This window comes from Sabethes cyaneus, chromosome 1 (genome assembly GCF_943734655.1).
Source record: "Sabethes cyaneus chromosome 1, idSabCyanKW18_F2, whole genome shotgun sequence".
NCBI classification, from domain to species: Eukaryota; Metazoa; Arthropoda; class Insecta; order Diptera; family Culicidae; genus Sabethes; species Sabethes cyaneus.
The window spans coordinates 149,820,472-149,891,778 of NC_071353.1; the positions used below are offsets into that span (position 1 = coordinate 149,820,472).

A 71,307-nucleotide genomic window follows, 5' to 3' on the forward strand; every position below is an offset into this window, starting at 1 on the left:
GGATGGAAACGCCACCTTGAAGGAGTCCATAGAAGTGAATTGATGACCTTTTGCATTAGCCATTGATGGGCATAGACGATAATCCAAAAGCATCGATAATGTCTATTACTAGTAGCTGAAGCGAGTTTTCCACCACGCAGAACTGCATTTGACATTGCTTGCCGTTCATGTAAATAGTGCAGGCAAACTTAAAAAACCGCTTTTGTGGATCTTTGAACGCCATGGGTGACTCCAGATCCGCTTAGATACAATGTTGATGTCGGAAAAAATAAGAGATTGGTGAATTCAGCCTTATCCTCTACACCCGTGGTGCCCAGGCATAGGCATGATCCGGGCCAAATCAGATTGCCTCATGAACGCTGCGGGCCGCATTGACCTCTGGTCATTCCTGCGCAGCAGAAACCATTTTCTAGGAATCATCACAAGGTTTAAACCGGAAAACATCCAGATCCACAGCATGCACTAAGTCTGTATCACAAAAAAAAATTATTCAAAAGTCCACCTGCAGTCCGCGGCGCGCACGAATCATCTAGAAGGGCCACATGCGGCCCACAGTTTGGCGATCACTGCTCTACACCATTGTCCAACGTCCACGCCGTTGACTTGAGCTTGAAGCGAAACGACGATTTTTGTAAACGGTATTTACCAGGAGATATTAATTGTATATGTCTGACCTCATTGCAAGGTTAAGACAAAAACACGTGGTTGGTCTATTTACCAGGACACTTACGGGGTTTGTTGAGACTCCCGGTCGACCTTTCCGCATTGATTTGGGGCTCCACCATGAGCTCGAGCAATAGCCTTCACAATGTCCGACGACACTGCAACTGTTGCTTCGTTCACTGCAACTGCTGGTTTCGTTATGGATAATGCAATGCTTCGCTTCGGTGGGTGCTTATTGAATTGTTTCTGCTTGACGGACTGCACTGCTGCAGTTGCAGCTACTCCTCTGTCTTAGACAGCAATCTCGTTCGGATCTCAACTCCTCCCTCAGACTTCAAACTGGAAACAAACATTAAGGTTTTGAATTGATAGAAACCTTGTTCCAACTTTCGTTGCCATACAGGAAACAAAGTTATTACTTTGAAGATAGTAAACCGAACCTCACCTGTTTTATTTCTCTCGGATACAAATCACAACACGAAGTCAACAAATCGAAGACAATTATCACTCTATTCACATCACGACGAATAGGTGGGGGGTCTAGGTCAATGAGTCTACAGCGTTTTTCATAGCTTGGCAGTTGGAAGGGGTTATTCCACGGAAGTCTCCGAAGAGCAAAACGAATAAATCTCCGCTGCACTGACAAGATTCGGCTAACTTCATTTTGATAGTAGGGACTCCAAACTGGAGCGCAATTTTCTAGATTGGAGCGGACAATAAATATACACAATAAAGAGCCTTTGGGCAGTCATTGAAGTTCTTGCCGATGCGCGTAATGAACTCAAGGTTTCTATAAGCCTACACGTTTAACTTTTCACAAATTTATTCTCTCCTCCTTGGCTTTTTACCACCCACTCTCTTAAAACTATCTAACCTGTACTTTTCTTCGACGGGGTCCCTTTTCTTCAAGCACATACACCGCCTGCACCAGCTCCACGTTCTCCAACAATCGCTGCCAAACGTGATCGCCGCTTCCAGCCACGTTAAACGTCGCACGTCGATATTCCCAATCAGCGGCCTTTGCCGCTCCTTCCGCGCTAGATGACAGGTCTGGGTGCTTGGCCCTTGCCGATCCTTCCGCATAGATTTAGAGGTCACTTCGATGATATTCGGCCTTTGCCAATCCGCCAAAGAATTTGGAACTAATGACTTTCACATTTCCCGGATCTATCACAATCTTCCACGTCTTATTCCGCTGTAGTGCTGCCATCTCAGAATTAACAGCATTAAGCCACTGAGTTTCATCATCTCTTCCATAAATATTCTGATACGATTCTGGTGCATCCGACATAAAACATTCTAGATCCATCGCGACATTCGCAGAAAGTTCATATTCTCCGGTTCTCATCCAAGCGGGTTGTCTATGACTTTGTTCCGGATTTTGTCTGACTTCTAACGGGTCTTCTTCTGGTTGCTCAGTGTCTTCTGGGAAATCACCGCTTATATTATCCGATACACCTCCAACCGACAGGAATTCCTCCGCTTCATCATAATCATCACTTGCCTCAATATCATTTAACTCTACTATAATATTCGATGGTGCCTCACAAGTATTTGCTTTTTTCAGAATTCCGGTTTTCAATTCATTGAATTTGACGCTACGTGAACAAATAATCCTCTGTTTTAATTTATCCCACACTCTTCAACAATTCACCCCATAACCAAGGAATACACATTCTACTACACGATCGTCCAACTTCTTTCTACGGATTCTTGGTATTGTCGCAAACGCCTGACATCCAAAAATCCTGAGATTCGATAAATCAGGCTTCCGGCCGAACCAAGCTTCGTATGGTGTCTTTTCAAGTATGGCACTAGTCGGGCTCCGATTAGTAAGATAAACAGCAGTATTTAGTGCCTCACCCCACAGTCTTTTGTCCAGTTCAGCATCGATTAACATTGCACGAGTCTTTTCACACAGCGTACGGTTTATCCTCTCGGCAACACCGTTAAGTTCAGGGGTATAAGGCGGTATAAACTCCAAAGAAATTCCCATGGTTGAACAAAATTCTTTCATCTCTCTACTGCAATATTCACCTCCGTTGTCACACCGAAGTCGCCTCATCCTGGTTCCAAAGTTTGTTGTAACCATTGCATGGAATTCTTTTAGCTTCAAGAAAGTTTCACTTTTCGTCTTCATTAAGTACACGACAACCATGTGTGTCCAGTCATCCGTGAAAGTGATAAAATACTTATACCCGTCATAACTAGTGGGTGTAATCGGACCACATACGTCACTGTGCACCAACTCAAGTGGCTTTGTAGCCCTGGTTCGTGTACCGCCAATGTGCACTCTTGGTTGTTTCGAACGTGCACAACTTACACAAAAAGGCAAGTTTATTGATAGTGCATCAGTAATTCCAGACACCATATCTTTTCTAACCAACGAATAAACATCCCTCATGTTAAGATGACCAAGGCGTCGGTGCCATACCGCATTGATGTCCACATTCACTACAGCAGCTTTGGCAGACGATTGCTCCTGCGTTTCAACCTTGAGCCAGTAGATCCCATTCTTTGCAGCTGCCCGTGCAAAAACTTCTCCATTTCTTGAAATACTTGCACCTTGCTTGTCGAAAATAACGGTATTACCACGTTCAACCAGCTTTCGTACTGACAGTAAATTGTCTTTACATTCTGGCACGTAAATCACGTCGTGTAAAGTCACTTTAACCTCCTCTCCATCCGCTATGGTATATCCTGATATGTATCCACCCATAGTGTCGCACATCCTCACACCGTCCATACCGATGGCAATTTGAAACGGTGACTTTAACTTTGTAACGCCCGAAAGCAAAGCAACGTCATTAAAAAGATGTTCGGAACAGCCTGAATCGAGAATAAACCAAACTTCACTCATTTCAGTGGAGAAATAGTTTTGCGCTGTCATAGCAAAAGCTTTTTCATCACTCCTTACTACAGTCGCTTGTCCATCGGAATCATTGTAGTTTTTTTGGACAAGCCGCTTGTAAATGTTGCTCGGATCCACAAATATAACATCTTCGCTTCTGTTTAGGTTTTACTGGTACTTGCCGTCGCACTTGAGTATTCATCGCCGATGTTACTGACTCAAGCGGTACCTCCTCTGACGACCTACCATTTAGCCGCAGCTCTTCTTCCAACAAAAGTGATTTTGCCTTTGTCAAGGTCAAGGCATCTTCGTCCATGGTTTGCATAGCAGTTATCACTGGTCGATATTCCTCCGGCATCAGCATCAACAGTCTTACTACCTTATCTATTTCGTCAGACTGTTTCCCAATATCGCGTAGCTCCCGGACGTTTTTATCGTAGCGCGTGGAAAACGATTGCAGACTTTCGGTTTCAAGAAGTTTGAGGTTAATTAGTTCCCTTTCCAGCAGCAAACGTTTTGCAATGCTCGATCGATTAAAGGCGCTCTTCAAAATATTCCACACATCCAAGGCTGTGACACAGTCGCGGGTCATATCCAGAAGATCGTCATGAATGCAGCGTATGATTAGGCCTTTCGCTTTCTTATCATCCCGCTTCCAAACATCGTCCGGTTCCGCCGGCTGTTCCTCCTTCACGTGCTCAAATAAACCTTTCTCGTCGAGAACAATTTCCACCCGGTAGCTCCACTCAGCGTAACCGGTACCACCAAACTGTCTGATTCAGAATCTTTCGGTGTTTTCCTCTGCCATTATCGTGCGGGTCCCGTAACCTGTTGATGTCCAAAAACAACTCCGGGATCAATCAAGGCGTTTTTCGCGATATCCGTAAATAAACTTTTGAAAGATTCTCATTTGTTTCTGAAAAAACGGAAAAAACACGTTTTATTACTTTTTGCATTTGACAGATAATAATGTACTGCTTAAGATTTACGTTACAGAATAATGCAAGTTGGGTGACTTGCGAAAATTACGTCATGTGACATTTAAAAGTTTCAACAGGCCCGACTATGACAACATTTTTTGTCTTCACGTAAATGCCTATAACTTTTTTATTTCTCAAGCAATCAGTTCAAAACTTTCTGGAAATATACCTTATTCTTAGACCTTTGCAACGACGTATTTAGATTTCCAAAATTCCATTTTGAAACGAAAGTTATGGGCGAATTCCAAAACGTGGCCCAACCACGACGACACTTCCCTACTGTTTGAAAAATGCAACTGGTTCGTTTTGAAGTTTTGAAATCGTGTTTATGCACAGGAAACATATATCACAATTTAAATGTTGAAGGAAAAGCACATGAGTTGACGGATAAGTTGAAAAAATGGTTCACTGGAGCGGCTAGAGTGTGGATGGATTTTTTCAGGAAAACAGGTGGTATACCGTCCGGTCCAACTGATCGAGACAGTTTCCACTTCGCGGCGGTCAAACTTTCACGAGTACATACACCGAAGAATCTTATCGAAAACAGTTCACATTTTTGCTTAAAGTTGCTCGTCGTTTTATTCGATTCAATCTTCGCTCGACATTTCGCAGGTACCTCCGAAGTTCCGAAGTGCGACGTTGTTGTCATAATACATCATGAGACCTATTTAACACTAGACTACTGTGTTACCTGACTCACTGCGAATATGCGTTGTGTTCGCGGGATCGTGTTGGTTCGAAAGGTTTCGAAAAATATCGCCTGTGTTTCGAAAATATCGTTAATTTTGATCACTAAAAATAACGTACTTAAACGTTATATCACAGAACAGAAGTGGAAGTCCGAACGATTCGCCGATCAAAACTGGTAACAGAATCTTTTTTGCTTTTATTTTTCTTTTGGGAAGGTTTTCGCACAGAAGCGAATAACAGCAATATAAGCAGAACGCTCGCTACCAATCGCATTGCAGCTTTCATATGCTTTCGTGTGCATTCGTAAGCGTTCGGGTGTTTTCGTGGAAAAAAGTGACTCGCCACCGCCAGGTTCGCTAGTATCTGCAGAAAGTAGCAAGTACGTGTTTGGATTTTAACTTCCACTTCTGTTCTGTGGTTATATATCAAGTGCCAGTAGTACGCAATAATTGGATTGTGAAACTGAATTTTATTCATGCAACTTTTTACAAATTAAATGCAATAACAAAAGCCAAACTATTAAAAAATCGTTTGTTATCGATATTAATTGCACATGCGTTATAAACGAATAAAACGTATGGTTAAGTTTTATTTCAATAATACGCATATTCGCAGTGAGTCAGGTAAAACAGTAGGTAACGACTGGTAATTGGCTGAGTACTTTACGTCCCCCACCAAGCAGATAAGCGACGACTTCGAGTATATCTCCCACTCCCAAGTCCCCAAAAAAGCTCTTTCGGGACTGACGATCAGCGAGAAGCGAATGTCCAAGCCACTGTTGCTTCCTTCAGGGGTTACAGAGAATAAGAAGATATGTATATACAGAACGAACTGACGACCGGAAGATGCCGCCTTCATCAAGAAGTATCACGCGAAGTAGGATGTTGTCTTTTTGATATCGGACCTGGCCACAGATAAACGTTGTTGCGAAGACCGCCAACCCTTTCAATACAGCAAAGTTTCGTTAATTGGTGGTTCGTTAATTGGGCGGTTCGTTAATTGGGTGTTCGCTAATTGGGCTATGTGACAACTTGAATGTCAAAATTGTATGGAATTTTCGAGTTTAGAAATTTCTAACAACTGTCAGTCGGCCCAATTAGCGAATCAGCTGGAAAGCAGTCGTGGCCCAATTAACGAATTCAGGCTGTATTCACCGACTCATAAAAGTTTTTTCGATTAGAAATTTTTTGCAGAGTAATGATTACTATTTTGAGCATTTTAGTTGATTGTAAATAATGAAAATTTTGCTTTCTTATATTAATGTTTAACAAATTGAATGAAAAATTTCATTGCTTACGCCCAAGCTTACGCCTACGGCCTGTTCAGACCAGGGGGGATCTATTGCTGTCACATTCCATACATGTGTGCGTTACCGCAGATGGTGTTTGGTCCATGACGTTTGTACTATCATGGACCAAACGGCGTGTGATTGATTTCGAGCCAAGGGACTCGCAGCTCTATTTTTGTCTGCTGCAGTTGACAGAAACTCAAACCCAAACACGCAGCGCAATTGTCGTTTGTATTATTTTGATCCCGATAATGCATTTATTTGCTTTTTAGCGTAAATAAAACAAACTAAGAAACTTTTCGAAAACTACATATACAGGCAAGAGCAGCAAATTGGTAAGAAAAAAAGTAGCAAGAGCGGCATTAAAAATTATGGTCACCTGCCTGCCCCTTTACATGTGAGTTTCACAATTCCTTACCGATAGATCCCCCCTGGTTCAGACGCTGAAACATTGAAGCAGATTTTTTTAAATTTGTCATCCAGTGTAAATGAACCGAAAACGATATGAATGAAGAAGAATGAACACTTAAACTGTCAAAACAACGACGTAAACAAAACAGCATGCACGTGTGCAGTGTTTAGAAAAAGGTAGAAAACTATACGGTATCAGCGGTATCGGTAGTAAAAAGGTGATTGTAAAGAACCGGAACGATTTAGGTAAAAATCGGTAAGTACGTAACAAAAATACGTCGCTAGAAATCACATTAACATTCAGAAATTACCAGGTTCATCAACCGGCAACAATGACTTGCACCGGCAAAGAAGGAAGTTTCCTCATCTATCGGGGCAGTAATTTTTTCAAACAACGCCTAATACTGTCCACGCTCAGCGGAAAGCCAATCACGATTCGTGACATTCGCGTGCTGGACGAGGAAGGTCCTGGCCTGCGTGAGTACGAAAGTAATCTGCTAAAGCTGCTGGACCGGATAACGAATGGAACACGAATTCGAATCGAACAGGATGGAACTTCGGTTAGTTATCAACCGGGATTGTTGCACGGTGGTGAAATTCAGCACGAGTGCTGTGTCGAGCGAGGGATTGGATACTATCTGGATGTGCTGGTGGCGTTGGGACCGTTTTGTAAGTTACCACTGGATGTGACACTAACCGGGGTGACCAACAGCGTCGAGAGCCCATCGGTGGATCATATTAAGGCGTCCGCGTTTGCCACGCTGAAGCGTTTTTTGATTGATGATGAGGGGTTGAGTTTGGTGGTGAGGAAGCGCGGGCTGATGCCCGCCGGTGGCGGTGAGGTTGGCTTCACCTGTCCGGTGAAGAAAACCCTGAAGGCAATCCAGTGTACGAAGCAAACGATGGTGAAGAGGATTCGTGGCATGGCCTACTGCTGTAAGGTTTCGCCGGCGATGGCAAATCGAGCGGTTGAATCGGCGAAGGGAGTGATGTTGAATTTTTTGCCAGATGTTTATATTAATACGGATCAACATAAGGGCAAGCGGTCCGGTAATAGTCCCGGGTTTGGAGTTAATTTGGTAGCGGAGACGACCGATGGGACTAAATTTTCGGCCGAGGTTGTTTCGAAAACGATGCAAGCGGGTGGAAACCCAACGGTGCCGGAGGATCTTGGCAGGGATGCAGCCATGCGGCTGCTGGATGAGGTGTATCGAGGTGGTTGCGTGGACTCCACCTTCCAGTGGATGGCGGCACTGTTTATGGCGCTCGGGCAGAAGGATGTTTCGAAGTTTCTGGTTGGACCACTGTCACAGTACACGATATACTTCCTGCAGCATTTGCGGGAATTTTTCGGAATTACATTCAAGTTGGAGAATGCTTCCGGGGAAAACGAGAACGACGATGACGATGATGATGAAATGGCCGGTTCGAATAAGGTTATGCTGACTTGCGTCGGGATCGGATACAGTAATTACAGTAAGAAAGTGACGTGAGAGGTTTTTAATAAATTTTCCAAAATTTAGCGAATGTTTTTGCCAATCTATTGTGAGAGACTTACTTATTTTTAAGATTAACCATGTTGAACAGCTTATCCTTGGCAATCTGAGCCATCAGTCCGTGCAACAGTTCGATCGATGCTCGGCTGCAGTCACGAGTAGCCTTCGATAGTTTGTCTTCGGTGCGTTTCTCGTTTACGTCATTCCCTGTGACCACAAACGGACCGCGTCCGAGACTGGCCTCACTTAGCTCCAACTTCTCCGAAAGATCCAATATTTGTCCGGTCGTATAATCGGCATTGCTCAGCAATCCCGAGCTTCCAAGAGTATTAACCCAATACTTGTTCCATAAGGAGTCTAACAGCTTCCGATCGAGTGCCGACTTAAAGTAGGACACGTCCAGCTGATAGTACTGCTTGCAGTGGACACCAAAATCTTCGATTTTGTTCAACGGAATCGTTTGATACTCGGACGGTTCCTCGTTCGGTGGTTTGTAACCTAAAATTCATGCAATATTGGATCTAAATTTTCTTTAAAACTGTCAATATGCAATTTACCCTTCGGATAGGTGCGGAACGCACCCAAACACACCTTCCCAGCGGACACGGTTCTAACCGGATCGACAACAATAGCCACAAACGGTTCCTGATAGTTTTGATTAAGCATCTGCGTGTTAACGTCAATTCCGGACAACCAGCAACCGTACCCCGGATGGCTGTGATACCAACCGATGGCATTCTCGCACCGGCCAACCTCCTTGGCCGACTCCATGTAGGCCGTCATGTACTCGTAGGCCTGCGATTGAGCATTCACGCGCGTTTCGGTTCCTTCGACCGGCAGGGCAAACGCATCCATCACGACCATTGTGTCCTCTTCGACCTTACCCAGCAGCAGGCCCATCACTTCCAGGGCACCACCCGAACGGGCATGCATCACCATCTTCAGCAGGGCCAGTGCCGAAATCTTGATATCCTTGAAAAAGTGCGGATCCTTTTCCCATGGCCGAGCCGCCAGGATGCGCTGCTGCTGCTCGGAATCGTAGCGGAAAATTTCATCGCTCGGCGGCAGGGTTTCGATGCTGTTCTCCAGCTCCCAGTTTTTGCGGGCCAAATCCGAATCGGCCATTTCTGCGGCAAGCGTTATCCGATAAATTACGAACGAACTAAGGGGAGAAAATCTCTTTGTTCGATATAAATACCTGCTAGAAGCTGATAAACTTTTCCGCTTAGATAAAGTCAAAGTCCTTAAACAAAAATTTGACAACTGGATTGGTTCATTAGGTTCATTACTACAGTGGTGCCAAATGTTCATGCAGAATAATGAATCAAATTAAATCAGATGAATTCGATGAATTTTGGTTTGGCAGACTCTTTGACTCGGAATATTTTTTTTTTTTTGATGTTTTGTCTTTGACGGACAGGGCTGAGACCATAGTTGATCCATCTCGCCAAGACTCGGAATATCTTCAAAAAAAATGAAACAGCAATTCCAGATTTCACTACCAAAAGCCATTTATTGTTCTCAACTAAACCCCCTGTCTACAGCGAACCGATAACCTTCCGCTTTCGCATTCCCTCCAACCAGTGGTCCAGCATCTGCTCGCCACTCTGCGGCTCCCGTCCAACATAGTAATGCTCCGGTGGGCTACCCTCCTCCAACCGTACAAAATAGTGACAATGCTTGTACTCCACCTCGCCGAACCGACCGCGGCCATGCCGCCGGAAGCCCTTGAAAACGCGACCCTTGCCGCAGAACGATTCGGCAACCCATAGGTTCGACCGGAACTCGACGTTGTGCCGCCGGACGGCTAGGTCTATCGCTTCCAGGATGGTTTCCTTTACGGCCGAGGCGCCTTTCTTGTCGATGAAGGAAAGTTGCTTCAGCGCTTCGTCGACCGACATTCCACGGACGAAGCTGGCCACGTACCACATTTTCTTTGGGCTGTACTTGATGTTCGTCTTCTGGTGGCACACGAACGCTGGTCGGGGTGGTTCCTCCGGGGTTTGCGGTGGGTAGATTACCTTGTTAAACTCCAACCATCGGCGAGGACCGGTGTTGTGACTGTTCCATTTCTTTGCTAGTGGACTGCTGGTGTGTAGTTGATTGCTGGCAATCGCAGCACCGGCGACAGCCGGCAGCTGGGCGCTGCTGCGGATCGTTAAACTACGAAAGCTTCGTAACAGTATTGACATTGTATCTTTAGATTTTGATTATATTTCCAATTTTTATTAAAAGTATGAAAAATGCACTGTTACATACTTGCATTAAAAGTTTACTTTTGACGTTTCATTTCGATTTCGATTCGTTTTCTGGTTTTCTGATGAATTAGAATGAATATATTTGGTTTCTGGATGAACAACACGATGTTGAAGCAAACCGATGACAGAAAATCATCGCAGTTCAGATATCAAAATTTAAAGATTATCCGAAACCACAAACCAGTTCCGAAAGGCCACATAAAAAGAAAGAAACAGAAGTGGAAGTTTAAAATTTCGAATTGAATTTGTTTCCATCCAGTATTTTCCAAACAGACGGTGGACATCACAGAACAGAAGTAGAAGTCCGAACGGCGTCTTACGGCAAGTTTTGAGATAGGGTGTCATTCCCAAAAATCGAAAAATGTGAGCGTCACGAAAAATGATAGGTTTTGAGCGAATAGCTCAGCGGTTTTCCGATCGATTTTCAATATTCTTACACCAATCGATCGGAAAATATTCTAAGAATTGATCCAAATGAAGAAAAGTATGGATTCTTGATGTTGAACTAAAGAGAAATTGAAAATAATGAACCTATGTTTTACCAGAATTCTCGCTTCGTGATTGGTTGTTGGAAATGACATCATCGAAGTAGAAACGCGTTTTTACGCTTCGACTTATCCAGCTTTTTACGCGCTATAATGGCGGACGCTATAAATTGTGTTCGTAATATGTGAACAATCTTTTTGACAACTCTGCATACATCAAAACTGGGCACTCTTCTCCTGAAAGGCAGTGTTGCTCTTTCTTTAGTTTACGCAAAAAAAGGAAGGCAATAGTTTTGTTTACATTTCGCACAGTTTTGCTTTCCTTCTTTGACGTAAACGAAAGAAAGAGCACGGTAGTGTTGCAAGAGAAGAGTGTCAGATTTGATGTATGCAGAGTTGTCAAAAAGACTCCGCATATTACGAACACAATTTATAGCGGCCACCATTATAGCGCGTAAAAAGCTGGATAATTCAGTCAATTTTCAATCCAGCTTTTTACGAGCCATAATGGCGGACATGTTCGTAATATTTGAACAGCATTTTTGACATTTTCCCAATACATCGCACGTTTTCTTTCCACGCGTTCACGGTAAAACTAAAGGAATGTAGGGAAAGAAAACGTGCGATGTATTAAAGATATGTCAAAAATGCTGTTCAAATATTACGAACCCGTCCGCCATTATGGCTTGTAAAAAGCTGGATAGATTTCTAAGATACCGTGAACCCCCGTTCGTTTGACCGTTTTTAATCTGAACACTTTTTAATCTGAACCCCGCTGGTTTGCACGATGTGCAAATTAAAAATGGCTCAAATGTCATTCTCAACAGGGCATCATTTGCCTTCACAGACAATGCACATAAACACGATTTGTTTGTACTGATCTAGCGTGTTTAATCCTAGTTTAATCAGTTACACATTTCGTTTCCCAACGATTACGATAGAAATCCGATCGGAGACATAACATATTCGCTGCTTGAAACTACCAACGAAACGAGACTAAATCAAACCACCAAAACAATAACAAAGAGCAGGGCGGCCAGTTCATACAAGTTTTAGCATATTTAGGGTTGCTAGTTGTTCAAATTAAAAACGAACCCCGTTAGTTTGCATGAGGAATCGTTCAAACGAACGGGGGTACACTGTATTTACACCAATTGAACGGAAAATCGATTGAAAATACAGAAAACTATTGATTTTCAATGCACATCTTTGAAAAATTGAATTATTTTCATATTTTTGCCTTCCCTCGTCAGTGCTTCCCTAGCACGGATGACAGAAATATATACGATATAAGCTATGGGTTAAGCTTCCTTATGATTGTATTTAATTTACGCCCTATAGAATCCGATCGAAAATTGTTGAGCTTCAGCTGTTGCTGCTTCCCACGGATAAGGCAACGAAGGCATGCAAATTCACCAAGCGAGGTGTTGGAGCTGGAGCACTCGTTTCGCTGCCGTGAAGGAATATCTGGCTGCTGAAGTTCTGGAATTGGCAGGAAATATGCTGCTTGCGACAACGAAACGATCAGAATTATCGTCACTTGCAGCTGGCCATCCGCAACAAAGAAGAGTTGAACAAATTGCTGTCCGGTGTCACCACTGCTCAGAGAAGTGTCTTTCCGAACATCCCTGTTTTGTTGCTGCCCAAGAAGACAGAAAAGATTTAAATTTCCAACATATCACGTCGAAAAACCGTTCTTCTAAGAACGAGACATATGTTCATGAAGATTTAAGGAATTTTCAGTCACTGATTTTAATTCTATTTAATTTAGATTGTGTAGTGTTTGTCTCGGTTGCCTCCGACCGAGCCCTCCAGAACATGGAACAACAGATTGATCTAATAGTTTACTTCTTATCAAATAATTTTAACCGATCACCTCTCGCACTTCTGTTCGCTTGTTGCTGGTGGTTAAGAGGTTGGCCGTCTCGGAAGGTATCAAAGAAGCCAACAAATATTCCAGCTCCAAGTAAATGTTTTCGGTCAAGCGTAAAAATGCATAAAACCATCCAGCTTTTTAAGAGCCATAATGGCCGACGGGTTCGTAATATTTGAACAGTATTTTTGACATTTCCCTAATCCAGCTTTTTACGAGCCATAATGGCGGACGTGTTCGTAATATTTGCACAGCATTTTTGACATTTCCCTAATACATCGCACGTTTTCTTTCCGCGCGTTCACGGTAAAACTAAAGGAATGTACGGAAAGAAAGCGTGCGATGTATTAGCGAAATGTCAAAAATGGTGTTTAAATATTACGAACACCCAGTAAACCATTTGGTTTGTATATTTCGATTGCAACTGAGGTATACGAAATCATATCTGAATGAAAGTTATATTTCACGCCATATAAGAACATATATGTACCAAAGTGGAGGCGATATCCAGCTTTTTACAAGCCATAATGGCGGACGTGTTCGTTATATTTGAACAGCATTTTTGACATGTTCCTAATACATCGCACGTTTTCTTTCCGTACATTCCTTTAGTTTTACCGTGAACGCGCGGAAAGAAAACGTGCGATGTATTAGGGAAATGTCAAAAATGCTGTTCAAATATTACGAACACGTCCGCCATTATGGCTCGTAAAAAGCTGGATACGTGCGAAAATTTTGACAACTATTTGTAATTCTATTTTGTGCAGTTTTTATAACACGCAACCACTGACGAACTGACATCCAAGCTAGGGTGCTCAACCTGTGTAAATTTTTGTAACGGCCGTTCTTCATTCACGTTCAAATAACTACTCGATTTCGGTAGTTTTGGCGATTCGTTAGTCAGCGGCGCCACTTGCATTCACATTTGTGTTGATGGATATAAAAAAAGATTTCCAAGTCTTCTCGCACTTATAGGAAATTCCATTATGACTTATCAAAATACTGGTAAAACACAATCGAAAATATTGCTCTCTCTCTTTTCCTAGCACAAAGCCGGCGTAAGTGTCAGTAGCAACGTCAACGAGAATACGCGGTTGCCAGATTATCCATTTTAGTGTGGCGATTCATGGACTAGGCGGCGCTGAAAATTGCTCGAATTTTACACGCAAAACAAAAAAAAAATACACACAAAAAATAGAAAAATTTACACAGAAAATCGCGATAAATTTGTTCTAGCCTGGATGTCTGTTCTCTGTGACGCAACTAAATACTCCTGAATATATGATTAAGGTGTAATCAAATATTGCAATTGTCTATCCTGCTTTATAATTCACAGTCATGAATTGTATATGAAGATACGCACGACTGCAAAACAATTTATTGTTCACTTCGGTTTAACATACTCTAATCATTATACAATTCCAATGTGAAATTGACATGAAAACGATTTAATGTGAACTTTCTATTACGATTTTGTGTTATCTGGGCACGTCCGCCATTATGGCTCGTAAAAAGCTGGATAGAATCCGATCGAAAATTGTTGAGCTTCAGCTGTTGCTGCTTCCCACGGATAAGGCAACGAAGATATGCAAATTCACCAAGCGAGGTGTTGGAGCTGGAGCACTCGTTTCGCTGCCGTGAAGGAATATCTGGCTGCTGAATTTCTGGAATTGGCAGGAAATATGCTGCTCGCGACAACGAAACGATCAGAATTATCGTCCCTTGCAGCTGGCCATCCGCAACAAAGACGAGTTGAACAAATTGCTGTCCGGTGTCACCACTGCTCAGAGAAGTGTCTTTACGAACATCCCTGTTTTGTTGCTGCCCAAGAAGACAGAAAAGAAGGTTTAAATTTCCAACATGTCACGTCGAAAAACCGTTCTTCTAAGAACGAAACATATGTTCACGAAGATTTAAGGAATTTTCACTCACTGATTTTAATTCTATTTAATTTATGCCGAATTTGTTTATTCAATCCGGGATGAAACTGGATGAATTTTATCTGTCAGATAGGAGCAAATGAACACAAAAAGTTCATCCAGTTCCAATCCGGATTGAATAAACAAATTCGACATTAGATTGTGTAGTGTCTGTCTCGGTTGCCTCCGACCGAGCCCTCCAGAACACGGAACAACAGATTGATCTAATTGTTTGCTTCTTATAAAATAATTTTAACCGATCACCTCTCGCGCTTCTGTTCGCTTGTTGCTGGTGGTTAAGAAGTTGGCCGTCTCGGAAGGTACCAAAGCAGCCAACAAATATTCCAGCTCTAAGTAAATGTTTTCGGTCAAGCGTCAACATGCATAAAACCATCCAGCTTTTTACGAGCCATAATGGCGGACGCGTTCGTAATATTTGAACAGCATTTTTGACATTTCCTCAATACATCGCACGTTTTCTTTCCGTACATTCCTTTAGTTTTACCGTGAACGCGCGGAAAGAAAACGTGCGATGTATTAGGGAAATGTCAAAAATGCTATCAAATATTACGAACACGTCCGCCATTATGGCTCGTAAAAAGTTGGATACATCGCACGTTTGCTTTCCGTGCGTTCACGGTAAAATTCAAGGAATGTACGGAAATAAAACGTGCGATGTTTTGGGGAAATGTCAAAAATGCTGTTCAAATATTACGAACACGTCCGCCATTATGGCGTGTAAAAAGCTGGATTGCTTCAAAGTTGCTACCATTCCAGAAGAAGCTAATGTCGCTGATGCCTTATCTCGATTAGTGAAGGAATCCCAATCCCCTAGGCCGTTCGATGACTCTGAAGAAAAACATTTATTATATTTTCTGCATAGTGGTACCATGGAAATCACATGGGAGGATATCGAGATAGCAGCCGAGAAGGATACTGAGTTGATATTAGTAAGAGCATCAATAAAGAGTGGCACATGGGATAAATCTTTGAGGAGATTCGAATCAAATCAAACAATCTGAGAGTATTTGGAGCATTATTCTTCGCTAGAGACCGAGTTATCCTTCCCTACGCTCTTAGAGAAAGAGCACTTAGTTCAGCACATCAAGGACATATGGGCATAAGTTTCATGAAGAAAATCCTAAGAAACTATTTCTGGTGGCCCAGAATGGCCAAACAAGTTGCAAATTTTGTAGAAGGCTGTGAGATATTTTTTAGATTGTCGCGTAGAGACCCACCCATTCCACTAACAAACTGTGAATTACCGGAAGGTCCGTGGGAAATTTTACAGGCGGATTTTTCTTCATTCGAGGGTTTCGGATCAGGAGAATTCTTGGTTGTCGTAGATACCTACTCTATGTATCTACATGTGATTGAGATGAAGAACACGGATGTGGATTGTGTCAATGCAGCACTAGGAAGAATTTTCGAAGTCTGGGGTTATCCTCTTGTAATTCACAGTGACAATGGACCGCCTTTCCAAAGTGAACACTTTGTCAAAACCTGGGAAAACCGAGGTGTAAAAATTAGAAAATCGATCCCATTAAGTGCGCAATTCAACGATGCGGTAGAGCGGCAAAATAAAGGATTGAAAGAAGCCTTTGCTGCTGCGAAACTTGACAACATTAACTGGAAATTAGCATTGGAAAAATACTTGCATATGCACAACAGAGTTCGACCACTCTCGCGTCTCGGGATCACGCCGTTTGAGTTGCTCGTCGGATGGAGATACAGAGGGACCTTCTCATGTTTATGGGAAACCCCAGTAAACCATTTGGTTTGTATCCAGCTTTTTACGAGCCATAATGGAGGACGTGTTCGTAATATTTGAACGGCATTTTTGACATTTCCCTAATACATCGCACGTTTTCTTTCCGCGCGTTCACGGCAAAACTAAAGGAATGTACGGAAAGAAAATGTGCGATGTATTAGGAAAATGTAAAAAATGCTGTTCAAATATTACGAACGCGCCCACCATTATGGCTCGTAAAAAGCTTAATACCTCGATTGTAACTGAGATATCCAGCTTTTTACGAACAATAATGGAGGACGTGTTTGTAATATTTGAATGGCATTTTTGACATTTCCCTAATACATCGCACGTTTTCTTTCCGCGCGTTCACGGTAAAACTAAAGGAATGTACGGAAAGAAAACGTGCGATGTTAGGGAAATGTCAAAAATGCTGGTCAAATATTACGAACACGTCCGCCATTATGGCTCGTAAAAAGCTGGATACCGTTCTGGCAAGGGACGGTGCGAAAGTTGTTGTTCAGAGTAGCCGAGGTGTGCAGTTCAGTAGAAACGTACAGGATACAGGAAATGTACAAACAGTTGGCATGATATGCCGTACGGCACCGAAACTGTGTCCCGCAAAAAAAAACTTCCCGCTGTGATGCAAGAAGAAAATAATCCAGCATCAAATGAAAATCGTGAAGCAATGTCTGAATTACAGTTTCCTGATACAGCCTGAATTCGTTAATTGGGCCACGACTGCACTCCAGCTGATTCGATAATTGGGCCGACTGACAGTTGTTAGAAATTTCTAAACTCGAAAATTTCATACAATTTTGACATTCAAGTTGTCAAATAGCCCAATTAGCGAACACCCAATTAACGAACCGCCCAATTAACGAACCACCAATTAACGAAACTTTGCTGTATAACAGAAAACATGTACGAGGCAAATGATAGACCCAGGCGTTTACAGCCTGAATTCGTTAATTGGGCCACGACTGCACTCCAGCTGATTCGCTAATTGGGCCGACTGACAGTTGTTAGAAATTTCTAAACTCGAAAATTCCATACAATTTTGACATTCAAGTTGTCACATAGCCCAATTAGCGAACACCCAATTAACGAACCGCCCAATTACCGAACCACCAATTAACGAAACTTTGCTGTATTACGAACACATCCGCCATTACGGCTCGTAAAAAGCTGGATTACGATTTTGTGTTATCTGGGAAGCTCAGTAGCGAAAGTTGAATCAATATATATAGAATGCCAGTGTCGCTGCAGTGCTCGTGGTAAACTTCACACATTTGAAAATTACGTATTTACACTGTATGCGCATATGTGTGAGTGATCGATTCGAAACGGGAATCTGATTGTCAAACTAAAAAGGCAACCCAATAAAAATGCTTCTGCTTTTCCGTAAATCACGTAGGATAAATCACCCGATTTGATCGTTTTGGGGTATTTCGTCGGGAGGAAAATTTTCTATCCAGCTTTTTACGAGCCATAATGGCGGACGTGTTCGTAATATTTGAACAGCATTTTTGACATTTCCCTAATACATCGCACGTTTTCTTTCCGCGCGTTCACCGTAAAACTAAAGGAATGTACGGAAAGAAAACGTGCGATGTATTAGGGAAATGTCAAAAATGCTGCTCAAATATTACGAACCCGTCCGCCATTATGGCTCGTAAAAAGCTGGATTGGGCAATTTGACAATGTAGTTCCCGTATCCAAGACACGAACCAGTTAGAGTGACTGTATACAGAGTGGCGACAATGTCAAAATTGGAATGATAATTATCTGTCAGTGTCATTCCAATCGAGCAGACGATCTATCCAACGCGTATGCAGGAAAGAGAAAAAAAAACCTTGGAAAAATCGCATTGCATACATTTGGGATGACTTGTCGCCACTCTGTATATAGAGCTTGCTAAGCCCAGTGCAAAAGGCTACAAAAACTTATCGTTTATCACTCAAACGTATGTTTTTTTACCGGGGTATAACTGGGGGAAAACAAAAACAAACGTGTAAAATCAATGTAAAATCTAACAACAGCAACAACAAATCGCGCGTCGATGTGTGCGTACGATAAACGTCAGCAAGCTCAATAGTCACTCTAGAACCAGCAACATGTTTGCCACCAAAATATCCATGAAACACCAGCGACACTGGCATTCTACATATATTGCCCTTTGCATTGAAAGTTGGATTTTGAGCACACTTGTTCAGTAACACATTTTGTAGGTGAGAAAAGTTGCCAAAATTTCGTGGTAAAAACCCATAAATCTTGGTTGATTCCTATTTGAATTCTAATGCTTAAGTAGAGTTGTTATCAACGCTACGAATAATATAAAAATAGTTTCTAAATACATAATTCCGTGCATAATTCATAATTTTAACAAATATGCAGCATATATGAAATAAATGAAAAATTAAATACTATTTGCTTTTCCTACAACTGGTACTGGCGCCATTGCTAAATCAAATGTCAGCTCAGATGGGAGAGTTGTAATGATGGGAAATGCCGATCAAAATCTATAACGATTATTGATAAAGTTTTCTTATCATTAATAATTAATAACGATAATATGACAGTATAAGCAAAAATACGTAAGAAATAGAACAAAAATGTTAAAATAATAACAAGCCAAGAAGAAGATATCACTTTAAACCCTCCAATTTTCGATACTCTTCCGTGACGATAAAATTTGATGGTATTATCGATATAAAATTACTAGCGATATTATCAGTAGCACACTTTTCATCACAGTTTTGAAAGGTTGCACTTTATAACTGTGCAGTCCAATTGAGTGCGAAGAGCGCAATATTGATTATACTGTAGCGAATCACTGACGTTCCGTTACGATACGTTGCCGTGGATGTTCGCTGACGGTCAGTGTGTTCCAGCTTTACGGCTTGCGATATTGCGATGTTCTTTGCACGGCGCAGAGCTCGGCTATAGCAGGTGTGCCAGATCTGAAGGTTTACCCAAGGGTTTACCTTAAAATATTTTCAATCCTGAATTCTCACTGTAGGATACATGGAAAGATCAAGAAAGTTTACAAATTTTCGTTAATTTTTAATGCCGTTTAACTTGCATTTAAATATCACTGGAATGAACTTGTGTTGGTCAGCATTTAAGTTTCTCGCATTTTCCAGAAAGGTTGAATTTGTGTTGCAAATTTACTGGCATCAGCTGTTGTTTGCAAACCTCGCAAACCAACATCGAACAACAGCAACGAAACCATCGAAACACCCGTTTTGACAGATTTGTTTACAGTCGTTTCGCTCCCAATCTCGGCATCAGTTCGTGGTTCGTGTTTGTTCTTCCCATTTCTCTGTGCTGTGCTTTTGCTTGTGCAACCCGTCCGTGTCCGTACGTCCGTACGAGTTGCGAGTGCGGAAAAGAAGTGACCAGATCAGTAGCAAAGTAACGGAGTTGTGATCAAATTGGTTAGTGGAAAAAGGTTGTTATTTTTGGTGAGAAAAACTGAGTGTGTGCTTTGGAAGAAAATTGTGCCCGCGTGGAAAACTCAAGTACAAAGCAAAGACCACCACAAAAAGAAAATAGCTTTGACTTTGTTGTTTGATCAACCGAGAAGAACATCCACACTCTCAGGTCTCAGCTCTGTAGATGTTGCTCCAAAAATGGAAATGTTCACAACAAGAAGCTAGGTAACAACTAAGGAAGTTTTCGGAACGACATTGCGTCAGCTGCTGCTGCTGGCTGCTGCAGAATCGCAAATTATTCGGACAACTTCACCCATCACATCACACCAGCACCAGGCAGCAGCTGCAAAACGACAAGAAGTGGGAAGCTGGCAGACGTTTTGCAACCTACGCTCAAAACGGGTACAGTCGATGAAACAGTGAGAAAAGTTTTTGAGAAAAATGGAATCAGCGCTAGTGCGCTGATGAAAAGTGTGTGCTAAAAATCCGTCCTTCGATTGATATCAGAGCAGTGGCACTAAACAGTATAAATTAGGAGGCTCCAGTACCTACCCCGTAGTACATCGCAACCATGGTGAGTACGCGCTCTGTTTGTTACTGCGATTTGCATAACAAATTAATGTTGCTGTTTGATTGCCTGATGGTGACTGTGCCTTGTCTAGCAGGGCGCGAAGATTGTTAGAGGCGACAAGCGGGCTCGCCCTTGTGCCTAATTCGGGTTGGGTAGTGGCACTATGCAGACTACGATTTAATGTTATGGCTAATCGATGGCTCACTACCTCGATTATTAAATTTGCCCTGAAGGAATTCACTCAGTCGGGTCAGGGTTATAGCATAAATTCAATTAGTATCATAGCTTTTCGAGTGTGGAATTTAATGACTATTAGTTAATGAGTGAAATTGGAGGAAGGTCAAGGCCGTGGTTCGGAAAGTTATTATTGATTTTAAGTGCTGGCTAGTATCATAACATGTTCTTTTGATAAGAATTTCTCCAGCGCAGTAGGCTAGTGAACAGATATCGAATTGTTTACCTCCGTGCTATCACAAGCATTTACAACTCTAACACTGATGTATTTGTTAGTGAGCAAAATTCCTTATCAGTTTGACGGCTCTCCGCATATTCTCTCCCATTCCTTCAGCATTAATGTACCTGGAAGAAAACAAAACTGCAGCGCAGAAGCGCCCATTTTCAGTATTGTCGTGCAGCCACCTGACTGGTGAAGACCGAGTTTTTCCGCCATTCTCGATTCCTGTTCCAATTTATCCCCCCAACAAAGTTTTTATTACCCGTTTGACCTCGCCACTAATCGATTCACCCTTGATCTGTATCGTGTGTGCCGCAGAGTTCCACCGTCGTGACGCGCCAAGGTGCCCAAAAGTCCAAAATCACAACCCGAGCCAAGCAGGCAGCCATCGCCGCGGAGCAAGCGGAACGTAAAAACAAGTTCTACGGCCGAAAACCACCGACGCCCGCCACCGTCACGTTAGCGGAAGCGAAAAAACGAGGCAAGTTGAAAATGTCCACTCAAAGCGGACAGCCGGGACCGGACGGACAACCGGTGGCCGACCAGAACGGCGTGCAGCTGAAGGATATCTACGGCAATGCACTCGGCGCTGCCGAGTTGGTCCGTGGTGCTACTGGGTTGGTGTATGACGAAAGGATGGCTGAACACCAGTGCTTGTGGGACCGTGGCTATCCGGAGTGTCCGGAACGTTTTACCAGGGTTTTAGAACGTTGTCGTGAACTGAAGCTGGTTGAACGCTGTCAGTTGATTGAACCACGGATGGCAACCGAAGCGGAACTACTGACGAAACATACACCGGAACAGGTGGAGATCCTAAAAGCAACGAAGGAATCTGGTGATCCGGATGCACTGGAGGAGCTTAGCTCGCATTATGATGCGATTTTCATTCACCCGGTAAGTATCTATTTTGGGAACCAAAAATTAAGATAATTCTGCTTATCAGCAGAAGCTGAAATGAGAGTTGTTTTGTGCTTTAATTAAGCAAACAATAAACAACAGTAATGTAATTGGTTTTTATTATCATCCCCGTACTACTTATCAGTCTTCGTACGATTGCTCGCTGTTGTCGGCTGGCAGTACCATCGAGCTGGTGAATGCTATCGTCGCTGGGCGGGTGCAGAATGGAATGGCAATCATCCGTCCGCCGGGTCATCATGCAATGAAAGCCGAATACAATGGGTATTGTTTCTTCAACAATGTTGCCATTGCTGCCCAGCATGCGCTGGATAATCTCGGGTTGAAACGGATCCTGGTGGTCGATTGGGACGTCCATCACGGGCAGGGAACGCAACGGATGTTTTACGACGATCCGCGGTGAGTTTGTGATCGATATTACATATTGTTGAAGCTATTTAACAGTTTATTTCTTTCCAACAGGGTGCTGTACTTTTCCATCCATCGGTACGAGTGTGGAACTTTCTGGCCGAATCTTCGCGAATCCGATTTTGATTACGTTGGCGAAGGAGCTGGCCTTGGCTATAACTTCAATGTACCTCTCAATCGGATAGGAATGACCAATGCTGATTATTTAGCCATTTGGCAGCAAATTTTGCTGCCCGTGGCTATGGAGGTAAGATAGTATGTAAATAAGAACTCTTTAGACAAAAATCTGACAAGTGCAGTCCATGTACTTGTCTTCAACAAAAGCTAATTTAAATCAAAGCAGACTGACTTTTTAAATTTTAAAACCTGTATTTTCTAGTATAGATTTTTGCTAACGAACTTTAGCATGAAAACGTAGACTGAAATTAAAAACCAAACTTGAAATTATTTGTTGGGCATTCGTTATCCGGAGCTGCAGGGTAAAGCTACATCTCGAAGAAACAAAAGTTTCAGGTACCTACTGGAGCTGTTCTGGAGGCAGCGCCTGAAAGGGTTAACTCCGAAGAAAAAAGTCGAAGGAGGCAAAATGTCTACTAGTAAGTTGTCTTGCCGATGAATGCCTGGAAATGAGAAGGAAATCACGAATGAAATGTGGCAAAGTCTCGAAGTCAAATTAGTGTTACCTTGTAACCACCCAAGTTTTTACCAAGGTGTTGTTTAATTTGCGAAACTTCGTTACACAAGATTGCAGTAGACGGGGTACCCAAATGAAGAATAGGTTTTCATCATTCATATAATAGCCTTTGTTCAAGTTACTTGATAATAAATAGTTCTACAAGATTGAAGTATAACATATTGGCGACGAGGATTTAAACTCGAATTCATCGCTTTGAAGGAAGAGCCACTCATTCAAAATGGCAAGATCTGGGGCGATTTTCAAGACCTGTATCAGCAAATTTTGCGACAGAATAAGGAGATGGCGAGCAAAACGCTCGGATGATGCAGAACGTTTCGGCTCTCAAGAAAACGCTTCAGCGTGGTCATCGAGCAGTCCGGAATTCATCATCAAATCTCTGGCATCCAACATCCGGGAATTCGCCTATGATCCAGAAAACGGTCTCTTTTTCGACCGGTGGTACCGGAAGTACGAAGATCCCTTCCTCAAGGACGGGGCGAAGTTGGATGATGCAGCAAAAGTCCGGTTGCTACTGAGAAGACTTAGTGTGACTGTGCATGACAAGTATGTCAACTTCGTGCTTCCAAACCACCCCCGTGAATTTTCATTCGAAGAAACTGAAGAAATTGAAAGAGCTGTTCAGCGTTCGCGTCTCACTGTTTACCAAACGGTACCTGTGTTTTCAACTGAGCAAAAACGACGCTGACGATTTTTTTATGTACGCAGGTATAACCAATAAATACTGTAAAGATTTCGAGCTGAACAAGATTACGGCCGATCAGTTCAAAAGCCTGATTTTTATTTGCGGGTTACGCTCTCCAAAGGATGTCCACGAGACTTCCATCCAAGCTGGAAAACAATGCAGAAGGGGAGTGTAATCTTGAATCGCTCATCGCAGAATGCCAACGTAATCAAAACCAGAAACATGATATAGCTATCGTGGAACAGAAGAAACCGATAAGTTCAATTTGTTCAGTCAAACAAAACAAACCACCATCGATTAAATCACGTTCAAAGGAAAGCAAGAAGTCAAAGATTGAAGGTCCTAGAACACCCTGTTGGCAGTGTGGCGGAATGCATTACGTCCGAGACTGCACATACACGAAGCATGTTTGTCGGAACTGTAAGCAAACTGGACACAAAGAGGGTTATTGTGGCTGTTATACGACGAAAGCGGCGTCAAAGGGGAAGAAAGTAAATGGTATTTACTCTATAAACCAAGTTAGCTATCCTTCGAGACGAAAGTACCTGACAATCGACATCGATGGATCTTCAATCACGCTACAGTTGGACACTGCTTCCGATATTTCAATCATCTCACAGAAGCAGTGGAAACTTTACTGACTCCTACTACTCAAACTGCTAGGACAGCGTCAGGTAAGCCGTTTCGTCTACTTGGTGAACTCCGATGCACAGTTACTCTTGGAGATATCACCAAAACTGCAGTTTTATATGTGACGACCAGTTGCATAAATTTGTTCGGGCTGGATTGGATCGAGTTGTTCGGACTATGGGACACCGCACTATCTGCAATTTGTAACCAAGTTTATGCTGGTGCTGATCAAGCTAATTACATAGAACAGTACAAAGCCAAGTTTCCAGATGTGTTTAAGCCTAGTCTTGGACACTGTAAGAAGATGAAGGTTCACCTATATCTCAAGCCAGATGCCAGACCTGTCTTCAAACCAAAGCGTCCAGTTCCATTTACATCCATAGAGAAGATTGATGCTGAATTGGATCGTTTGCAAGAATTGGGTATCATTACGCCAGTGGATTTTTCGCAATGGGCTGCACCAATCGTAGCAGTTAAAAAGCCAGGAGGAAAAGTGCGCATTTGTGCGGATTACTCAACTGGACTTAATGCTGTTTTGGAACCCAATCATTATCCGTTACCAGTACCAGATGATATATTCAGCAAGCTTAACGGATGCCGGTATTTTAGCATTATCGACCTGAGCGATGCTTATCTTCAGGTTGAAGTTGACGACGACTCGAAGCAGCTACTAACGATTAACACGCATCGAGGACTCTTCCGGTTCAATCGACTTGCGCCGGGTGTAAAATCTGCCCCTGGAGCTTTCCAGCAATTGATGAACAGCATGGTTGCTGGACTTAAAGGAGTGGACTCTTTCTTGGACGACATTTTGGTGTATAGCAGAACTGAAAAGGAGCATCACAAATCTCTTCACGCTCTGTTTCAACGTCTCCAGTCATACGGTTTCATTTTGAGGGAAGAAAAGTGCAAACTTCTTCAGCCGCAGATCAAATACCTTGGACATATTGTAGATGTCAAAGGACTCCGTCCTGATCCGGTCAAGATTGAATCTATCATCAAAATGCCGCCTCCGCATGACATTACAAGTCTACGTTCATTTCTTGGTGCGGTAAATTTTTATGCAAAATTTGTCCAGGAAATGCATCAGTTGCGACGGCCACTTGACGCGCTGCTCAAGAAAAACTCCAAATTTAATTGGAATAGTGAGTGCCAACAATCATTCCAGCGGTTCAAAGAGGTTCTTCAGTCGGATTTATTGCTTACGCATTATGATCCTGCTCTACCCATCATCGTTGCTGCCGATGCATCGCAGTCTGGAATTGGCGCATGTCTGATGCATCAGTTTCCCGATGGTACTCTGAAAGCTGTTGCACACGCGTCTCGCTCTCTAACTTCCGCAAATTATGGTCAGATCGAAAAGGAAGGTCTTGCATTGGTGTTTTCCGTAACGAAATTCCATCGCATGCTGCTAGGTCGCAAGTTCACGCTCCAGACAGATCACCAGCCACTATTGCGAATTTTTGGACTGAAGAAAGGAATTCCTGTTCACACGGCAAACCGACTTCAACGTTGGGCACTGACACTCATGTGCTATAATTTCGATATTGAATACGTATCCACAACTCAATTCGGATATGTCGACGTACTATCTCGATTGATCGACAGCAACGTCAAACCAGATGAGGATTTTATCATTGCTTCTATACAAACGGAGGACGACGTTGAGGTGCCCCTTCAAGAAGCAATCAGAACACTACCGGTAACATTCAAATCGGTGCGTAGTGCTACTCTCCAGTGCCCAGTACTCCAGCAAGTAGTGCAGCATATCCATCTTGGATGGCCTTCTAAGCTCGACAGCATTGTCAACGCTGCAGTACGACCGTTTTTCGTTCATCGAGATGCATTGTCGGTTGTAAAGGATTGTGTTATGATGTCTAACCGTTTAGTATTCCAGAAAATTCACGTAAGCGAATTATGAAGCAACTTCATCGAGGACATCCGGGGATGGAGAGGATGAAAGCTGTTGCACGTAGCCATGTGTACTGGCCAGGAATCGATGATAATATTGCTGACTTCGTAAAAAGGTGTGATAATTGCATTGCTCATTCGAAGACGCCAACAAAAGTGCCACTGCAAGCATGGCCACTTGCGCAATCTCCATGGGAACGTATCCACATTGACTTCGCTGGCCCAATAAACGGATTACACCTTCTAGTGGTTGTGGACGCCTTTTCAAAATGGCCAGAAATACGCATCGTACGATCCCCAACAACGGCTGCAGTAACTGAGTTTCTGAGTGAATTATTTGCACGGTTTGGCATTCCAAATGTTATATTTTCCGACAATGGTACACAGTTCACATCGGAACAGTTTGCGATACTATGCAAGAAGAATGGTATTCAGCATTTTCGAATTTCGCCTTATCACCCGCAGTCAAACGGACAGGCCGAAAAATTCGTAGACACCTTGAAGAGGTCATTGCGTAAAATCAACGAAGGGGAAGCTATCTCTGAAACGCTCCAGACATTCCTCCAAGTATATAGGACTACACCTAGTCGTGTTCTTAATGGCAAGACACCGTCACAGCAGATGCTTGGTCGTAACATGAAGACAATCCTTGATCTTCTACATTACAATCAACCGAAACCGGTAGTTTTGAACTACAGTCAGAACGAGCAATTCAATCTGAAGCACGGCGCACTTCCACGTGATTTCAAAAGTGGAGACAAGGTCTACGCTAAAGTCTACAGCAGCAATAATAAATGGCAATGGGTTTCCGGCGTTATCATTGAAAACATCGGACGTGTCAACCACAATGTGCTGCTCGACGAGTATCACGGACGTAAGAAGCTTATTAGGTCGCATACCAACCAACTTAAGCATCGTTGTAATGAGACAACAGCTGACGCTGAAAGTTCGATGTCCCTAGGTATTCTGGTAGATATGTTCGGCCTAAACAATTCAACCAGCGGTAGCGTACCGCATTCCACGAGACGTTCATTCCAGATCGAGCAGGAAATAGTTCCCGTTGCGTCAACTTCCGAATGTCAAGCCGAGGTTCAACAACAGCCTGAGGTAGCGGTAGAAGGACCGAGTGACCTGTATACAACCTCAAGTCCACAGACCATCGCAGTATCGAATTTAGACGTCGGTTCCAGTCAAAACAGACAACCTGATTCAGTGCTCGAAAGCGAACAGCTTACAGATGATTCCATTACTGAGTCTCCACCTGTTCGACCCCAGAGAACAATCAGGATGCCGTCTAGACTTGAGCCTTACCTGTTCTGGAAATAAGAAGGGAGGAAATGTTACCTTGTAACCACCTAAGTGGTTACCAAGGTGTTGTTTAATTTGCAAAACTTCGTTACACAAGATTGCAGTAGACCGAGTACCCAAATGAAGAATAGATTTTCATCATTCATATTATAGCCTTTGTTCAAGATAGTTGATAATATCTAAAAATAAAAAATAAGAAAACTTATCCAATTTAATTCTACTATGTGTATTTTATTCAATGACAGATACGTATTTCGCCTACGACTTGCAGGCTTCCTCAGTGTCTGTTTTCGAAGTTCGAAAACAGACACTGAGGAATCCTGCAAGTCGTAGGCGAAATACGTATCTGTCATTGAATAAAATACACATAGTAGAATTAAATTGGATAAGTTTTCTTATTTTTTATTTTTAGGTTTCGTATTCTACTAAGACGCTCCAAAAACTTCAGTAGTTGATAATAAATATTTCTACAAGATTGAAGTATAACAGTACTTATAGAGATAACCTACAAGATTGCTTTCATTAGTGGATGGTTCATCGAATCCTTCACCAACTCATTCAAACCGTGGCAGCTTAAAAATCAATTAGGACAATTGGGCAGACGAAAACATTGCCCAGGAGAGGAGAAGTTGAATTCCTAATGAATTTCCGCGACATCGAGCTGCATGGTTTTTCGGTTGCCTCCACAGTTGCATACGAAGCATGCAACTACCCACCCAAGCAATGATGTGAGTTTTATTGTACTCTTATGGTAGTCTTGAAGACTAATTTTAGTCTTAAATACCATAATAAGAGTAGAATAAAACCCAAATTGTTACTTGGGTACGCACCCTTTTTACTGCTGGCTCGGCAAAGCTTCGTCTCCTCACAGTAAATCCAAATTGGTGCCTTTGCGTGAGCTTACCATCCCACGGAAAAAATTGTGCGCCGTGGCTTGCCGTCCTAAGACAAAGCCTGTTGAACAAAGTTTTTCCATGTAACTCAGTTGCGGGCTACCGCTCTCCAATTCCTCGGACCCCGAGTACTCTCCGCTAGATCTCGCTCCACCTGGTCTAACCATCGTGCTCGCAGCGCTCCTGGTCGTCTTGTTCCTACCGCATTTGGGCGAACACCATCTTTGCAGGGTAGTTGTCCGGCACTCTTGCAACATGTCCTGCCCTTCGTATCCGTCCAAACTTTAGCCACCTTCTGGATACTGGGTTCGCCATAAAGCTGTGCAAGTTCATGGTTCATCCTCCGCCTTCATACTCCGTTCTCCTGTACGCCGCCGAAGATCGTTCTTAGCACTCGTCGTTCGAAAACTCCGAGCACTCGCAGGTCCTCCTCGAGCATTGTCCATGTTTCATGCCCGTAGAGAACAACCGGTCTAATAAGCGTCTTGTACAGGGTGCACTTTGTACGGGGACTTAGTCTGCTCGACCGCAATTGCTTGTGGAGCCCATAGTAAGCACGACTTCCGCTGATAATACGCCTCCGAATCTCCCGGCTGGCATCATTGTCCGCCGTTACCAGGGAGCCAAGGTAGACAAATTCATCGACTACCTCAAACTCATCGCCGTCGATCAATATACTACTGCCCAAGCGGTGTCGTTCGGCCTCGGTTCCGCTGGCCAGAATGTACTTTGTTTTAGACGTATTTATCTTTAACCTTTTCCAATCTTTTCTGCTTCGCGCTTTAGTCTGGTGTACTGTTTAGCCACCACCACAAATGTTCTGCCGATAATATCCCTGTCATCGGCTAATCAGACGAATTGACTAGATTTGTTGAATATCGTGCCCCGCGTTTTAATATCCGCTCGGTTCATAACACCTTGTAGCGCTATGTTGAACAGCAGGCATGAAAGACCATCACCTTGACGAAGCCCTCTGTGTGATTCGAATGAACTTGATAATCCACCCGAAATCCGAACACAGCACTGTGTACCATCCATCGTAGATTTAATCAGTTGGATGAGCTTCCTGGGGCAGCTGTTCTCGTCCATGATTTTTCATCGGTTTTTCCGGTCGATGGTATCATATGCGGCTTTGAAGTCAGCAAACAAATGGCGCGTGGGAATTCTGTATTCACGTCCCTTTTGGAGGATCTGCCGCAGTGTAAATATTTGATCCGTTGTAGACCGACCTTCGACGAAACAGGCTTGATAAGTTCCCACAAATCTGTTCTTCGCAATTGGTGATAGTCGGCGGAAAATGATTTGGGACAGCACTTTATAGGCGGCATTGAGAACGGTGATCGCTCGATAGTTCTCACAGTCCAACTTGTCGCCCTTTTTATAGATCGGGCAGATAACCCCATCTTTCCACTCCTCCGGTAGCTGTTCCGTATCCCAAATTCTAACAATTAGCCGGTGCATACAAACGGCCAGCTTTTCTGGTCCCATTTTAATAAGCTCTGCTCCGATGCCATCTTTCCCAGCAGATTTATTGTTCTTTAACTGCATGATGGTCTCCTTAACTTCGCCTATCGTTGCAGCTGGTACCTCTTCCCCGTTTGTTGCACCGTCGAAATCGCTTTCCCCGCCGCCAAACAGGTCTTCTACCTATCGGTCCCCTCAAGATCGTCCGTCAGAATACTAGCATTGTTAGCTCGCGGCACAAAGTCTTTGCGGGATCCGTTCAGTTTCTGGTAGAACTTTGCGGACGATGCAGCCGCTCAAACTGTGCACATTCCTGCTCTTCCAGGTAGCGCTTTTTCTCCCGGAAGATTTGGTTTCGTTGCATCTTCTTCTGTTTGTGTCGTTCCACGTTCTGATGTCTGGCATTGCGCATCCATCACCCTTCTACATTCATCGTCAAACCAATCGTTCCGCTGATTCCGTGCCACGTGCCCGATGGAGCTCTCCGCTACACTGCTGATGGCTGTTTTGATGATGTTCCACCAGTCTTCGAACGGGGCTCAGTCCAGCTCGTCCTCTTCCGGCAGCGCAGCTTCGAGTGAGTGCGCGTAGTTTACGGTGACGTCTGGCTGCTTTAGCTGCGCGAGATCTAACGATCGATAATGTCTGAGAAGTGCCGTCCATCGATCAAAACGTGTCTGTCTGACTTAGTGACCTCCAGCTCTACCTGTATAGGAGTCTGTGCTGGAAGAAGATATTACGTACGGTCATTTCTTAGAGGCGGTAAAGTCGATAACCTCAGTAAGATACTCGAGTGTAGCGAAGTACTGAATATAGGGAGTTGTTCGAATCATGCATGACAATATGATCCTAAAAAATAATAAACTTCGAAGGAACACTGACTTAGGAAATGAGGAAGCGCCTAATCGGGTGTCGCCAGGGCCGCCACAATATCACGCTACCAGAACCTGGTCTAGAATCTGGGTCCAAAATCTGATAATAAATGTTATCCACAACATGGTCCACAATCTAGTTCAAATCTGTTTCAAAATCTGCAACAATATCTTATTAAAAATGGAGCCCAATATGTTCTGTAGGTCCAAGATCTGATCCAAAATGTGGTCCAAAATATGGTTTATAATCTGGACCAAAATCTGATATAAAATGTGGTCCAGTCCAACTGCAAAATCTAGCCCAAAATTTGATCGAAAATTTGTCACATTTTTTCCAAAATGCAGTGCAGAATCAGGCAAAGTTCACAATCTGGTCCAGGTCCAGAATATGATCCAAAATTTAATCAAAAATGTGCCCCAAAATATCCAAAATCTGGTCCAAAATCGGATAAAAAATGTGGACTAATATCTGATCTATAATCTGATGCAGTTCCAAGATCTGGTTCAGGTCCACCAAGATGTGGTCCAGAATCGGGACAAGGTAGCCACAAGGTGACCGAGTCTGCCTTGACAAGCGAGTGGTAGTGAGCTTGAATCGAACCAACAATGAAGTCTCTAACTCGTTAACAGCTGGCTGCAAAGTCTGTCGTATACAAACAGAAGGTCAAGTTTCGATAACGGAATGAAGCACCTAGGCTTTGCTTTGAATTCTCTTATCGTAATCTGCCCACAAAATTGTAATTGTAATCTGCCCACAAAAGTGGAACTTACTTCAGGTGCGAATAAAGCACCTGAAGGGGTGAAACAAAAAAAACCTACACTTAAGCACAGATAATAAGCAGTTCGCTCACTGCGCACTGCAAAAAGAACAAAGAGCGGAATACAACAATTGGACGCTATCACAATCAGGGCTTCGACCGATCCTTTTTTTCTACCGCAGTCACACCAACGCGCATTCAAGTTCACACCGTCCGTTTAGAAGTGGGATACGAACGCTATGCATAACACAACTGGCAGTTTGCTCAGTCAAACGCCGATCGCACGCAGCAGAACGACCGCGCTCTAAAATTTGTTGACATTTTTGTTTCGATCAAGTTGCCTTTACCGTTTGGAGCAGCGAATGACTGCAAAACAGTCAAATCTGGCTTTAGTTTTCAAAAGGTCGCATAATGCATGTAAAAGGGTTGATTATGCGACCTTCTGAAAACTAAAGCCAGAAATGATTGGCAATCACCACGCTAACGAAAAGCAACCGCACAATCGTATGATTCAATACTACAAAAAAACAACCACTACATGTGCATGGAAGAAGTCGGTCGGACTCCGTCCAATACAAACGAATGTTTTGCTTGCGTCGGACCGACGTCCGGGTGACAAACTATTACTGTGAGCAGCCGATTTGGAGACAAAAAGAGAAACGAAAAAATACGTCACCGTATGCTTCCAGTCAGTTTGCAGTTTATATTCTCAAAGCGGAAAGCAAAACGGGAGATCGACTGGTTGCTTTTGCTGAGATGCCGCATGAATTGTAAGACGGCAGCAGCGCAAGCGGGAGATTGACTGGATTCAAAAAACAGTCAAATGATCGTTCAAAAAGCGGAGTTTGAATGCGGAAAGTTCGCATTCACGGCAGTCACATTCAACTTGCGATCCCTTTTCAAGCCCTGATCACAATAGATCAAAATACTGGTTGTAGTGATAATGTCCACACAAAAAAAAAAATGGCCACAATCTGGTTCAGGTCCAGAAGCTAGCCCAAAATTCAATCAAAGTAGTGATCCAAAATTTTATTCAAAGTCTGGACCAAATATGATGAAAACTTGGTCCAAAATCTGATCCAAAAGCTGATGCAGGTGCAAAGTGGTTCCAAAATCTTAAACCAAAGTTGAAAACAGTTGATGATAGTTGGTGGTTGTAAAACTTGGACGCAGAAAACCTGTCCAAATCTGGCTTACAACCTGGTCCAGTTCCAGAAATTGATCAAAAATTTGATCCAAGATCTGGTCCGAAATCTGGTTTTGGTCTAGAATGTGATCCAAAATCTGAAAAAAATGTAGTCCCAAATATGACTTATAATCTGGACCAAAATCTGATAAAAAATGTGGTCCTGAACCTAGTCCAGGTCCAAAATCTGGTCCCACATCTGATTCAAAATCTGATCAAAAATGTGGTCCAAAATATCTAAAACCTGCTCTAAAAACTGGCCCAGAATCTGATGGAAATTCAGCATCTGGCTCAGGTTCTCAGGTAATCCGAAATTTGGTCCAGAATATAGTTCAAAACTATTCCTAAATTCGTTACAAATTTGGTTAGAAACATAGTTCGCAATCTAATCCAGGTTCAGAATCTGGTTCAAACCCTAATCCGTAATACGGTTGGTGGTTTGAAATTTGATCAAAAATGTAGCTCAAGATCTGATTTATATTGTGATCCAATTCCAAAATCTGGACCCATATTTGATCCAAATTCTGGTTCAAAATCTGTTAGAAAATGTGGTTCAGAATCGAAGCAAAGTCCATAACGGACCAGGTCCAGAATCTGATCCAAATTTTGTTGAAAAATGTGGTCCAAAATATTATCTAAAATCTGGTCAAATCTGCTAAAAATGTGGCCCAAAGCTTGATCTGGAATCGGCTCCAAGATTGCTTCAGGTCCTTCCAAATTGTGGTCCAGAATCGGAACGTGATTAACAATGTGGTTCAGGTCCAGAATGTGGTCCAGACCAGCTTTAGAATCTGGGACCAAAATCTAATCCAAAATCTGTTCAAAAATCTGATCCAAAATGTGGTTCAAAATTTGCTTTGGAATCTAACCTAATTCTATTTCAAAATCAGAAACAAAAGTTGATTTAAAAACTGATCAAAAAAATGGGGCCCCAAAAAATCTGATTAAAAATGTGATCCAAAATCTGATAGGAAATGTGGACCAATATGTGGTCCAGGTATAGAATTGGGTCCAGGTCCAAAATCTGGTCCAGAATCTAGTCGAAATCTGTTCCAAAATTTGTTACAAATTCTGCAAAAAAGTTCAAAGTTGCAAAGTTCAGAATCTGGTTGGTGGCGTAAAATTAACAACACTGATTTAAGCAACGTGGGAGTGCTAAATTGGCTCTTCACCAACGTCACGCTACGGGTCTGGCCTGAGATAGACAAGAAAACGAGTGGAAACAAATTCAAATGAGTGAGGGTCTGCGTGAGTTCCCTATACGTATAAAAGGCATGAGTAAGAGCTTAGAATGATAATCGGATGGTTGGAAAACTACCGACGAAAAGCCCAGAAAAGTCACTACGGCTCTATTTCGAATGAAGGGAAAGTGGGAATCTTTGGTATGGTAGTTATACTGCGGCTGGAATTTTAAAGTAGATTTAGTCATACCTTATAAGCAATTGCGTATCGGTATCATACTACTAACACTACTTGATTATTGAACCAAACCGAAACGAACACAAAACAAAAATTATAAATTATAATTATAATGTTTATATTAATAGAATATTCCCCACGATAAAACTGAACCTTGACTTGGTGAAGGGCTTTTTAACTAATCAGTAAATGGTCAGCGGTCACGTTAACCTCTGGATGTGAGTATATATCAAGCTACTTTTGTGATTTCTACTGAAACTCGGGGTAAAAATTTTCCAAATGTGATTGTTGCATTATTCAGAAAGTGCTTTTATTCCGTATAAGAATAAGGTCTCTCGGGGATCTCTTAAAATAGATTAATGTTTCTGGGGCTCATCCCTGTTTACCAAAGTTGTCACAAATATCTGCGAAAAATGTCGGTCGGGGGGCTTAGGGTCATTAAGGGGATGTAAGCGGGACACCAGATCCGGTTTGGATGCCGAAAGACCATTCTACACTGATGACGGGCAATGATAGAGGTACTACGGTAGCAGATGGTAAAATTAAGTCAGTTCTTGATAGAATAGTAAGCGTTGACTTGTCCTATGTTATAGTTAGTTCACAATATAATTGTCGTTCAACCTGATCAGTCGCACTTTTACTTTGCTATCAGGTTATAACATTTAATGGCAGTATTCAATCCGAATCCAGTAGCGGCAATCGATCCGGAAGCGGGCATGCGGATGGCGTAACGCGACTTCCAGGTGGTGGTTCGTCCCTGCTACAGATAGATAAATTGAAAGGCCGTGAAAATTATGTATCGTGGGCATTTGCTATGCGAATGGTTCTGATTCGTGAGGGTACGTGGCGTGCCGTGGATCCTCCAGAAAACACCCAGATAAGCGAGGACCTTTCAGAACGAGCACTAGCAACGATTTGCCTAAGTATCGAATCATACAATTACAGTTTGGTACAGAAGGCGAAAACGGCTACGGAAGCATGGAACAGCTTGAAGATGGCATTCCAGGAGTGTGGCAGGTATCGCAAGATCAATTTGCTACGGAAGCTGACTCGTTTGGAACTCGAAGGTTGCTCGTCAGTGGAGGAGTACGTAGATGAAATAATGTCTACTAGTCATAAACTCGACGAAATCGGATTCAAGTTAGATGACGAATGGCTCACATTGATTTTGTTAATGGGTCTACCAGAACGATATGAACCCATGATCATGGGCATGGACGCATCAGGAGTTAATTTGACAGCAGATATAGTCAAGTCAAAAATATTGCAGGACGTGACGCTAGAACGCAGTGGTGGTGCTTCTGGAAATTCATCTGGGGCGTTACTAACAGGCAATAACAAGAGCCAATCGAAGAAGAAGGACAAATCGAACGTAAAATGCTTCAAGTGCGACAAACTTGGTCATTATGCATCGGAGTGTCGACAGAAATCTAAGGTGAACGGAAATTCTGGTCGACATAAGCAGGCGGCTTTGCTGGCATGGCATGATGCAGCTCATCGAATGGAAGACTGGATTCTAGACTCAGGAGCTGGACGTCACATGTGTCGATCTAGGGGAGTATTAGAAGAAGCAGAGTCAACATCCGAATCGATATACGTGGCCAATGCAGTGGAAATCCCGGTGGAAGCGGTTGGAAACGTGAAACTGGTCGCCAACGTTGAACGAGCGTTTACCGATTTAAACATTTCCAATGTTTTATGTGTTCCTGAGCTTGCCATCAATCTTCTGTCTGTCAGTGAAATATGCAGGAAAGGTTACCGGATTACGTTTACTGACAAATCGTGTGAGGTGGTGAATGAATCCACAGGAGATATAATCGCCGTTGGACAAGTAGAGGATGGACTGTACAAATTGGACCTCAATTCACGAAACGTGGTGTGTGCTACCACATCAACCAGTGATATTCAGCTATGGCATCGGCGGTTAGGGCACCTCAACATTGATAGCATCAAACGGTTGACTACGATGGTAACTGGTGTCAAAATTGATAAATTTTCTATGCCTAGCTGTGAGTCTTGTGCAGCAGGCAAACATCGAAAACTTCCATTCAGGTCAAGCGGATTTCGAGCAAAGGATGCCTTGGAATTAATCCATTCGGACCTGTGTGGGCCTATGGAAAAGTCATCATTGGGTGGCAGCAGATATTGGATCACCTTCATCGATGATGCAACAAATATGACGTTTGCATATTTCCTCAAATCCAAGGCGGCTGCGTTCAGTGTTTTTCAAGAGTTTAAGGCTTATGTTGAAAACCAAACGGGAAGAAGGATAAAATGTCTAAGGACAGACAATGGGACGGAATACGACTCGAAACATTTCCAGGATTTTCTGAAGAAAAGCGGAATACGACACGAGAGGACAGTACCGTATAACCCAGAGCAGAACGGGACGTCGGAAAGGATGAACCGTACAATTGAGGAGAAGGCACGATGTTTACTGTACGATGCGGGACTCGAAAAGCGTTTTTGGGCAGAGGCGGCATCTACAGCAGTTTATTTGATTAACCGGATTCCGAGCAAGGGACGTTCTACTACACCTTTGAAATTATTTTATGGCAAGAAACCGAATTTATCTCATCTTCGAGTGCTTGGGTCTAAGGTAATGGCTTACGTACCCAAAGCAAAAAGGAAGAAGTGGGACATGAAGTCAATTCCGTGCATTCTGGTTGGATATGCGGAAAACTCCAAAGGCTACAGAGTGTTCAATTCGTCAAAAGGAGAAATCTTCGTCAGCCGAGATGTCATAGTGCTAAGTGAAGAGGATTTAAATCAATGTTCGGAAACCGAAAATGTACCGTACATCGTGGATGATGGTATGTGTTCAAACAGTACTGAAGAAGATAAACCTAGAAACAATGAAAGTGTAGAGGTCAACGATGAGATTCAACCGGAAGAATGTGTTACTCAAGAGGATTCGTGTTCATCTCAACCGTCTGCGCTCCCTTCGAATCTAACTCGAGAAAGTTTGCAACCTACAACGAGGCGCAGCGAGAGGGAGCGCCGTTTCAAAGGCAAGTATTCTGATTTTAAGGTCACATACAGTGTCCTCCCTCAGAATCTTGTCTCTTCGCAGGATAGTTGCAGTCCAGTGCGGCGATGTCATCAGGTTACTACGAGCGCTGCGCTCCCGTCACACTTCAAAGAAGAAGATGTTGAACTGCAACAAATTTCTGGGCACAGTGACTGGGGGCGCTCAGTCAGAGGCAAGTTTGAATCAGCACACCTAAGCGATAACAATCTGTCGCAGTCATATTTTTCAGAGAATCAGACTGTACCAGAAACCGTTCAAGAAGTGCTAGAGCGACCCGATCGCAGTGAGTGGATCGAAGCAATGGAGAATGAATTCCATGCGCTGATGGATAACAAAACGTGGCGTCTAGTCGACCTACCTACAGGACGGAAAGCTTTGAGGAATAAGTGGGTGTTTAAGGTGAAAACAAATCTAGATGGTTCTGTTGAACGATACAAGGCTCGGCTTGTGATTAAGGGTTATTCGCAAGTGAAAGGTGTGGACTTTCAAGAAACCTATTCGCCTGTCGTTCGTTACGCAACCGTACGTTATCTTCTGGCATTAGCGGCCAAGCTCGATCTGGTTGTGCATCAGATGGATGCCGTAACTGCATTCTTGCAGGGCGATCTCGGTGAGGAAGAGATCTTCATGGAGCAACCAGAAGGATTCTGTGATGACCAAGCACCGACGAAAGTGTGCAAGTTGCAGAAAGCGCTTTACGGTCTTAAGCAGGCCAGCAGAGTCTGGAATCAAAAATTGGATACGAAACTTAAGAGCATGAAATTCAAGAGATCACAATATGATACATGCGTCTATCACCAAGTTGTCGAAGGAAAGCTAGTCATCGTTGCAATTTACGTCGACGATTTCTTGATTATTTCTGATGATCAGCAGTTGGTAAATCGGATTAAACAGCAGTTGTGCGTGGATTTCAAAATGAAAGACTTGGGACCAGTCAAGCAGGTACTCGGACTAAGAGTTAGCAGATCAAATGGGGATATCACGATTGATCAAGAACAATACATCGATGAATTCTTATCTAAATTTCATTTGACCGATTGTAACGTTGCGCAGACTCCACTGGATGTGAACCAGCGTCTAACTAAGGAAATGTGTCCAGCGAATGAAGACGAACGGGAAAAGATGAGGAACATTCCGTACAAAGAGCTTGTTGGTGGACTTCAATTTATTGCGCAATGTACAAGATCGGATATTAGTCATGCGGTCAGCTTGGTCAGCAGCTACTGCAGCAACCCTGGACCAGCCCATTGGATTGCAGCTAAAAGAATTCTTCGGTATTTGAAGGGTACAAAACACGAAAAGCTGAAGTATTCACAAAACAAAGATAGCAATTTCTATGGCTACAGCGATGCAGACTGGGGAAATGATCCAGATACACGACGGTCTGTCAGTGGATATGTTTTCCTGCAGAATGGTGGAGCAGTCAGTTGGAATTCGAAAAGGCAACCCACTGTTGCACTTTCTACTACCGAAGCTGAGTACATGGCTTTATCGACAGCGACACAGGAAGCAATGTGGTGGAGAGGATTTCTTTTCGAGCTTCATGGGACTAATCAAGCAGTAGTAATCAAATGTGATAACAAAAGTGCAATTAGTTTGGCGGAGCGTGATGGAGGCTACTCGGCACGAAGCAAACACATCGATATTAGACATCATTACGTCCGTGAACAAGTCGAAAGGAAATTGATTAAACTAGAGTATGTTGCATCAAATCTTCAAGCGGCGGATATCCTTATCAAATCTTTACCTGGTCCGAAGCAAAATGAAGACAGAAAGATACTTAAGGTATCCTAGTTTAACGCTTAAGGAGGGATGATAGAATAGTAAGCGTTGACTTATAGTTATGACTTATGTTATAGTTAGTTCACAATATAATTGTCGTTCAACCTGATCAGTCGCACTTTTACTTTGCTATCAGTTCTTGTACTATATTACATATAATTCACAAAACTAATATTTCTAGCGGGTGGTCTTGGGGGTTTGGCGACGGATTCCCGTTATAAATACTGCGCACTAGCTCTTTGGTCTCGGGGGTTGGGAGGCGGATGTGACTCTACGTTTTAAAGCTTCTGCCGACTACCGCGAAAGCGCGAATGCCGAGGTCGTTCTTCTTTTCCAGCATAGAGCCGAAGTCATCTAAAAATCGCAAATCGCTTTCGACCTGGTCGAGCCATCGTGCACGTTGGGCCCCCCTGTTCCTGGTGGGGCTGTTGAAGAGGCATGTCAATTATGCTTGGAGCTCTACCTGTGTTCTAGTGGACGACATTGCCTGTTTCGTCTGGTGGAACTGGGCATCCTGTCACTTGGTTGATGGCATCACAAAAGGGCCCGGCGCAGAGTTTTATACGCTACCAGAGTTTTATAAGTGACCAGCTGGATAACCTGAAAAAAAAGAAAAAAAAGGACATTAAGATGAATTGAAGTATATTTGAGCAAAAATAGAACAATCTCACCAGTAGTCCTTCGAATGGAATAGAGAGTAATTCTCGCTGAAACGGGGCCACTACTGACACGAGGTCTTTAAATATTAGAACTTTTGCGCTTAATTGGTTGAAAATGGTTAAAAAAGAAGAATTACACTTTAGATACCTCGAAATAGTGGACCCCTCGTGCGCCAAGGGGTCTAACATGTGCAAAAAAGTTGAATTTTGAGCAAATCGGTGATATTTCGTAAATTTGCCATGAACCAACTAACAAATGGCCCGGTTCTGTAAAGAAGAAGAACAGGGCTTTCAAATGAAGTAAAATTTTTTTGGCGGCCATCTTGGATGTGGTCGCCATATTGGATTTTATCAAACAATTGCCGTTTTCACCCTGAGCCCCCCAACCGATTTTCATTTTAAGACCACCATAGGATAGCTGAGGAAAATGCTACAAGAAACATTCATAAAATTAGGTGTGCAATGGCATTAACTGAATAAAACAACCAGTTATTTGTAGCAAGGTTCACAATTCTCATATAATTATTGTGATATTTCCAAAATTTACTATGAAACAAACTACAAACGACACGGTTATGTAAAGAGGAGAGATAGGGCTTATAAACAAAGTGAAAAAAAATTGGCGACCATCTTATTGGACTCTTCCTTATTTGCGTTCCCCATTTCCCATACCCATCTAGTTCAGGTTCAGAATCTGGTCCAAAAACCGTATTGAAATCTGGTTTAAAATTTAATCCAATGTCCGAAATCTTATTCTGAATAATCTGGACCTCGGTCTAATTCAAATGTGGTCCAAAACGTGATAAAAAAGTGTTCCGAAAGCTTGTCCAAATCCATAATCTGGTTCAAAATCATGCCCAAATTTAGAATAAAATCTGGTCCAAAAACTGGTTTACAACCTGGTCTACTGGTCTGTTTCAAATCTGGTCCAAAATCTAGTTCAAAATATGATCAAGAATCTGATCATAGTCAATTTTCTGGTTTAAAATCATGTCCAAACTTGGATCAAAATCTGATCCAGGATCAGAACCAAAATCTGTTCCAAAATCTAGCCTACAAGCTACAAACCACAATTTGGCTCAAAATCGTCCAGATCTGACTCGAAATCTGATCCAAGTTCAGCATTTTGGACCACAAACTGGTCCAAAATCTGGTAAAAAAGTGGACCGAAATCTGGTCCAAAATCTGATTCAAAGTCGTGCCCTATTCTGGATTAAAATCTGGTTCAGGAAGAAAATTCAGTCCAAAATGTGGTTTAAAATTTGATTCAAAATATGGCCTAATATGGTCCAAAATCTGACAAAAAAGATGGTCCGAAATCTGGTTCAAAATTATGCCCAACCCTGGATCAAAATATGGTCCAGCTGGAAAATCGAGTCCAAAACTTCTATAAACTGGGAGCGAGTGTCTGTACGTACGACGCAATCCAGCGGATTATTATCAAAATCTGGGCGCAAGAATACATAAATGCCAGCGGAGCGGTTGGATGGGCTGATTTGCCCTATTTTCATAAGGCGGCCCTATTTTAAGGCGGTGTACGATTCAGTCAAACGAAATGGGCTATGGCACATAGTGCTAGAGTATGCTTTTCCGACGAAACTAGATTATCTAGCTAGTTGATGAGATTATGAAACTAGTTATGAGAGGTAGAGTCGAGCCTGATTGATACGATAAAGAATATCCACTGCTCTAGATTAAAAGTCAAAGGAGAAACCTGCAAGAAAAACGAGGAATCTGTTCACACACATAAGAGATTACGCATTAGTATCTAATTGCAAACGCATTACTTGATAATACAATACAACAACAGATAAATACAACATTCAGTTGCAGTTTCTTTATTTAGAAAATAATCTATTTGCACGTTTCGATATAACTTCCTCTTCTCTCCTGTTCTTCCAGTACCAACCGGAACTGATTCTGATTTCAGCTGGCTACGATGCAGCCTACGGCTGTCCAGAGGTTTGTAGAACTTGACTTGATACTAATTTATGTTTTTTTTTTCTCTCCTTTCCAACCGATTCAGTTCCAACCTGAAATGGTTTTAGTTTCGGCCGGTTATGATTCTGCCCTCGGAGACGAAAAGGTAGAGCAGCTTTGCAGCTTTCTCTCAATCCCTCATGAATCATAATTGGCTTCCCCTTCAAGCATGACATCCCCTCCAATCGGTTCCTGAACAATTAATATTGATTTTTTTCCCATAAAATTCAGGGACAAATGGAGCTCACACCGGCATTCTACCCGCACTTGCTATCCCCACTGCTGTCCCTGGCACAGGGACGCGTAGCCGTCGTTCTGGAAGGTGGCTACTGTCTGTCCTCACTCGCCGAAGGCGGTGCCCTTACACTACGAACACTGCTCGGTGATCCGTGTCCCCTGCTGGTAGAGAAACTACCACCACCATGCGAGAGCATGCAGCAAACCATCCTGAACTGCATCCACTCGCACCGACCCTACTGGAAGAACCTGCGACTTAACGACACCTACGACTTGGAAGAGCTAAACAACATCAACCCGCAGCCAAACTACCACCAGGTCAATCAATACTACGTTGCACCACCCCCACAGCCAGAACCCATTCGATACCTCACTCGAAACTGCTATCCGCTGCAAAGCAGCGAAGAACGCAACCAAATCGAAGAACGTCTGGCAATGCTTCAGATCACCACTCGGTTGAATTTCCCACCCACCCGGGTTTGCTATGTGTACGACGAACAGATGTTGGAACACCGAAATCTACACGAAGACCTTCACCCCGAACAACCGGATCGAATCGCTAAGATCTACTCCCGCCACGAAGAGTACCGGCTACTGGCGCGGATGAAGCTCCTGAAGCCGCGACACGCCACCACCGACGAGTTGTGTTTGGTGCACTCGCGACAGAATGTGAATGTTGTCCGCCGGACGGTCGAACGGGAGGAGATGAAACAGGTGGCGGACCGGTTCAATTCCGTGTACTTTCATCCGAAGACGTTCGAGTGCGCAACGCTGGCTGCCGGTTCGGTGCTGCGGGTGGTCGACGAGGTGCTGAACGGGGAGAGCCGCAGCGGGGTGTGCATTGTGCGACCGCCGGGACATCATGCCGAGTCGGATATGCCGCATGGGTTTTGTATTTTTAATAATGTGGCGATTGCGGCACAGTATGCCCTCCGGGATCACGGGTTGAAGCGGGTGCTCGTGGTGGATTGGGACGTGCATCACGGTAATGGGACGCAGCATATTTTTGAGGACGATCCGCGGGTGCTGTACGTGTCGGTGCATCGGTACGATAATGGGACGTTCTTCCCGAAGAGTAAGGATGCGAACTTTGATGTTGTTGGGAGTGGGGCTGGCGAGGGTGAGTTTGATTTGGGTGATTTTAGTCGAGAAGGGGAAGTTAAAACGTTATTTTTTACAGGCTTTAATGTTAACGTACCGTGGAATAGGAAGGGCATGGGTGACCAGGAATACGCAGCGGTATTCCAGCAAATTATTATGCCCATTGCGTACGAATTTGATCCGGAGTTGGTGCTAGTTTCGGCCGGTTTTGATGCTGCTATTGGTGATCCACTCGGAGGTTGTAAAGTAACTCCCGAAGCTTATGGGTATTTTACACACTGGCTCTCATCGTTGGCCAACGGTCGAGTGGTGGTTTGCTTGGAAGGAGGCTACAATGTTAACTCGATTTCCTATGCCATGAGCATGTGTACGAAATCGTTACTCGGGGATCCACTGCCACTGTTGCAGTTGAGTTCTCGCTACAGTGGACCAAACTCTGCATGCGTCGATACCATTCGAAACGTACTCTCGGTACAGGAGAAGTTTTGGAAATGTCTACGATTCAACAAAAAGCTGCCCAGCTTCCGCAGTTCCAGTGCGGAACCAGACCTGAGCGGGGCGTTCAATAAACTGCACATCACTCCTTCGTCCGGGTCGTCAACCGCCGGTTCTTCGTCCGCTGGTTCGTCACCTTCCAAGGGAGCTCCTTTTGAAGGAGACGATCAGCCAGGACCATCGCGGAGGAGAAGTACAAAGGAATCGGACGTGGCAGCTGGGCCTAGCGGCTCAATGGAAGGTGACGCAATTGCTGGCGGGTCCAGTGATGGAGCTAAAAAGGAAACCCTTCGCGATTTTTTGGCTGCCAATCTAGAGGTAAAAAAACTTGACAAACTTCATCCACTGACGATTAAATACATGACAAAGCTGCCGGAGCTGCAGTGTTGAGGCAGCTAACGAAGACTGACTGCTACATTTTTTGTTATCTTAAATATGCGAACCTTTTTGTGGGATGCTTAATTATTAAAGCAATGAGTTTGCCTTTTATTTTATGATTTTAATTTGACTCCGGACGATTTATTAAACATAGATACAGACTTTTTTGTAACAGACAAAATAAACAGCGCTGTAACATTTCTGGTAGAATTATCGAAGCAACCCATGACATTTATCTAGCTTATTCTCCTCTATTTTGACAACTAAACGAAACGCACGCATATTCTTTAACTCTGTCGATTAGGTGTTAGCCGCAGGAAGTTTCACGGAGAAAAATGTTGAATTTACAATCAGCTAGTAGTTTGAATGTTTGTATGTATGAACGTATGTTTGAATCTCGACCGGGCGGTGCTGCTAGATAGAGTCAGTAGGATCGTTGCACTAGCGCCGTAATCGTTCTATACTCTAAGAGCCGACTGCGAAGTCTGTCGATAAAGAAGGATCACGTCTTAGAAAGACCTTTACGCCCAAGGCTTCTTTGCTCGGGAAAACTAGAGAACGGGGAAATTCGCCGCCTACCCCGCGTTCTAACGGAACTATTGTTGCGGTGGACAGGACGCGAGAATTGCACGAGGAAGTATTATTGTGCTGATTGATCCGGTAAATTATATTCATGTTGATGAGGTTTAAACGACCGGCGGTGGAAATGTGGAAGAAGCTGACTAGCACCTTTCAGGGCACGAGACTAACGCGCCCCGGTGGACTCTATTACACAAGCTAGTAATGATGAATTTGACCAGCTGCGGTTCGATGGAGGAATACCTATGTCAATAAAATGCTTTCAACAACACCTCAGATTATAAGAATCGAATTACCGCTGGACATTATGAATGGAAGCTTGAAACAGGGAACTATACAAGTCCCTTAGTGTTCTGGGAAGTACATTCGTATAGAAATGGATACAACATTTACCAGAGCTACGGCAATACTCACGAGCTGGATAGAGTATGGAAAGCTTTTATTGTGATGGACGATATGCAAAAGCGCGTGATTGGGTAGTGGTTAATCGACAGCCCTATGTGAAGAATTAGAGGCTGTTTCTTCAATATTAGCATAGTAAACGTGCATAGCCCATGCCTAGCAAGTGACGGGAATGATTAGGAGGCTTTTTTAAGCGTAGCTTGAGCGTTACTACGACAACTGCCCGAGACATGCCAAAATTAACGCTCAGGGGAGGAGGAATTCAGACCGGTTATTGGAAAGTTCAACGCACACGAACGCTTACGAATGAAAACGGCCATCAACTCAATGACTTCGCCGCCTCCAAAACTATAGCCAAACAAAGTACTTTGATCCGGCACAGCCTCCCACATCGGTACACCTGGAGATCACCACAACAGACGGACTCGTAAATCGCAAATTTGATTGATGGAAGCCATTTGTCGGATATCGTGGACGTTAGAACCTCTCGTGGTGCAAACATCGTTCCTGACCACGATCTTTTGAAGGTTAAAGCGCGCCAAACACTTTCGGTTGTTATTAACCGGCACCATCGCCCGCCGCGGTACAATCTGGAACGGCTAAAGTTACCTGAAGTTGCTACTGAATACACGCAAAGCCTTGAGGCAGTGCTAAACAAGGACTTTCGCACTCACAGAACTCTCGAGGACGGCTGGCATAGCGTCAAAGCAGTCATCAACAGCGCAGAAAGTGAGCAGAATGACCACAAGCGCGAAAAAGGCTGGGGTAGTTCAGTGTGCTGGAGGAGGTTTCGATACGTGGAAATTTTGAGTCGAAACGCGTAAGCTGCAACACGGAGTTTTGGAGGCAGTGAAACAGTCGGCTGAAGACGCAACTGAAGCAATGAAAGCGGCGTTCAAGGACAAAAACGATAAGGCAAAAGCTCTTTTGGTGGCCTTTATTGCAGATAGTCATTTGGAGTATGTTCGGGACAAGGAAACGGCAAAGGAAATGTGGAAATCTTTGGCCAATACGTTTGCAAAGAAAGGATTTGCTGCACAAACGTACATTCGTAAGTCTCTTTCGCTGTTGAAAATGGAGGAAGGAACACCGTTAAAAGACCATTTCCGTAAATTTGATGAGCTGATAAGGCAGCTCAAAGATGCCGGAGCTATCGTGACCGAACTGGATCAGGTGAGCCAACTTTTCATAACTTTGCCGGCCTCCTTCGATGTTACAACAACGGCGATAGAAAATCTCCCTGACGACAAGTTGTGCTTGGATACCGTGAAAGCACGCCTGTTGGCACAGGAACTGAAACGCAACGCGCTAGAAGGTGGTTCAAGCACTAGCAACGGATCTGACGGTGCAGTGTTGGCAGCAAAGCATGGAAAGAATTTGTTAGAAGTAATTTCACGGGAAAATGCTATAACTGTGGACTTTTCGGGCATAAACGTTTATTCTGTCCGAAGGCAAAGAAACAAACGGTACGGGCAAATGCAGCGGATATTCCGGTTGATCGTGAAATAGCCTTGGTTAGTTCAAAGGAATCAGAGGTGCTATTTGGTAACAAACTGGAATGGATTTTGGATTTTGGAGCTAGCAGGCATATGGTGAAGGAAGAAAAATATTTGTCTTCTGTCAAAATGTTGCCGGTCCCGGTGACTATCGAAAGTGCCAAGGATGATGAAAGTATGCAAGGCATTAAGGAAGGAACCGTTACTGAGAAAGTGAAAACGCAAACCGGAAAAGTGACAATGAAAATAAGCCACGTAATGCATGTTCCTCATCTGAAGTATAATCCTCTGTCTCTGGCTGCTCTTTTGAAAGTAGGAGTGAAAATACAATTTTTGCCAGATCGTGCACTCCTTACCAAAGATGGAGAGCTCACCGGCGAAGCGATTTTAAGAAGAAACTTGTTCTATTTGTCGATGGATATGGATACTGGCGTTGTATTAGCTGCAAAAATTGATTGCGATAAGCTGGAACTATGGCACCGTCGATACGGACACCTGAGTTATCGAAATTTAAAAAAGCTGCAAAGTTCAAAAATGGTAAAAGGAATGGATGAACTACGAGGTGATGGTGGTTTTTGTGATACCTGCGCGGAAGGAAAGCTGGTACGCTTGCCCTTCTGTGGAACAAGACCCGATACTACAAGACCGTTGAAGAGAGAGTGCATACAGATGTTTGTGGAAAAATCACGCCTGCAACACACGATGGGTTTCAGTATTTTGTTTCGTTTGTGGACGATTACACTCATTTTGCTGTCGTGTACCTTATGAAGTCGAAAGATCAAGTGTTTGATTACTTCAAGGTGTATGAGGCAATGGTGACGGCGAAGTCTGGAGTGAACATTGCTAATCTTCATTGCGACTTGAGACGAGAGTATTTTAGTAAGCAACAAGCAGCAAGGAATACAGGTGGAATCCACAGTTGGTTACACTCCTCAACACAACGGAGTAGCTGATCAAATCGGTTGTGCCAAAATATTTATGGGGTGAAGCTGTACTGAACGCAGTCTATGTAATAAACCGAAGACCGACGGAGGCTCTTTCAAACAAAACTCCAGCAGAAATGTGGCATGGTGAAAAACCTGTGGTAGACAAGCTACGTGTGTTTGGTTGCGTAGCTTATTCCTGGATTCCAAAACAAAAACGAAGTAAATTGGACGCAACTGGACAACGATGTGTAATGCTTGGTTATGCTCCATGCGGATACCGTTTGTGGTCACCTGGTAGTAGAAAATTAATCGTCGTCCGTGATGTGCGGTTCAATGAAGCAGAATTCCCGTTTAAGAAGATAGTCGATAAGCAGTTCTCTGCCGAAACAGTGATTCCTTTACTGATTCCACAAATGCAAAGGCAATGACAGGATGAAGTGACAGCAGAGGAAGACGAATTTGTCGATGCTCCTGATGCTGAAGAGTTAAAGCAAGCGGAGCAAGAGGGGGAAAGTGAAGAATCAGAAGCAGATACGTCGGCACTCCCACCACAACAGGTAGGTAGTAACTCTCCAGGCGAGTCTACACCAAGGCACAGTGGTCGGGAGTGCAGGAGACCAGGTTGATTTAAAGAATTCTTAACGTCATACGGAGCAAATTCTGCTGTTGAATTTTCTCAGGTACCAAACAGTTACGATGATAACAACAAACATGCAGACCGTGCGCAGTGGCTACAGGCAGTCGAAGAAGAACTATTGGGCCAATAGTATTGGCGTTGAATAAAAATCACACGTGGGTGCTAGTGAAGAAGCCTGCGTCTGTTGTTCCAGTCCATAGTAAATGGGTTTTCACGTTGAAGACGGATGCTGATGGTAATCCTGTGCGTTTTAAAGCTCGTTTGGTAGCCAAGGGCTTTATGCAGAGGAAACACGTTGATTATGAAGAGACATTCGCGCCGGTTGCAAGATTAAACACAATTCGAACTGTATTGGCTATAACAAATAATCGCTGTTACGAAACACATCAAATGGACGTTCGCACGGCGCTTCTGAACGGTGTGCTGGAAGAGCAAGTATACATGGCGGTACCGGATGGTGTAAAGGCTGAAGAAAATGAGGTTTGCTTGTTGAAACGTTCTCTGTATAGTTTGAAACAGTCCCCACGTTGCTGGAACAGTCGTTTTAATGAAGTAGAGATCCATGGTTTTACTCGTTCACGATACGATTATTGTTTATACACCAGACAGCAAGATAGCGATACTGCATACATTGTTGTATATGTAGATGATCTTTTGATTGCAGCCAAAAGTGTCAGAAATATTGCGGAAATTAAAAGCATATTCACGAATAGTTTTGATATGGCTGATATGGGCGACCTTCATCATTTTCTCGGTATTAAGGTAGAGCGCGACCGAGCGAATGGTGTTATGAAGCTTTTTCAGTTGGGACTTATTGAAAAGATTTTGAAGAGGTTCGGCATGAGTGACTGTAAGTCGTGCAATACACTCGCTGAAGTGAGATTGCAGTTACAACGATACGAAGGACAATGAGAGCAACCATATCGCGAACTCATAGGAAGCCTGATGTATCTTATGCTGGGAACAAGGCCGGATTTATGTTATATTGTTGGCTATTTATCTAGATTCCAGGATGCAGCAGGACCGGAGCACTGGAAGCACGCAAAACGAGTGTTACGATACCTTCAAGGTACTAAACGTTTTAAACTAGTATACAAAAGCAATGCCCATTCACCACCTGTAGTTGGTTTCGTCGATGCGGATTTTGCTTGTAATGAAAATGATCGAAAATGTGTCTCAGGATATCTACTGAAGATTCTAAACTCTACCGTAGCTTGGTCTTCAAAGAAGCAAAACGCTGTAGCAATGTCGTCAACTGAAGCAGAATATATTGCTATGAGCAGCTGTGTAAGCGAAGCATTATGTCGCCTGTCGCCCCGCCTCTTCTATCTCATAGGTTTCTCGGCTCTCTCTCTATGACGGACTTGATGGCATCGACAGTGGACTTCTGCTTGCGGAATCTAAACTGCGTCCTTGAGGGATCTCCTGGTAGTTTCCCCGGCTTGGCTAGCAGTACCAATCTTTGGATTTTCCATTTTTCTGAAAGTCAGGATATGTTAAGATCGCCGCTTTCAGTGCCTCGTTAGTGTCGTCAGGACCGGACACTTTCTTCGTTTTTTGATCCTTGGTAGCCGTATTAAGCTCCTCATTCGTGACAGGAGCGAGGGTATTTTTCGCTTAACCGTACGTAGTCGGAGGTCACATCACTAGATCGTGTTGCGGAGATAACCATTCCACAATAACTGTCAGCTTGTGTGGGCAGATTTTCTGTGGAGTTGTTGCACCCGCCATCTCTCACCTATACCCTCACCTGGTAAGCACTACAGGTGCTTAAATTCGCATCACGGCATAGCTCCTGAAAACAGAATTTCTTGTTACGCCTAACCTCTTTGTGCTTCGACCCAACCCCATGTGCTTCGACATCCGCATTGGTTCGAGCTCTCTACATACCGCCTTCTCGCTCTGTGGCATCTGGAGCGCAGGAGACCGACCGTTCCACCAGTATACCGTTCGTTGGATGCCCGGTCCTACGCACGGTTGTGTCACATGCTCGCGTTAGGGGTGGGCGCAATGCGTGTACTCATCGGACACCCTCTAGCCCACGTTGACTAGCGATGTTGGGCTGCAGAAGGCGATATCGATGATCGATTGCTGTGTACCCCCTGCAAAAGGTACTGAAGGAACCCACGTTTGCCAGATTTACATCTAGCTTGGACAAAGCTTCTAGTAAGATATGCCTAGAGGTTAGCAGAGACTGCTCGGTGGTTTGGTATACCCTTTCGCGAAATGGCCTTCCTCTCCACATCGCCTACCCATCTTAGACCGACCAGGAGCTTTGCATTTCTTCGCGCCCGATGACTGAGACCAGTGCACTTGAAACAACGCTCCAGGCGCTGCTTGGTCATGAGTGCACACACGGACCATGCGACCGCATCTTGCCAGCCCTCTGCATTCTGCTGACTGGTGGCCCAGGCGCATTAATGATTGCGATTTGTATACCACCGTATGCGTTTCGCAACCGAAAACCTGAGGGCTACACCTCGATTTTCAGCGGATTCCATTTTGCAGATCATCTGCCGTAGTGACCTCATCAAGGTTTTTACACTCGACGAGCGGGCGCTGCGACAAGGCCTTGATCTGCCCAGTCTGGTCCAGGGACTTCTCTACAAGTCTCTTGAACTTCGAGTTCTGGACCGTCGGGTTTTTCTTGAGCTCGAATGGGTATGGCGGGTTTTTACCACATTGTCCCCAAGCTCTTGCAGCGCAGGGGTCCGCCTTCACCTTACGCAGTAGGTCCGTTTACCTGTCAGCTTTACTACTAGTGTGTCATCCTTTCTTTGAGGCTTTCTCGGCTTTACTGCCCCGACCACCTTGCTGGTGGAGGCACCACCAGTTTGGCCGTTTCCTGAGATGTTACCGCTTTTCGTTTGGCGATCGCTCTAGAAGCTCTTGCTTCTTCACCTCGGCAGCTATGACAGTAGCGCCGAGGCTCACCACTAGCTTTTTAATGTCGAGGTGAACATTCGACTGCGAGTTTATGAACGAGTACAACTCGTCCATTTTCTACTTCCTCATGCTTTTGGGTCCCATTTCTAGACCGCTATCTTCCACGGCGCTTCGTAGTATGTAGCCGCCTTTATGATCCGCATGGCCATGCGAGGGCTCCACCGCTATCCTTCATGGGGATAAAGTGCAGAGCCAGATCGGTATTAGTCAGTAATGCATCATCGGAACCTGCAGAGCCTAGAGACCAACCACAGTTTAAGTGGTGCGACCTGTACTTCGGAGAAAATGATAGGCTCCCAAATTTATGCACGCACAAATGTCTGGAAGGTTGGCATCGCTGGTCCTGAGCTCTAATATGACACTACGACGTTTGCAACTGGCTTAGGGCACTTGAGTGTTCTAATGGATGGAGTGTTCTACAGCTGTTATGTACGGTTTTTAGCCTAAAACAGTTATATCTCATTAATTAATGCAGAAAAAGCAAAACAGTCTTGTGCAAAAATATTCCTCTTTTATGTGCAAAATGTTGTCTAGAACATCACATTTAGTTGTCGGTTGAAATAATGTTGATGGTTGATGTTACAAGAAGAAATGTGATTTGAGCGGTCGTTTATAAACAAAGGTCTATTGCAGAAAATGGGTAGAAGGTAGAAGTTTGATATCTTCAGAAAAAATACTTGAAATTGGTTTATCTTTAATATTTTGAAACCAAAAAGATGAAAAAAAATTTACTCAAAAAGTTATTACTTAAATTGTTGTTAAAGTAACATCTAAATATTGGACGACCCCTTCAAAAGATGCATCATTTTTTAATTCAAAAAGTTGCCGAAGACCATATTGAGCTGAAATATGCCGTTCAACTGCAAATATTAGTTCCGAAATTTTAATTTCTGGCCCATAGTGCATGCCTAGGAAAGGTCGCCCTAGGTATGACAGGTCACCGGCTTACTGGTGGACAGGATGAAATGGCGGAACTCCGCGGAGCGTGCTTTCGTGCGAGGAAAATTATGCAAAAAGCTCGTTCGGACGAAGGCAGGGCTGAATGTCGAGTAGCGCGCAGCGCTTAAGAGTGGGATAAAAGCAAGTAAACGAGCCTGCTTTGAAAGGTTATGTGCTAGTGCCAATGCGAACCCGTGGGGTGATGCCTACAGGTTCGTAGTGGTAAAGACCAAGGGCGTGATGGCGCCCGTAGAGCGATCGGCAGAGATGCTGGAGCGAATCATCGAAGGCCTCTTTCCGCGCCACGAGCCAAGGCCCTGACCTCAGGCCGCTGAGTCGTCCCACGGCCGACGTTCCAGTCTCTCAGACCATAGCGTAAGATGGTCGGCCTCTCAGCCGAACCTCCGGGTGTCCCCTCGTCATATAGGCCGATCTGTCTGCTCGATACTGCCGGCAAGGTTTGTTCATTGACTTCAAAGCTGCATATTATACCATCAACCGAAAAGAGCTATGGAAAATTATGGACGAAAACGGCTAAGGAAGGAAGCTTATCAAACTGATTTAATCTACGACAGATGATACGCAGTACTGTGTTCGGATTAGACCAGGTGGAGATCTGGCGGAGGGCACACCGTGTAGGATGATAGCGGCAACATCAACCGAGGCAAAGCGCGGTTGGTCATAGTTCCTTACGATATCTCTTTGCATTAGCGGCAAGATAGAATCTGCAGATAGATCAAATCGATGCTATCACAGCTTTCCTCCAGTGTGATCTTTCAGAAGAAATTTACAGAGAGCAGCCCCCTGCTTAATGAACAAGCGAAATGAAAGCAAAGTATGCCGAATCTAGAATACAAAGCTGGATGCTGTACTGTGAAAATTAGGGTTCGATTATCGCGTAATGAATTGGGAATTCGGATTACGAAAATAGATACAAAAGTTACTCTCGAACAGCAGTCGTACGTAGAGGCAGCGTTGAGCACATTCAATATGGCAAACTGTAAGACCGTTAACAGGCCGATGAACGTGAGTGGAGTTGACCAATAAAATGTATCCATCAACTGCTATGAACTGCTATGAACTGCGTACTATTTTGTTTGTAAGAAGTTGTTAAAATAAACAAGCAAACCCCACGGTCCAAGATGGCTACCTTGTGGAATTCCAGAAAAAGCAGTAAAAGCTGGTCCTGAGGTACTCGTCGATAAGTACATTAACGAGACGATTCGATAGATACGATCTAAGCCACTGGAGAAGCGGCCCTCCAATACTGAGGTTGTCCAGTTTTGCGACCGCGTTTTGGTGATTTGACCAGCAGCGGAAAGTATATATCCGTGCTCGAGAGTATGATGTCTGGGTTTGGTCGACAAAGCAGTCCATTACGCAGGAAGCGATGCACCCAATCGGGCCTTCGCTAGGACCACCATGTCACGCTACCAGGACCAGGTCTAAAATCTGGGTGCAAAATGTAATTAAAAAATGTGGTCCAAAGCATGGTCCAAAATCTGGAACAATATCTAATTAAAAATGTGGCCCAATATGTGCTCCACGCCCAAGATCTGATCCAACATATGGTTTATAATCTGGACAAAAATCTGATAAAAAAGTTTGGTTCAGAATCTAGTCCACAACTAAAATATTGTCTTGGTCCAGAAGGTGATTCAAAATCTGGTTTATTATCTGATCCAGTTCCAGAATCTGGACCCAAATTTGGTTCAAACTCTGGACCAGATTGTGTTCCACATTTTGGACCAGAGTTTGAACCAAATTTGGGTCCAGATTCTGGAACTGGATCAGTTTTAGAGTTTGGTCCAATATTTAATCAAAAATGTGATCCAAAGTCATATCCACAATCTGATCCTAATCGGATAAAAAATGTGGTCCAAAATTCGGTCCAGAATCTGAAGCACATCCAGAATGTGGTCTAGCCCAGGTCTAGAATCTGGGTCTAGTTTAAAATTGGATCCGAAATTTCGTCAAAAATCTGATCAAAAATGTGGTTCAAAATATGGTCCAGAATCCAAACTAAATCTGTTCCAAAATCTAGTTAAAAAACTGGGGCCCAAAAAATCTGATAAAAACTGCGGTTCAGAATCGGGCAACGTAAACAATCTGGTTCAGGTCCAGAATCTAGTCCAAAATTTTAATAAAAAAATGTGGTCTAAGGTCTTATTCAAAATCTGGACCAAAACCTGAAGAAAATGTGGTCCAAAATCTGATGCAGGTCCAGAATGTGGTTCAAAATCTGGTACGAAATCTAATGGAAAAGAAATGGGGTCTAGAATTTGGTCCAAAATCTGATATAGAATGTAGTCCAAAATATGATTTATAATCTAGACCAAAATGTTATAAAAATGTGGTCTTGAATCTAGTCCGGGGCCAAAATCTGGTCCCACATTCAAAATCTGATCAAAAATTTTCCAAAACCTGGTCTGAAATCTGGCCCAGAATCTGATGGAGGTTCAACATCTGGTTCAGGTCTAAAATTTGACCGAAATCTAATAAAAATGCAGTCCAAAATCTGGTCCACAGTCCAGTTCAAAAGTATTCCTAAATTTGTTACAAAATCTGAAACAAAATTTGATTAAAAATGTAATTTGCAATCTGATCCGGGGCCAGAATCTGGTTCAAACCCTGATCCGTAATATGGTTGGTGATTTAAAATTTGATCGAATATTCTAGTCCTGTTCCAAAATCTGGACCCAAAATTAATTCGAAATCTTATCCAAAATCTGATAAAAAAATGTGGTCCAGAATCGAGGCAAGGTCCATAATCTGATGCAAGTGCAGAATCTGGTCCAAAATTTGTTAAAAATGTGGTCCAAAATATTACCCAAAATCTTGCCAAATCTGCTAAAAATGTGGTCCAAAACCTGATCTAAAATCTGATGCAGCTCCAATATTGCTTCAGGTTCTTCAAAATGTGGTTCAGAATCGGGACAAGGTACACAATCTGGTTCCAAATCTGATAAAGTGCGGAAATCTGATAAGAAATGTGGACCAAAATGTCCAGGTCTAGGTATAGAATTTGGTCCAAGTCCAAAATCTGCACTGGTGCCAAATTGAGTCTCGCCAAGGGCACCACATCGGGACGCTACGGCTCCGTTTGTATAGGTACCCCTCGCAAGTTTTGGTAATATAATCGCATGTGATGGTTTTTATCCCTTTTGCTAGTTGCAACAACTCCAAAGCATCCAAAGTTCAGCTCTGAACCTGCAGTACCACAATGAAGAGCTGCTTTAGAGGGTATGTTCGTTGAAGATCTGAAGCCCGATGACGAGAAATGTCACTACAGAAGGCATTGCTGCGGTCAGAAAAACCAGGAAGCGAAATTGAACTCTAAAATCGGGCCTGAGATAACAAGTTGAAAACGCTGCAACAACTGGTTGTAAGATTGACAGAACAGCAAAGCTCGACTATGACGGCGGGTTGAGGGTTTCCCCGAGATACAGATGGTGCCCAGTAGTTTTTTACGTTTACCAATGACGTTTGCCTAACTGTAAGGTTCGACTAGAAAATAAATTACTAAACTGAACAAAAAACGCGCGCATATCGTTTAATTCTGCCCATTACTTTCATTTGTTGCAGGCCTTACAAAACGAGGAAATGTTTGCCGTCGTACCGCTGCGAGATTGCCCCCATTTGAAGGAGCTAAACTCCGCTAATGTTCCAGAACGTAAGTACTCCCTTGTCCCTAATTTTTTCTTTGCGCCCACAGTATTACAAAACAAATTCTAAACTTTACACAAAAACGATAGAAATCAGTACAAAGGCGCCCTGCGCGGATTGCGAGTCGGGCGTGGAGAACTGGGTCTGCCTGCTGTGCTTCCGGGTGTGCTGCGGTCGGTACATCAACGAGCACGCTATGCTGCACAGCCTGGAGGCGGACCACGCACTGGCGCTGAGCTTCAGCGACCTGTCGGTCTGGTGCTACCGCTGCGAGTCCTACGTTGACAATCCGGTGCTCTATCCGTACAAAAATCTCGTCCACCAGGATAAGTTCGATGGTGAACCGTTGGTGTGGTCCTACGGAAGCGATCTGCTGCTGGACGTTAAGCCGGCCGGCAAGGAGAAGGAATGATATTTGGTTCTGTCCAAAGTCATCATACGACTGTTGATACTCTATCTGACCAACTACCTGGTGAATGCCTATTTTAAGGGCTAGGCTTTTTTTGGACCGTGTTTTTTTTAAACTAATTTTTTTTTGTTATATTTATGAACTGTTAAACTATTCGCTAAGACTGCGAGTAACTTCGTCGATTTACAAGTATTATTTTTTTAACTGAACTTGACAAAGCCAATGAGTTTGTCGAAGAAAACTAATCTTTAACAATTTTAACACTATGGTCTCGGTTGTTTCCAAAAAAAAACAATGTAAATACATCAAATTCATCATGTTTAAAATTAAAATAATGATAATATATATAATAATAATCAATGCTAACCAAAGACACTAGTTTAAAAACCCATCCTTTACAAAAACGAATTGTCTGTCGTCAGGTCTGCCAAACAAAAGGTTTCGTTTGCAGCACCGCCGACGCCGACAGTTGTTGTGCTAAACACCGAAATGAATTTATTTTTCTATAGGTACGTAAAATTACTGTTACTTGAACTGTTTTAACCTCATGTTATAGACAACCCGAGCAGAATTTAACACAAATTAAGCGAAATTAAACACCGTTGAATGAGACAGGGTCCTTTGTTGAGTTTAATTTTATTAACAACAAAAGAAGAATTGAAAAAACGAACGGCATTGATAATAATAAAATAACGGTGGAAATGTTAAATCAAACTATACCTACCTACTAGAGATTGCATCTTATATCTACATTAGCTCACAATTTTAAAAATAAAGATGTTTACCCCAAAACTCAGCAGTAGATTAACTAAACCGATTGTCGGTTTCGTTTTTCAGTTGTTAGTGATTCATCACAGGCCGTTTTCCACGAAAAGGAGTGAACAAGTGATGCGGCAATTGGATCGGGACCCGGCCTTTCACTACAACACTCAGTGCGTCCCTCAGGAGGAATAATTCATGTAAAGGCTATTCCGTGATACCCTCTCTCCAGTCACGAATGAGGAGTTCATTGAGGTAACCAGACGTCTAAAGATGCAGAAGGCATCCGGTCCCGACGGGATACCTTACGAGCCACTAAAAGTGACGAACCAAGCATACCCTGATATGTTTAGAGAGACGTTTCAGAACTGCCTTGAGGTAGGCCAATTTCCAGAACCGCTTGCAATGTCACTTCACTGGATAATTTCAAAGATCTGGTGTGAGGAGGAGAAACCACTGGAGCAGTGGCTGGAAGTTGTGGTTTGTCCCATCTTCAAAACGCTGCCCGCAAGGTGCTCTCCCGGATTTTTTTACGTCGTCTATCCCCAATAACAAGAGAATTTTTAGGGCAGGACCAGGCGGGCTTTAGAGGGGTCCGTGGTACTACGGATCAAATTTTTGCTCTCCGACAAATCCTGCTGGCATGTTGGAAGTACAACGTCCCCACACGTCGTGGATTTCAGGGTAGCATACGATACAGTCGAGCGCGAACAGCTATGGTAGGTAATTGGGACGAATAAATGGTAGGAAGCGGCTCCGGAGAAAACAGGTAGCCATGTCCTATGGACATGGATTATTGACTAAAGCTAAACTGCTAAGGTATCTAATACGAAAATCCTTGACCTAGACGATTACGGACAACTACAGCCATTCCCGATCTGGAATTTGCGATGGTTGCCAACAGTGGCATCATAGCCTTTGCGTCGGGATTGCGAAGAACAAAACATACCAAAGAAAAAAGAAGAGAAATCACTCCAAGAAACGTGGTGACCATTCCAGCGTCAAATCCGACAGTTCGACAACTCCGGAGAACAAGCTGAAAGCGATGGAGGAAAAGCAGAAGCGGATGGAAACGGAGTTGCTAATCAGAAGAAAGCGATGAATTTCAATCGTGCCATCGGGATGACGTGGATGCTGATGGAAGAGCAGTTACTCGAAGAGGAAGGAAAGAAAGATAGGGAGTACTCGAAAGATACTCGGATATCGAAAAGCTTGTACGGCTACAAGAATGCCTGAAAGATCAAGCTCTGGAGATGATTAGATGTTGGACATTGTAACTCTCAGTTTCATCGTAGCAAGCATGAAGCGTCGCTGTTCCGATACTATAGCAACAAGTAAACAACGACGTCGAACATAGTACCAAGGTTACCGTTATAGTGCCATGCCATCGTTAGAAAGCATAGCAACGAGTAAACAACGTAGAGAGTACAAATTAAGAATTTTTGGCCTAAGTAAGTTCAGTCCATATCAAACTATTGTTGAAGCAACTTCGTTTTGAAATAAACCAATCCTACTTTTGTATAATCCAGGTCTTCACTCTGCAACTTATAAGATTAGAGGACAGCTGCTTCTATTGAAATCAGTTTCGAAAGTAATCGAAAGCTTCACCAGTTGTTTGGTCGCCCGGAACAACCTCTGCAGAGTCATCTGGAGAAAACATACAGGCTAGAACCACCGAAGCCCGAAAAATTGGCCACATTCATTTCCTTCGGTATAGCCGTCGAGTAGCTGTGCGAACACTTGGATGCGGTGGATCTCAAACAGTACTTGATTAATCCGCTACTCATTTAAGAGTTGGTCGAAAAGCTCCCGGACAGCGACATGTGTGATTTCGTGCGTGTGGTGTATGCTGCAGAATCGCTACTAGTAGGCCTTGCATATGTTGCAGCAGAAACAACTTTAATTCTTTCTTAGCAACGAGTTCAGTTGAATAATAATCGTGTCCTTCTGAATTGTTAAATAAACTAATATTAATCGGCAACCGTAGAAAAGTCTTTTCAATTATCACAGTGCGTTTCTAATTTCTAATTTTCACTTAGTTTTGCGAAAGATGAAAGTTTAATTGTGTTTTTGAAGAAAGATCGAAAGACTATCGATTCCGATAATAATTAGTTGCTCAGCTCCAGTGCTGATTTGAAATGTTTACCGTTTTTGGTACATCTGGAAAACATCCAACATTGCAAAAACGAACAAATATTGGAGTGTTTTCTTCGAGATCAAACACTTTCAACTCCTGAACCTCCAGCGTAGTTGGCCCGTGAACCGAGCGGATATTTAAACGCGGGGCACAATCTTCAACTAATCTAAATAGTCAATTCGTCTGCTTTGCCGTTCACATGGATCGTGCCCCGCGTGTTGATATCCCCTCGGGTCACAACAGGCATGAGAGACCATCATCTTGACGAAACCCTCTGTGTGTTTCGAATGAACTCGACAATCCACTCGAATTTCGAACATAGCACTATGTACCATCCGTCATAGACTGAATCAGTTTGATAAGTTTCCTGGGAAGCCGGTCTCGTCCATGATTTTCCATAGCTCTTTTCGGTCGATGGTATCATATGCAGCTTTGAAGTCAATGAACAAATGGTGCGAGGGAATTCTGTATTGACGACCTTTTGGAGGTTCGGCCGCAGTGTAAATATTTGAATCGTTATTGACCGTTGTTTTCGTGATTAGTCGGCGGAAAATGATTTTTGGACAGCATTTTGTTGGTGACATTGAGAATGGCGATCTAACAAGCCAGTCATCGTAGGTTCGAATCTCGACTGGGCGGTGCCGCCTCCCAGTAAACCATTTGGTTTGTATATCTCGATTGCAACTGAGATATACGAAATCATATCTGAACGAAAAAGTTATATTTCACGCCATATAAGAACATATATGTACCAAAGTGGAGGCGATATACGTGCGAAAACTTCGACAATTATTTGTAATTTTTTTTTGCGTAGTTTTTATAACACGCAACTAAATACTTCTGAATATATGATTAAGATATAATCAAATATTGCAATCGTCTATACTGCTTTATAATTCACAGTCATGAATTGTATATGAAGGCACGCACGACTGCAAAACAACTTATTATTATTTTTTTTTGAAACGATGGTTCTACAATTGATGAAGGGACGGTAGGGGAAAGAAAATGGAAAATTTTTTTGGTGAAGGAGGAGGGGGAAGAGCGGAAAGGAAAGGGGGGGTATTGGTAGCTATGCTTGACAAGTAGTCATTTTGACTCCTACCTTTTGTCCGATTTTAATATGTGTATGACCTCATTCCAAGGTCAAGACTAAAAACTTGAGATTAGTCTATAACTTATTATTCACTTCGATTTGACATACTCTAATTATTATACAATTCCAATGTGAAATTGACATGAAAACGATTTATTATGAACTTTCTATTACGATTTTGTATTATCTGGGCATTGAGTTAATAGGATCTAAAGATTCTAAACACTAGCCCCGTAGTTTTCCTGTACTCTAATAACCTGCTGCGGAGTTTGTCGATTAAGAAGGATCAAGTTCTTAAGGTCCTTTATACCCATGGCTTTGCTTTGCTATGCATATGATGCATATGATACAATCGACGGAAAAAAGCCATGGAAGATCGCTCGTTCATGAGCTTCCCCAGGTGTGCAACAACAGCGATGAGGTACAAGGTGGTCAAGGTGGCTGACGAATTTAACTAGATCGGCTCCTTGCGCTTGATACGGCGGGCTTAGTCCAAAAAGGCGATAAGTGGAACTAGTGTCTTTTGTTTTCATTTTATCATTTATGGTCTTCAGCATTTTTGTCGGTATAAATATCCCCGTTAATCGAAAACTGTCAAAAGTTAGTCATCGCGTACTATAATGAAAATAAAAAAATAACTTTTTTGTGTTAGGAAATATAGACATAGCTTCTTCGGCAAAGTTGTAAATAATGTAAAAACATGCAACTTTGCTGAAGAAATAAAATTTCTACCTTTATCGAGTGTTGCACTATAGGGCGTATTCTTTAAAAATTGGTTTTTCATACTTAGCTTTTCTTAGTTGCATTTTACAAGAATACAATGTTGCAGGCAACTACCGAAGCACTCAAAATACACGTTTTTGCAGAAGACCGCAAATCTCTTGGACCTTTACTGGCTAAGTTATCGCATATTCAAGCTTTAAATTTCCATAGCTTCACGAGCCCATGGGGTAAAATGGGGCAAGCGGATTTATGAAATCAGCGCTTCATCTTAAAGTCTTAAGTCGAGTACTATAAACTTGTATGGGTTCCGCTTGTCCCCAATCACTCAAATGAGAGTAGGGGTCAGTCCCGACGTAGTGGTCAACACTCACGCCGAGGACCCGGGTTCAAATCCTAACCCCGCTAAAGTCACGAATGACATAAGCTGTTAAAGTGACTATAATCTAACAAAAAAAAAGATGAGAGTACGGCAAGCATACATTTTATGTGTTTCGCGTTCGCTGTAGGCTCGATACACGTCCATTCTTTTGTGGTAGACACATGGTATCTTCGGCAAAGCTATAGAAAATATAAAGGCAAATAGCTTTGCTAAAGAAATGACATTTCTGTCTCTGTCGAGTGCAGAGCTATAGAGCTTTTTGTTTGAGAAATTCTTTAAAAATTAGTTTTTTATACTTAGCTTATGTTGGTTGCATTTTACGAGAATATATGGTTCTGGGCGATTATTGAAGGACTCAAAACACATGTTTTTGCAGAAGGTTTCAAATCTCTAAGACCTTTCCTGACAAAGTTTTCGCACATTTAAGCTTTATTTTTCCTTAACTTCACGAGTCAAAAGCGATAATTTTGTAAGGAAAGGTTCTAGAGATTTGCAATCTTCTGAAAAAACATGTATTTTGAGTGTCCTCCAATAATCGCCTAGAACCGTATGTTTTTGTAAAATGCAACCAACTTAAGCTAAGTATGAAAAACTAATTTTTAAAGAATTTCTTAAACAAAAAGCTCTATAGCTCTGCACTCGATAATGATAGAAACGTGATTTCTTTAACAAAGCTGTTTGCCTGTATATTTTCTACAACTTTGCCGAGAAAACCATATGTCTATCTTCTAACACAAAAGAATGGACGTGTATCGAGGCTACAGCGAACGCTAAACACATAAAACGTATGCTTGCCGTACTCTCATTTGGGTGGTTGGGGACAAGCGAAACTCATTCAAGTTTATAGTACTCGACTTAAGCTTTAAGGTGAAGCGCTGATTCCATAAATCCGCTTGCCCCATTTTACCCCATGGGCTCGTGAAGCTATGGAAATTTAAAGCTTCAATATGCGATAAGTTAGCAAGTAAAGGTCCAAGAGATTAGCGGTCTTCTGCAAAAACGTGTATTTTAAGAGCTTCGATAATTGCCTAGAACATTGTATTCTTGTGAAATGCGACTGAGAAAAGCTAAGTATAAAAAACCAATTTTTGAAGAAGTTTTCAGCACTCGATAGAGATAGAAATTTTATTTCTTCAGCAAAGTTGCTTGTTTTTACATTATTTACAACTTTGCCGAAGCAACTATGTCTATATTTCCTAACACAAAAAAGCTATTTTATATTTTCATTATAGTAAGCAAAAACTTTTGACAGTTATAGATTAAGGGGGATATTCATACGAACAAAAGTGCTGAAGATCATAAATGATAAAATGAAAGAAAAAGAAACTAGGAAGAAAGTTCCGCTTTTCCCCTTTTGGACCACTGTGCAAAGTCCGTTCTGTAGTAGTTTTGTTGACCGACCCTCCCTCAGGCTTGGTATGCTCTTTTTGCTTCGATTTTGATTTTTTGATTACTGCACCTCTGCCAAGCAGATTTTGAGAAAATGGTGTATGGGGCATTTGTATAGCTAGAAATTATCTTCAATATTGCTGAAGAAAGTAAAGTTTTATCTTTTGATATTTACGGCGTTGAAGGGCTACAATGCCGTTGGTAGCAAGAAGAGCGCTCTTTAAGCGAACCAATCCAAACATGTTTTGGTGCCTATCGGTATACGATATCCTTCTCTCGTCTCCCGCGTTCCCACGCTTTTGTCGAACAGTACCGGTTTTGTTAGTTTATGCCTGATAGGGGATTGTCCCCTGTTGTGAAACGGCCCCGGTTGTGAAACACCCGTAATTTTTAAAGTTTTTATTATCCTAGTGCAGTCAAGTTACTACCAACGTCTAGTCTCATAGTAATATAACTTTTGAGCAAACAACAGCCAAACTTCAACATTCACAATGCTTTGTGGGAAAAGTGTTTGAAAAAACACCCAAAAAAGTTTTTTCGACTGTTTTACAATTGATTATTTTGTGTACCAAATTGGAATAAAAAGCTCAGGTAAAGGCATATAAGTTAAGTTTTGGACCTCTATTTCATCACACAGACAAATTTTAGGTGAAATAATTGACTCAAAAATTATTATATAATTTTTTTGCAATATGGCCACCGCCTCGGTTATGAAACAGTCGAGTTCCCCGGTTGTGAAACATCTAGAAAATCAATTATTTTATACTTCAATGATCGTACATTACTTCAATTGGGGCATTATGAGTTTTTATGGCAGCAGGATTCATTTAGGTTTAGCAAAAACTCAATTCCTTGTAACACATGTAACAGGTCAGTGCATTTGAAATGCGCCAATATGATTGCTTGCTTTTTTACATGCATTCATTGCGATTCGGATTTAGATGATTAAACGAAGAAATTGATTAATGATTTTGTATTTTTAGTATTTTCCATGAGTAAATGATTTTATTTTTGATTTTCCTACGATATTTCTATATTTTCTTTTCTTTTCTAAAGATTTCCCGAGGTGTTTCACAACCGGGGACACTTTTCTTTTAGCCACAAAAAACCATGTTTTGAAATTTTGCTATAACTTTTGTGTTTTAAACAAAACCCATATACTTCCTTTGGCAAAATGATAGGTAAACGTGTATACTTTCCAATGCTTCAAAAAGATTTAAAATTGGATGATCCGATCAAAAGCTATGGCCAAAAAACAAAACCTGTTTCATAACCGGGGACATTCCCCTACATCTGGAGAAATGGGCCGCGATTTTGACTTCTGCCGGAACATGTCTGCCGTCAATTTTAAGCGTGTATTAGTCTTTCGATTTTGAACTGTTTTGCAATACTACGTTCAACCAGTCAGCATCGCGGAAGCACTTTCACCGAGAAAAAGTACAAGGGTCCTTGCATAGTGGCACGGACGCAGGCTTGACGTAGCACTACGAATGTAGAGTAATTGGTCTCCTAATGCTAAAGCCGGTGATTTTTGTACGAATTTCATATATAGATGCCCAAGTTGCGCATTAAAGGTGTTCTTACATGTAAGAAATTCATAACTTCAACTCTTCAGCTAATTTAAATGGCGGACCTGAAAAGGTCCGTTTGTTAGTCTCGAATTCTCAAATTTTTGACTCGTGGTAGTATAATCAATACATAGAGAATGCTAGTGTCGCTGGTGTCTCATGGATATTTTGGTGGCAAACATGTTGCTGGTTCGTGTCTTGGATACGGGAACAACACTGTCAAATTGTCCAACAGAAAACTTTTCCTGCCGACGAAATACCCCGAAACGTCCAAATCGGATGATTTATCCTACGTGATCTACGGAAAAGCAGGAAAGATTTTTTATTGGGTTGCCTTTTCAGTTTGACAATTAGATTCCCGTTTCGAATCGAGCACTCACATATGCGCATACAATGTAAATACTTAATTATCAAATGTGTGATGTTTACCACGAGTACTGCAGCGACACTGGCATTCTATATATATTGATTCTACTCTCGTGGTGTCCATTGTCTACTTTCGCCCATCAGATAGGTTATTGGTGTGTGGATTCATGGTGGGAATACTGTTTACCGGACAAACGCTACTGGTAGGATCTGTAATCAAGATAGACTTTTATGTTTATGATGTTATGTTATGATGTTGTTATGTGTCGCTAACCAAAGCCGCTGACCGAATGACGATGCGCAGCAAAAGTGTGTAGCAGCCGAAACCATATCGTTCGCTGGCGGAAGAGTCGATGGATTCTTCGGTTTATTTGCGTCTCGCTTGGTGAATTTGGATGTCTTCGTTGCCTTATCCGGGGAAGCAGCAACAGCTGAAGCTCAACAATCTTCGATCGTATTCTATAGGGCGTAAATTAAATACAAGGGTAATGAGGAGCCTGAGAATAACTCTATGCTGTCACATCACATCGAATGGCCTGGTTCTATTAAGTTTCGAACCCACGAGCCACGACCACTCGCTTGTCAAAGCACACTCGGTAACCTTGCGACTACGGAGCCCCCGGATTTCCGCTTTACCTAGGCAGCTGCGATTTCAGCCTCGAAAATATGATGTCCTATCAGGGGCCTGGTTTTGGCTACAGACCGAACAAAGCTCTTATATAGGGTAAAGAACTAGTTTTAAGCAGTCTAAGCGGGTCACTGATTGTTTTACCTTATTACAAGCGATGGGTTGACTAAGTGGCGGATATCAGCATACCATTCTTCTTGCTATCTTTAGTTCTTCAAGCTGTTACCATTGGAAGACACTATTGTTGAGCTAAACTTTTGATTTTTCGCTTTAAAAGTTGGAGCGGTGGAACTAATTTTGAACACACCGAACCCATTTTCACCCGCAGGGTGCTGTTTTCAGCAATCCTGAAATCTGAATTTTTTTACGTCCCGTTAAAAAATCCCTCGAACTTTTCCCCCTATTCAGTAAGTTCGCGTTCCTATCCGCGACCTACTAATCGGCATCTGATGCGCAATCGGCATAGCGTATCGGCATATGCGTAAAATGCCATCTGTCTAAATTGTTTATCGGGGCATACACTCACCGCACCGTTCGGCAAACGGTATTCGTCGTCTCTTTTATTCTCTGGTGTTCTTATGGGAAACTGCGAGTTTGACGTCTCACTCGCTGTTCATAAGGATGGTGGGAGAACAAAAGAGGCAAACATAGAAGAGCACACGATCTAACTTTAGAACAGTGTTGTCAAAGCAAATAACATTGAAACACATCGTTGCTTCATTAAATCACTGAGAAAATCTTCGAAAATTATTGAAAAAGCTGTCTTTTGTGTTGTTTTTAATAAAGAAAAATTAATTATGAACATACATTTCTCTTAAAAGTATTGAACCACGTTTTCACCATAGGAGGTTTCAGTTAATTTCAAACTTAAAATTCTTATTTCCAGAACCGAAACAGTATCTTGGCAACACGATAGTTTATCAGTTGTGCTGCAGCTGCTGCTACTGGTGAACAGGTTCCATCAATTCAGAATTTGTTTTCAGTTTTGTTAGAAAATACTAAAACTTTCGGCTAGTGACAAAGCCTTAGATAATAAAAAAAAAGAGACTGAATAATATGGTATGTGACAATTGAGTGCTTGACTTTCAGAGTGGTTGTAATCAGTGCTGAAAATTTGATGAATTCGTTAGTAGCGAGGTGGCGATTGCTGAAGAGCAGCTGAAAAATGTACGTTTTTGGACAACAATTTTTAATTCATCATATTTCTTGTCGGAAACCCAGTAAATTGTGTTTGTGTGAACCAAATGTATGGTTAAGTGATTTGTGAAGATGATCCTATCAAAAGATTTTGAAAATATGAATAAAAAAGTGCATTTTCGGATCATTTATGTTCAACTGATTAAAATAGGTAACACTGCTTAACTCGTTCCTTACCCTAGATAGAGGAAAGAAGAATTAGGAGCGTCTTAGCATAATTCGCTAATAATTTTCATATTTTTCCCTTCATTTTTTAGTAGCATATTTCGTAAAAAATTTAACAAATTTTCAACCCCTTACCTTCATGAAGTCAAAGTAAGTTATGAGATAAAAAGAATTTTAGTTCAATTTACTTGTTACGTCTCCTATGTTTAAGACTTTTACATTTTTTGTTGTTGCTTATGTGAAATTGTTTTTACAATTTTAATAAACCCCATTTTGATTAAAATGTCTATTTTGAATTCTGATCAAACTGTAAAGTCCTGTTGGATTTTAGAATAAAGGAATTCCAATCAGAACGTGTTCGATCAACACTGCAGAATCGAGGCGATAATCAAACAGGAATCAGCGTCTGTGACTCGAGTAGCACGCGTTCCTCACAATCGTGTGAAAGATTTGTGCCTTTGGAGTAAGTCACTCAAAAACATGCAACAATAAATTGTCAGTGGTTTTGTTTCCATCTTCACATAGCAGACCGACAACGACGAGTTCAAAACAAGAAACGATTCACTAACGCTAACGCTCACCACTACCACTGACTGCGGTGTGTTTTCTCACTTTCTTTCCTCGCACGTACGTACGGAAGCAGCAAAAGGTTAAGTGAGAAAATTTTTCACCACCCATCCATTCTGTTCACCCAACCGCACGCCGCTGCTACGCTCACTTCCACAACCAACGCTTGAACCGAACGGTGAATTGAATGGTGTGTTACATCGTTCGCAGCAGGCCGTGACATCGGTTCGGGTAAAGCTTGCTTGCTTGCTTGCTAGCTATCGTCCATTCAAAAGGAAAAACCTCCCCGTACTGTGAAGTGAATACCTAGGTAGAATTGTAAAAAGTGTTTTCGTTATTTCAATTGTTGCATTATCGGTTCGAGCCGCAGTTCGGGCGGAAAATGTTATGCCAACCGGGGAATCCGTGACTGACCGATTGAATCGGGTGGAGAAAAAATAGCTGCAGTGTCCTTTTTCCAGTCAGTCCGCCATACATTCAAACATACATAGGTCCGAACGAACGCACAAACTCCTCAGCGTGGGAGCAGTGTATCAAGCAAGAACGCAGCGGAAAAATCTTCTACTGTTGACGATAATTTTAAGACGGCAATCAGAATCAGGTTTGGATTCGATTCCAGGAAGCAGTTTTTCATTGGAAAATCTCCTGTACAGTTCTGAAGTTTTCAAATCGAAGAAAAAGTTACGCTTGTCAAAGCGGTCGGTGCTGGTGGTAGTGGTGGTGGTGGTGGTGGTTCTAGCGTGTGTAAGACGGCACACACGGACTTGAAAGGGAGGAGATTTTCCTCGTGAAATTTTCGCACATATCGCACGGATACGTGCGAGGAGAGTGAGAAACGCCAGGCCGTCTTGTGAGTGAGAGAGTGAGCAAGCGGGTGTATCGTGAGGTAGGAAGCTAACTAATAGGTCTCACCTTTTTTCGATTTTCCTTTTGGGTGTTTATTTTTTTGTTTTCGTGGTGGGGTCACCAATACACGCTCAAAGCGGGTGGTTTTATCACATGCCGTTTGGTTTTTCGCTACTCTACTACCGTCGGAACGTGCCGTGGTATTGGTTGAATGCATAATGTGTAGTTATGGATGCTTTATGTAAATAGTTTACTGGAAAATTGGCACTGACAGATGACGAAAGAAGAATGTGGCGTGTTTATTTAAGCGCGACTTGTCGTCCTTGAATGCTAATTTTTGCGGAAGATGAAACTGGGATGAGTAATGAATAATCATTTTTTTCCTCTAATTTTTGGGTCTACTTGTATTTTTAGCGCGACTAAATTTCCATCCCTAAGCGGCGCCGAGTGGGTGAAAAACAACAACAGTATGCAGTCCCGAAGCGCTCTTGATGGAGAGCCGCAATTCGTAAAAGTGGCAGCCGATCGAACGCAACCGGAAGTCGGTGGCGATGGAGGGAAAAGCCCATCGGAGAAGGTAATTGAGCTCGTCTTCGCTATCATCAATAAATCATTCATTTAGCACGTAAGCACTGACGTCAGCGTTTAATTTCTCCTTCCTCTTTTTCGTCTTCCGACAGCTCATCGTGCACCTGATTGTCAGTTTCCGTGATATTTGTGTATTTACGTTGATCCTGCCCCTGGGGACACTGTTCGTGTGTTTCGTATCAGCCTACGTCTTCCAGCCAGAGGAAATCCACGAAACACACTGTCGGGTAGGTGTCGTTGGCTTGGTGCATTGGTTTTTAATTAAATTGACCTTTTGAAAGGGGTTCCTTTTCTCATTCTTGTTCTTCTCTTGTCTTGCAGGTGTACAATATAATCCCTTCAATCAGTGCCATCACCGGTGTCAGCCCACAACGCTATCTGTGGCGTGTTTCGATAGCACTTCACATCGGGCCGCGGTTTATCATTGCCTTCGTCTATAAAAACTACTATCGCGTGCTGATTAACGAGCTGAACGATCCTTTGGTGAGTGATTTTGGTGTTGTAAAACTAACGATCTCAGAAGACAGCTATAGAAACCATAATTCGGCACAAAAAGTCTTCGTGGTGAATGACCCGTCGGTTAAACCACGCTATAATAAACTCAACTCAACAAAAAGGATTGTGAAGACCGTGCTGCTCGAGCCACAGTATCCATTCTTCCTACTGAATTTTCCATTTACCAATCAATGAAGCCTCTTGCCAGGGCAAGTTAATAGAGTGGTACTTGCTTGCGGTGCGTAATGAAGTCTCTTGTTCAATTATAACTGGTCTCCGCACTGCCCGGCCCTAGAAGGCGTCAATTGACTGTGAAGTAGTAAAAATAATAAAGTGCGGAATACAGCAAAACACCGGGATGACAGCACAATAGATCAAAACTGGTCATAAGGATAGGACCGTATTCTGTAAGTCACGTCGAGAGTCACTTTGATGAATATTTAGACACTGGTGACTCGCTTGGGCGCTCCGCATGTTCAAAGGCTAATCCGTACTGTTGATTGGTCGATGCACTGGTTAAGATGGCGGAAACAGTTTCCACGAAGACTGAACGTTGTGCTACTGGTGTGATGTTGAATAATTGTTGTGCAAAAACAGGTGCCTGAAGCAGGACTGAAATGGTTACCGCGTAAACTGGTTGTCTTCGAACTTATATAGATGGTTACTTATCATGAGCTGGTACTTATATTCGCGCGGTGGAATGACGATTTGGTCGCCGCAGTTGATCAAGTTGAGTTGTTGTTTGAAACACTGCGCAGATTATAACGAGGCACAGGAATGCTGGATGCGTTGAGTTGCTTCATTTTACCACACGTTTGAAGGCTGCCTTTCTAGCTGTCTGTCTAGAGCTGTCTTTCGTGAAACACTATCCATTGTTGATGAATTGCCATTCATTGCTGGTTGGCTCTTGCAGAAAAATTCTCTTGAAGCTCCTTTCGCTTGGCTTCCATATTGCATTAGCTTGTCACGTAGGACAGATAGCGTTGGTAGGTGAAGAATAGATCAGCGTAGGAATCTGCTCGGTATGAGTACCCTTGTGCATGACATAGCATGCAACTTGAACACTTGTCTGAAGCACATTGGTTCGTTGAGTGTGAGAGCGATTCTCTGGACGGACAAATCGTCAACATTCGGCGGAAAAATCTGGAGATTTCGCTGATCCAGCCGGGCCATGAAGAGACGTTCGAATTTCAGCTACGACCCGAAGCATATTGCCAAGAAGACCAAGTTTTTTCCGGTCATGTCGGAGCAGGAATCTGGTTGAATACTTCACAGTTAGCCAGCTTGGTGAAAATATCTTCCAGAAAAGAAAGCGGACAGAGTTTGCCTAGCGTAGGTCCGTAGCTGTTTGGCATAACTCTAGCCAATGCGATGATGGCCTTCGCCGCATAGTATACGTGGCTATTAATGTTGAACCGATCGTCGATCACCACCCCCAGGTGCTTCACTGTTTGTTTCGTGATTAAGGCATATACTCTCCTACTGTGATTTTCACTCGCTGCACCGCTTTGCAGTTACTGACCAACGGCACTCCCGTTTTGTGTGCAGCTTCACTTATTGTATCCAATTTTCTATCATTCGAATCACCTCAGTGGCCAGCATTCCAACCTTCTCTAGCGTCTCTTCTGCTACCGAAAATATAACGTCGTCCACAAAACTATCGATCATTGCCCCTTTGGGTAGCTTCAGCGTCAGCACCCCACCGTACATCCCATTCCAACGCGTTGGACCTAGGATGGAACCTTGGGGAACTTGCGCCGTGATCTCCACCGATTTCTGCCCTCTGACAGTTTCGTAGACCAGAACTCTGTTGTGGAAGTAACTCTTCAGGACGTTGCACAGGTAGTCAGGGACCTTCATTCTGTGTGGAAACGCTTGAGCTTCGACATTACAAGACGGTACGCTTCGCCCCATGGTCTGTTGGTCTCTAGGTCACGGTACAGCTTTTTGTACCACCTCGCTTTGCTCACTTTAAACTACTTTCTTAATACGGCCCTTGCTGCTTGGAACACTAACCGACGCTCTACTCGGTCTGACGCAATTCTCACTCTCTGTACCCATTTTCTGGCTCTAACTGACTGGTCGACGTTGGTTGCTGGGTTCCAGCTTTCTTGGCATGGTCGCGTTGCATGCCTTACACGTACTTCTTATAGCAACCGTGAACTGACAAAAATTTAGTAACTGAGGTAAAAATCTAACTTACCGTGTCTTGTACCGATCCAGAATGACCTACCTTGATCAGCGCGGTCCCATTTCAGCTGCCACCTCCTAATAGAGCCCGGCCTAACACTGTCCCGAATGCACCCTCTTTGTTGTTTTAGTGCTTTCAAATGTTGTACAAAGTTATTCAGAATATTCAGACACACATTTTCTCTGAAGACTTCGCTAGGATGCATACTTAATAACTTATAAAATATCTTAGATTAAAAAATTCGCGCTACTTATTTTTTTTTTAAATTTCGGGCAACTTCG

At 42.9% G+C, this 71,307-nt stretch overlaps 5 protein-coding genes across 8 annotated transcripts in view; 3 read left to right on the forward strand and 2 right to left on the reverse strand.

The window, feature by feature from the left end:
- The first annotated feature begins 7,047 nt into the window (after window positions 1-7,047).
- On the forward strand, window positions 7,048-8,405 carry LOC128734156 (probable RNA 3'-terminal phosphate cyclase-like protein). Of its 3 annotated transcripts, none has more exons than XM_053828200.1 (2): window positions 7,048-7,139; window positions 7,198-8,405. In XM_053828200.1, exon 2 carries the CDS (start codon window positions 7,216-7,218, stop codon window positions 8,374-8,376), a length of 1,161 nt encoding a protein of 386 aa, XP_053684175.1. In that variant the 5' UTR covers window positions 7,048-7,139; window positions 7,198-7,215; the 3' UTR covers window positions 8,377-8,405. The 3 variants fall into 3 exon arrangements, with proteins under 3 accessions (XP_053684175.1, XP_053684183.1, XP_053684191.1); XM_053828208.1 differs by having other exon boundaries at window positions 7,069-7,143; XM_053828216.1 differs by having other exon boundaries at window positions 7,117-7,139; window positions 7,188-8,405.
- On the reverse strand, window positions 8,378-9,632 carry LOC128734177 (COP9 signalosome complex subunit 5). The gene is made up of 3 exons (XM_053828228.1): window positions 9,578-9,632; window positions 8,937-9,506; window positions 8,378-8,877 (listed from the first exon to the last, which is right to left on the reverse strand). Exons 2-3 carry the CDS (start codon window positions 9,502-9,504, stop codon window positions 8,438-8,440), a joined length of 1,008 nt encoding a protein of 335 aa, XP_053684203.1. The 5' UTR covers window positions 9,505-9,506; window positions 9,578-9,632; the 3' UTR covers window positions 8,378-8,437.
- A 241-nt stretch (window positions 9,633-9,873) lies between these two features.
- On the reverse strand, window positions 9,874-10,628 carry LOC128745370 (39S ribosomal protein L22, mitochondrial). Its single transcript, XM_053842429.1, has one exon. It carries the CDS (start codon window positions 10,569-10,571, stop codon window positions 9,918-9,920), a length of 654 nt encoding a protein of 217 aa, XP_053698404.1. The 5' UTR covers window positions 10,572-10,628; the 3' UTR covers window positions 9,874-9,917.
- A 9,324-nt stretch (window positions 10,629-19,952) lies between these two features.
- On the forward strand, window positions 19,953-56,713 carry LOC128732867 (histone deacetylase 6). 2 transcript variants are annotated; one of them, XM_053826286.1, is made up of 9 exons: window positions 19,953-20,675; window positions 21,445-22,020; window positions 22,169-22,440; window positions 22,504-22,696; window positions 41,644-41,703; window positions 41,953-43,078; window positions 43,139-43,872; window positions 55,443-55,530; window positions 55,613-56,713. In XM_053826286.1, the coding sequence occupies exons 1-9, from the start codon at window positions 20,673-20,675 to the stop codon at window positions 55,933-55,935; spliced, it is 3,375 nt and encodes a 1,124-aa protein (XP_053682261.1). In that variant the 5' UTR covers window positions 19,953-20,672; the 3' UTR covers window positions 55,936-56,713. The 2 variants fall into 2 exon arrangements, with proteins under 2 accessions (XP_053682261.1, XP_053682262.1); XM_053826287.1 differs by lacking the exon at window positions 41,644-41,703 and adding an exon at window positions 41,768-41,827.
- Window positions 56,714-66,478: 9,765 nt separating this feature from the next.
- LOC128746439 (post-GPI attachment to proteins factor 2-like) overlaps window positions 66,479-71,307 on the forward strand; it is an 18,158-nt gene continuing 13,329 nt past the window's right edge. Inside the window, exons 1-4 of the mRNA XM_053843487.1 lie at window positions 66,479-66,489; window positions 68,167-68,329; window positions 68,433-68,567; window positions 68,662-68,823. Of these exons, the coding sequence (XP_053699462.1) occupies window positions 66,479-66,489; window positions 68,167-68,329; window positions 68,433-68,567; window positions 68,662-68,823 (471 nt within the window). The remainder of the gene's footprint in view (window positions 66,490-68,166; window positions 68,330-68,432; window positions 68,568-68,661; window positions 68,824-71,307) is intronic.

What these genes read in the sequence shown, in the direction of transcription:
- LOC128734156 (XM_053828200.1), top strand. Translation starts at nt 7,216, where the DNA reads ATGACTTGCACCGGCAAAGAAGGAAGTTTCCTCATCTATCGGGGCAGT.
- LOC128734177 (XM_053828228.1), bottom strand. Translation starts at nt 9,504, where the DNA reads ATGGCCGATTCGGATTTGGCCCGCAAAAACTGGGAGCTGGAGAACAGC. An exon ending in GTTCCGCACCTATCCGAAGG is followed by an intron (nt 8,878 to 8,936) that starts GTAAATTGCATA and finishes CATGAATTTTAG; the next exon opens with GTTACAAACCACCGAACGAG.
- LOC128745370 (XM_053842429.1), bottom strand. Translation starts at nt 10,571, where the DNA reads ATGTCAATACTGTTACGAAGCTTTCGTAGTTTAACGATCCGCAGCAGC.
- LOC128732867 (XM_053826286.1), top strand. An exon ending in ATGCGATTTTCATTCACCCG is followed by an intron (nt 22,021 to 22,168) that starts GTAAGTATCTAT and finishes ACTACTTATCAG; the next exon opens with TCTTCGTACGATTGCTCGCT. An exon ending in CTCCGCTAATGTTCCAGAAC is followed by an intron (nt 55,531 to 55,612) that starts GTAAGTACTCCC and finishes CAAAAACGATAG; the next exon opens with AAATCAGTACAAAGGCGCCC.